This window comes from Abramis brama, assembly GCF_963993115.1.
Source record: "Abramis brama genome assembly, chromosome: 6".
NCBI classification, from domain to species: domain Eukaryota; kingdom Metazoa; phylum Chordata; class Actinopteri; order Cypriniformes; family Leuciscidae; genus Abramis; species Abramis brama.
Genome location: NC_139968.1, coordinates 22093061 through 22165149, shown reverse-complemented (window position 1 = coordinate 22165149; position 72089 = coordinate 22093061). Strand labels below are relative to the sequence as shown.

Here is a 72089-nt window from a genome sequence, read left to right as displayed (position 1 = left end):
ATTTGTGTGTGCAACATTATCATTATTTTTCTTACACTATTATATTAGCGATTTAAAAGCACCCACTCGTGTCACACGTCGATTAACCGGTGGGAAAATATCCTCAGACACATACCTAATACATGTATATTTAAATACAATATTGGCCTACCTGGTAAAAAGTTTTATATACTATTTTGATGTCCTTTTGGACACAAGAGGGCAGTATAGCCCTATGTTTGCTTTTTTGTTGAACCAAATAGCACTAAATAGCCTGTTTTAACTTTTTCATTCTTCTTGAATTGCAAAAACAGAATAAAATGGGTTTAGTTGTGATATTTGTATACTTTTATATAGAAATAAATGGTATATAATTACATTTTTAGAAGATTTTTAGTGTTTCCTTTTTGGACATTATTTAATCCCTCGCCATAGCAAAACCGTTTGAGATATTTATTATCCATTCACAATTTAGCATATTTAATGTAGTTTCATCATGTTGAAAAAGTTTGGTACGAATAAAATAAATAGTTTAAGAGGAGTGGCTAAAAATTCAGAGGCTGATTTTGCAAAAAAATCCACATTCAGACCAAAATATCTGACTTCCTGATGGCCAGAGCTATTGAATGTAAATTAGAAAGTTGTCCGGCTTGATGAGAACAATATACAAACTATTTTTTCTTTACTGTAGTTAAAACTAACCCCCCCACTTTTGTCAAAAGCATGTTGAAAGTGACACACTTCCTGCTGCCAGTTGGTGGCGCTATAACTTTGACTCACAATAGCTACATCCATCTGATCGGCCTCTTACCACGAACACACTGCTGAAGTTTCATCAAGATCAGTTAATGTATGCAGAAGTTATTCCACTTCCGTGTTTCTCTTTTCTCGCCATAAATTCGATTCCTCGCCACAGCCAAACCGTTCGAGATATCAAAAATCCGTCCGCAATTTAGCATCCTCAATGTCTTGACTACATCCACACCGAGTTTGAAGGGGGCACGGTGAATTTTCTAGGAGGAGTATTTCACATTCCACAGCAAGCGTTTTCCAAACAACCCATAATAGCCGACTTCCTGTTGGGCTGGCGTAAAACTTGACCGGGGTAAAGTTGTTCGGCCCGATGAGATCTATATGTGTACCGAGTTTCATATTAATTCATGCGAGCGTGTTTGATATATGGATCAAGTTTTAGAACCCCGTTCAAGGGGGCGCTGTTGAGCCCCCCAGCCACGCCCGGGTCCCAGCTTCAGCCCGGCCCTGATGGCCGTGGGTTCTGACCTGTGTGCAAAGTTTCAAGAGTTTTTGAGCACGTTAAGGACCCCAAAAGCCCCTGAAACCTTGATTAACAATATAAAAGCAATAGTCAAATCCCCCCCTCCCCTCACACACACACAGACACAGAGAGAAAATTCTTCAGAAAATCCACATTCAAACCAAAATATCTCTCTTCCTGTTGGTCAGAGATGGTTCATGTAAATTAGAAAGTTGTCCGTCTTGATGAGAACAATACACATACCAAGTTTTGTTGCTGTTGATAAAACTAACACCCCCACTTATGACTAAAGGTGGCGCTACTGAGCCCCTCACCACGCCCGTTTCTGAAACTTTGCACATGTCTACTGGATAATAAATGTGATGTGTCTGTCGAGTTTCATGCAATTTCAAGTATGTTAAGAGTCTCAAAAGCATAAAAAAAGAATATTAAAGTTTGATGCGTTGCCACGGCAACAGTATCTAAGATATCAATAATCCTTTCACAGGTTTACATCTGCCGTGTGTCTACATTGTACACATAAAGTTTGAAGCAAATCTGGTAAAAATAAGACAGTGATTTCAAAGCATTTTAATAGTGATGTACTTCCTGCTGCCTGTTGGTGGCGCTATAACTTTGACTCACAATAGTCACATCTGTGCGATCGGCCTCTTACAACGAACACACTGCTGAAGTTTCATCAAGATCAGTTAATGTATGCAGATGTTATAACACACTTCCTGTTTCATTTTTTCGCCATAAATTCGTTTCCTCGCCACGGCCAAACCGTTCGAGATATCAAAAATCCGTCCGCAATTTAGCATCCTCAATGTCTTGACTTCATGCACACCGAGTTTGGAGGCGAATCGATGAATTCCCTAGGAGGAGTACATTAAATTCCACAGCATGCGTTTCCAAACAACCCTAAATAGCCGACTTCCTGTTGGGCTGGCGTAAAACTTAGAGCACGAAAGTTGTTCGGCCCGATGAGTTCTATATGTGTACCGAGTTTCATATTATTACATGCAAGCGTGTCTGATTTATGGACAAGTGTTCGGATCCCGTTCCAGGGGGCGCTGTCGAGCCCCCCTGCCACGCCCGGGTACCAGCTTCAGTCCGGCCCTGATGGCCGCGGGTTCTGACCTGTGTGCAAAATTTCAAGAGTTTTCGAGCATGTTAAGGGCCCCAAAAGTGGCCGAAAGGTTGACAAAATAATAATAATAATAATAATAATAATAATAAATATAGCTGCGAGCAGCGATTACGGGCCCAAGCCGGTGGCACCGCAACCCCGGTGCCTTTAGTTACCTAAAGGCACCGGGGTGGCGGTACCGCCGGCTTTGGCCCTCCATCGCTGCTCGCAGCTATATTTATATATATATATACATACATACATACACACACATACATATATATGTATATATATATATATATATATATATATATTATTGTTCAAAAGTTTGGGGTCAGTAAGATTTTTAATGTTTTTAGGAGAAGTCTCTTCTGCTCACCAAGGCTGCATTTATTGATTAAAAATACAAACAAAAACAGTAATATTGTGAAATATTATTCCAATTTAAAACAGCTGTTTTCAATTTTTAAATATTTTACATAGTAATTCATTTCTGTGATCAAAATTGAGTTTTCAGCATCATTACTCCAGTCTTCAGTGTCACATGATCCTTCAGAAATCATACTAATATGATGATTGATGCTCAATAAATATTCTTTATTATTTTCAATGTTGAAAACAGTTGTGTACAGATTTTTTTTTTTTCAAAATGCTTTGATGAATGTAAAGTTCAAAAGAACAGCATATATTTCAAATATATATATTTTTAACATTATAAATGTCTTTACTGTAACTGTTGATCAGTTTAACTCATCCTTCATAAATAAAAGTACTGATTTATTTTATTTATTTCCCCAAAAAATAAAATTTTAATTATTACTAACCCAAAACTTTTGAGCGGTAGTGTTTAACGTTACAAAAGCTTTAGATTTCAGATAAATGCTGTTCTTTTGAACTTTCTATTCATCAAAGACTGTACACAACTGTTTTCGACATTTAAAATAATAATGAATGTTTCTTGAGTATCAATCATCATATTAGAATAATTTCTGAAGGATCATGTGACAGTGACGACTGGAGTAATGATGCTGAAAACTCAGCTTTGATCACAGGAATAAATAACAGTTTAAAATATATTAAAATAGAAAGCAGCTGTTTTAAATTGGAATAATATTTTACAATATTACTGTTTTTGTTTGTATTTTTAATCAAATAAATGCAGCCTTGGTGAGCAGAAGAAACTTCTCTGTTATGTGCGCGCCACAGACTGCACGCACGTCCGCTTAGAGTTCCGCCTTTTGCCTTCCGTCAATATTACGTTATTAGAAAAATATTTTTTTAGAGAATCGATTTTTTGACATTTGTGAATCGATTCAGAATCGTCCACGTCCGCATCGCGATGCATCTAAGAATAAATTTTTTCTCCCACCCCTAGATTTCATACAACAGGTTAATAAACAGTTACAATTAAGTCACTTACATTTTAGATGCAATGTTGACTGTTTTTGTTCTGTTTCAGCAGCGAAAATAGTTAAACAAAGATCACGGCAGAACCATCACGCATCACGTGTTTTCTCATAACTGAACGATTCAGCATTTTTAACGAATCGGTTGACTCAAAGATTGAATGATCAATCCATAAACATCTGTCTTAATCATGATCGACTCATTCGAACGAATCGTTTGAACGAATGAATCAATGACTCGCTTATTAAGATGGATGCCTGGCGACACCTAATGGCGGTTTAGTGTTGTTTAAAAGCATCATTCTTTCCCACATGTGTGTGATTTGTGTGTGCAACATTATCATTATTTTTCTTACACTATTATATTAGCGATTTAAAAGCACCCACTAGTGTCACACGTCGATTAACCGGTGGGAAAATATCCTCAGACACATACCTAATACATGTATATTTAAATACAATATTGGCCTACCTGGTAAAAAGTTTTATATACTATTTTGATGTCCTTTTGGACACAAGAGGGCAGTATAGCCCTATGTTTGCTTTTTTGTTGAACCAAATAGCACTAAATAGCCTGTTTTAACTTTTTCATTCTTCTTGAATTGCAAAAACAGAATAAAATGGGTTTAGTTGTGATATTTGTATACTTTTATATAGAAATAAATGGTATATAATTACATTTTTAGAAGATTTTTAGTGTTTCCTTTTTGGACATTATTTAATCCCTCGCCATAGCAAAACCGTTTGAGATATTTATTATCCATTCACAATTTAGCATATTTAATGTAGTTTCATCATGTTGAAAAAGTTTGGTACGAATAAAATAAATAGTTTAAGAGGAGTGGCTAAAAATTCAGAGGCTGATTTTGCAAAAAAATCCACATTCAGACCAAAATATCTGACTTCCTGATGGCCAGAGCTATTGAATGTAAATTAGAAAGTTGTCCGGCTTGATGAGAACAATATACAAACTATTTTTTCTTTACTGTAGTTAAAACTAACCCCCCCACTTTTGTCAAAAGCATGTTGAAAGTGACACACTTCCTGCTGCCAGTTGGTGGCGCTATAACTTTGACTCACAATAGCTACATCCATCTGATCAGCCTCTTACCACGAACACACTGCTGAAGTTTCATCAAGATCAGTTAATGTATGCAGAAGTTATTCCACTTCCGTGTTTCTCTTTTCTTGCCATAAATTCGATTTCTCGCCACAGCCAAACCGTTCGAGATATCAAAAATCCGTCCGCAATTTAGCATCCTCAATGTCTTGACTACATCCACACCGAGTTTGAAGGGGGCACGGTGAATTTTCTAGGAGGAGTATTTCACATTCCACAGCAAGCGTTTTCCAAACAACCCATAATAGCCGACTTCCTGTTGGGCTGGCGTAAAACTTGACCGGGGTAAAGTTGTTCGGCCCGATGAGATCTATATGTGTACCGAGTTTCATATTAATTCATGCGAGCGTGTTTGATATATGGATCAAGTTTTAGAACCCCGTTCAAGGGGGCGCTGTTGAGCCCCCCAGCCACGCCCGGGTCCCAGCTTCAGCCCGGCCCTGATGGCCGTGGGTTCTGACCTGTGTGCAAAGTTTCAAGAGTTTTTGAGCACGTTAAGGACCCCAAAAGCCCCTGAAACCTTGATTAACAATATAAAAGCAATAGTCAAATCCCCCCCTCCCCTCACACACACACAGACACAGAGAGGGAGAGAAAATTCTTCAGAAAATCCACATTCAAACCAAAATATCTCTCTTCCTGTTGGTCAGAGATGGTTCATGTAAATTAGAAAGTTGTCCGTCTTGATGAGAACAATACACATACCAAGTTTTGTTGCTGTTGATAAAACTAACACCCCCACTTATGACTAAAGGTGGCGCTACTGAGCCCCTCACCACGCCCGTTTCTGAAACTTTGCACATGTCTACTGGATAATAAATGTGATGTGTCTGTCGAGTTTCATGCAATTTCAAGTATGTTAAGAGTCTCAAAAGCATAATAAAAGAATATTAAAGTTTGATGCGTTGCCACGGCAACAGTATCTAAGATATCAATAATCCTTTCACAGGTTTACATCTGCCGTGTGTCTACATTGTACACATAAAGTTTGAAGCAAATCTGGTAAAAATAAGACAGTGATTTCAAAGCATTTTAATAGTGATGTACTTCCTGCTGCCTGTTGGTGGCGCTATAACTTTGACTCACAATAGTCACATCTGTGCGATCGGCCTCTTACAACGAACACACTGCTGAAGTTTCATCAAGATCAGTTAATGTATGCAGAAGTTATAACACACTTCCTGTTTCATTTTTTCGCCATAAATTCGTTTCCTCGCCACGGCCAAACCGTTCGAGATATCAAAAATCCGTCCGCAATTTAGCATCCTCAATGTCTTGACTTCATGCACACCGAGTTTGGAGGCGAATCGATGAATTCCCTAGGAGGAGTACATTAAATTCCACAGCATGCATTTCCAAACAACCCTAAATAGCCGACTTCCTGTTGGGCTGGCGTAAAACTTAGAGCACGAAAGTTGTTCGGCCCGATGAGTTCTATATGTGTACCGAGTTTCATATTATTACATGCAAGCGTGTCTGATTTATGGACAAGTGTTCGGATCCCGTTCCAGGGGGCGCTGTCGAGCCCCCCTGCCACGCCCGGGTACCAGCTTCAGTCCGGCCCTGATGGCCGCGGGTTCTGACCTGTGTGCAAAATTTCAAGAGTTTTCGAGCATGTTAAGGGCCCCAAAAGTGGCCGAAAGGTTGACAAAATAATAATAATAATAATAATAAATATAGCTGCGAGCAGCGATTACGGGCCCAAGCCGGTGGCACCGCAACCCCGGTGCCTTTAGTTACCTAAAGGCACCGGGGTGGCGGTACCGCCGGCTTGGGCCCTCCATCGCTGCTTGCAGCTATATTTATATATATATATATATATATATATATATATATATATATACATACACACACATACATATATATGTATATATATATATATATATATATATATTATTGTTCAAAAGTTTGGGGTCAGTAAGATTTTTAATGTTTTTAGGAGAAGTCTCTTCTGCTCACCAAGGCTGCATTTATTGATTAAAAATACAAACAAAAACAGTAATATTGTGAAATATTATTCCAATTTAAAACAGCTGTTTTCAATTTTTAAATATTTTACATAGTAATTCATTTCTGTGATCAAAGTTGAGTTTTCAGCATCATTACTCCAGTCTTCAGTGTCACATGATCCTTCAGAAATCATACTAATATGATGATTGATGCTCAATAAATATTCATTATTATTTTCAATGTTGAAAACAGTTGTGTACAGATTTTTTTTTTCAAAATGCTTTGATGAATGTTAAGTTCAAAAGAACAGCATATATTTCAAATATATATATTTTTAACATTATAAATGTCTTTACTGTAACTGTTGATCAGTTTAACTCATCCTTCATAAATAAAAGTACTGATTTATTTTATTTATTTCCCCCAAAAATAAAATTGTAATTATTACTAACCCAAAACTTTTGAGCGGTAGTGTTTAACGTTACAAAAGCTTTAGATTTCAGATAAATGCTGTTCTTTTGAACTTTCTATTCATCAAAGACTGTACACAACTGTTTTCGACATTTAAAATAATAATGAATGTTTCTTGAGTATCAATCATCATATTAGAATAATTTCTGAAGGATCATGTGACAGTGACGACTGGAGTAATGATGCTGAAAACTCAGCTTTGATCACAGGAATAAATAACAGTTTAAAATATATTAAAATAGAAAGCAGCCGTTTTAAATTGGAATAATATTTTACAATATTACTGTTTTTGTTTGTATTTTTAATCAAATAAATGCAGCCTTGGTGAGCAGAAGAAACTTCTCTGTTATGTGCGCGCCACAGACTGCACGCACGTCCGCTTAGAGTTCCGCCTTTTGCCTTCCGTCAATATTACGTTATTAGAAAAATATTTTTTTAGAGAATCGATTTTTTGACATTTGTGAATCGATTCAGAATCGTCCACGTCCGCATCGCGATGCATCTAAGAATACATTTTTTCTCCCACCCCTAGATTTCATACAACAGGTTAATAAACAGTTACAATTAAGTCACTTACATTTTAGATTCAATGTTGACTGTTTTTGTTCTGTTTCAGCAGCGAAAATAGTTAAACAAAGATCACGGCAGAACCATCACGTGTTTTCTCATAACTGAACGATTCAGCATTTTTAACGAATCGGTTGACTCAAAGATTGAATGATCAATCCATAAACATCTGTCTTAATCATGATCGACTCATTCGAACGAATCGTTTGAACGAATGAATCAATGACTCGCTTATTAAGATGGATGCCTGGCGACACCTAATGGCGGTTTAGTGTTGTTTAAAAGCATCATTCTTTCCCACATGTGTGTGATTTGTGTGTGCAACATTATCATTATTTTTCTTTCACTATTATATTAGCGATTTAAAAGCACCCACTCGTGTCACACGTCGATTAACCGGTGGGAAAATATCCTCAGACACATACCTAATAAATGTATATTTAAATACAATATTGGCCTACCTGGTAAAAAGTTTTATATACTATTTTGATGTCCTTTTGGACACAAGAGGGCAGTATAGCCCTATGTTTGCTTTTTTGTTGAACCAAATAGCACTAAATAGCCTGTTTTAACTTTTTCATTCTTCTTGAATTGCAAAAACAGAATAAAATGGGTTTAGTTGTGATATTTGTATTCTTTTATATAGAAATAAATGGTATATAATTACATTTTTAGAAGATTTTTAGTGTTTCCTTTTTGGACATTACTTTAATCCCTCGCCATAGCAAAACCATTTGAGATATTTATTATCCATTCACAATTTAGCATATTTAATGTAGTTTCATCATGTTGAAAAAGTTTGGTACGAATAAAATAAATAGTTTAAGAGGAGTGGCTAAAAATTCAGAGGCTGATTTTGCAAAAAAATTCACATTCAGACCAAAATATCTGACTTCCTGATGGCCAGAGCTATTGAATGTAAATTAGAAAGTTGTCCGGCTTGATGAGAACAATATACAAACTGTTTTTTCTTTACTGTAGTTAAAACTAACCCCCCCACTTTTGTCAAAAGCATGTTGAAAGTGACACACTTCCTGCTGCCAGTTGGTGGCGCTATAACTTTGACTCACAATAGCTACATCCATCTGATCGGCCTCTTACCACGAACACACTGCTGAAGTTTCATCAAGATCAGTTAATGTATGCAGAAGTTATTCCACTTCCGTGTTTCTCTTTTCTCGCCATAAATTCGATTCCTCGCCACAGCCAAACCGTTCGAGATATCAAAAATCCGTCCGCAATTTAGCATCCTCAAAGTCTTGACTACATGCACACCGAGTTTGAAGGGGACACGGTGAATTTTCTAGGAGGAGTATTTCACATTCCACAGCAAGCGTTTTCCAAACAACCCATAATAGCCGACTTCCTGTTGGGCTGGCGTAAAACTTGACCGGGGTAAAGTTGTTCGGCCCGATGAGATCTATATGTGTACCGAGTTTCATATTAATTCATGCGAGCGTGTTTGATATATGGATCAAGTTTTAGAACCCCGTTCAAGGGGGCGCTGTTGAGCCCCCCAGCCACGCCCGGGTACCAGCTTCAGCCCGGCCCTGATGGCCGTGGGTTCTGACCTGTGTGCAAAGTTTCAAGAGTTTTTGAGCACGTTAAGGACCCCAAAAGCCCCTGAAACCTTGATTAACAATATAAAAGCAATAGTCAAATCCCCCCCTCCCCTCACACACACACAGACACAGAGAGAGGGAGAGAAAATTCTTCAGAAAATCCACATTCAAACCAAAATATCTCTCTTCCTGTTGGTCGGAGATGGTTCATGTAAATTAGAAAGTTGTCCGTCTTGATGAGAACAATACACATACCAAGTTTTGTGATTCTAGGAAAAACTAAGCCCCCATTTTTGACTAAAGGTGGCGCTACTGAGCCATTCCACCACGCCCGTTTCTGAAACTTTGCACATGTCTACGGGCTAATAAATGTGATGTGTCTGTTGAGTTTCATGCAATTTCAAGTATGCTAAGAGTCTCAAAAGCATCAAAAAATAATATTAAAGTTTGATGCGTTGCCACGGCAACAGTATCTAAGATATCAATAATCCTTTCACAGGTTTACATCTGCCGTGTGTCTACATTGTACGCATAAAGTTTGAAGCAAATCGGGTAAAAATAAGACACTGATTTCAAAGCATTTTGAAAGTGATGTACTTCCTGCTGCCTGTTGGTGGCGCTATAACTTTGACTCACAATAGTCACATCCATGTGATCGGCCTCTTACAACGAACACACTGCTGAAGTTTCATCAAGATCAGTTAATGTATGCAGAAGTTATAACACACTTCCTGTTTCATTTTTTCGCCATAAATTTGTTTCCTCGCCACGGCCAAACCGTTCGAGATATCAAAAATCCGTCCGCAATTTAGCATCCTCAATGTCTTGACTTCATGCACACCGAGTTTGGAGGCGAATCGATGAATTCCCTAGGAGGAGTACATTAAATTCCACAGCATGCGTTTCCAAACAACGCTAAATAGCCAACTTCCTGTTTGGCTGGCGTAAAACTTAGAGCACGAAAGTTGTTCGGCCCAATGAGATCTATATGTGTACCGAGTTTCATATTATTACATGCAAGCGTGTTTGATTTATGGACACGTGTTTGGATCCCGTTCCAGGGGGCGCTGTCGAGCCCCCCTGCCACGCCCGGGTACCAGCTTCAGTCCGGCCCTGATGGCCGCGGGTTCTGACGTGTGTGCAAAATTTCAAGAGTTTTCGAGCATGTTAAGGGCCCCAAAAGTGCCCGAAAGGTTGACAAAATAATAATAATAAATATAGCTGCGAGCAGCGATTACGGGCCCAAGCCGGTGGCACCGCAACCCTGGTGCCTTTAGTTACCTAAAGGCACCGGGGTGGCGGTACCGCCGGCTTTGGCCCTTCATCGCTGCTCGCAGCTATATTTATATATATATATATATATATGTATATAAAAGACCAAAAATATTACTTGACTTACCTTATTCTGATTTTATGATACACTCAAAATATTCCACAACAAATCCTTTAAATTTAATGTAAAAATAAAAATGAAAGAAAGCAGTGTTGGGCTCACGTAACCCTCTCATTAGAATCAAAATGTTTCAACATTTGCGATGTATTTGGATGCTAAACTATTCTTTATTATAGGCTTTGTTCTTCACTCGTGTTCCAATATCGATGGAAAAAATCATCATCTTCACAAGCGCAAAAATGTGCTTGGAAACATCACAGTGGAGCCATCGCATGTATGAATGTATGAATTGTACTACTGACTATTTAGAGCAGTGTAATTTTTATATGTTAGGTTGACTATTTTATTATTATATTTTATGAAGGCTATAATGAACAGGCTGCGATGTCAAGATTACAATGCTGGAATGTGTGTGTGTGTGTGTGTGTGTGTGTGTGTGTGTGTGTGTGTGTGTTTTCATGTTTTTCTATCCCGGTGGGGACTTCAACCTGAATGCACACAGACTCATGGGGACTCGTGTCACAGTGGGGACCTAAATAGAGGTCCCCATGGGTAAACAAGCTTATAAATCATACAGAATGAGTTTTTTTGGAAATGTAAAAATGCAGAAAGTTTTCTGTGATAGGTAGGTTTAGGGCTAGGGTTAGTGTGAGGAGATAGAATATACAGTTTGTACAGTATAAAACCATTAATTCTATGGAGAGTCCCAACAAAGATAGTAAACCGTGTGTGTGTGTGTGTGTGTGTGTGTGTGTGTGTGTGGCGTGGGTGCGATTGAACAGTGGACACATAAAAACATACTCCGTCATTATACAGGACGACATTCAAACTGCAAAGTGTTAACTTATATTTGTGTACAGTCGCAATAAAACACAATATTGTGCTTTTGTAAAATAATTTCAAGCAATCCTCCGCCCAAAAGGTGCTAATTTTAAAATTAAACTAAAATGCTCATATTAGCGATTTAAAACGGTGCGCATCCACGGTGAGGAACGAGCAGAACAGAGTGAACGTTTTTCAGTTAATTCCTACTTCCATACGAATTCATTTGAAACGCTCGCTCAACCACTATCAATGTCAGTGCGGACGAACATATTTTACTTTCGTTTTTAAGTTGGCAATTCAAAAGCCCCCAGCGGTGTTACACGTCGATTAACTGGTGGGAAAATATCCTCAGACACATACCTAATAAATGTATATTTAAATACAATATTGGCCTACCTGGTAAAAAGTTTTATATACTATTTTGATGTCCTTTTGGACACAAGAGGGCAGTATAGCCCTATGTTTGCTTTTTTGTTTAACCAAATAGCACTAAATAGCCTGTTTTTAACTTTTTCATTCTTCTTGAATTGCAAAAACAGAATAAAATGGGTTTATTTGTGATATTTGTATACTTTTATATAGAAATAAATGGTAGATAATTACATTTTTTAGAAGATTTTTAGTGTTTCCTTTTTGGACATTACTTTAATCCCTCGCCATAGCAAAACCGTTTGAGATATTTATTATCCATTCACAATTTAGCATATTTGATGTATTTTCATCATGTTGAAAAAGTTTGGTGGGAATAAAAGAAATAGTTTAAGAGGAGTGGCTAAAAACTCAGAGTCTGAAATATCCAAAAAATCCACATTCAGACCAAAATATCTGACTTCCAGATGGCCAGAACTAATGAATGTGAATTAGAAAGTTGTCCGGCTTGATGAGAACAATATACAAACAAATTTTTTTTTACTGTAGTTAAAACTAACCCCCCCACTTTTGTCAAAAGCATGTTGAAAGTGACACACTTCCTGCTGCCAGTTGGTGGCGCTATAACTTTGACTCACAATAGTTACATCCATCTGATCGGCCTCTTACCACGAACACACTGCTGAAGTTTCATCAAGATCAGTCAATGTATGCAGAAGTTATACCACTTCGTGTTTCTCTTTTCTCGCCATAATTTCGTTTCCTCGCCACGGCCAAACCGTTTGAGATATCAAAAATCCGTCCGCAATTTAGAATCCTCAATGTCTTGACTTCATGCAAACCGAGTTTGGTGGGGATTGGATGAATTCTCTAGGAGGAGTAATTCGCATTCCACAGCAAGCGTTTTCCAAACAACCCATAATAGCCGACTTCCTGTTGGGCTGGCGTAAAACTTGACCGGGGGAAAGTTGTTCGGCCCGATGAGATCTATATGTGTACCGAGTTTCATATTAATTCATGCAAGCGTGTTTGATCTATGGACCAAGTTTTGGGACCCCTTTCAAGGGGGCGCTGTTGAGCCCCCCTGCCACGCCCGGGTACCAGCTTCAGCCCGTCCCTTATGGCAGGGGGTTCTGACTTGTGTGCAAAGTTTCAAGAGTTTTTGAGCATGTTAAGGACCCCAAAAGCCCCTGAAACCTTGATTAACAATATAAAAGCAATAGTCAAATCCCCCTCCCCTCACACACACAGAGACACAGAGAGAGGGAGAGAAAATTCTTCAGAAAATCCACATTCAAACCAAAATATCTCTCTTCCTGTTGGTCGGAAATAGATCATGTAAATTAGAAAGTTGTCCGTCTTGATGAGAACAATACACATACCAAGTTTTGTTGCTGTTGATAAAACTAACCCCCCCACTTATGACTAAAGGTGGCGCTACTGAGCCCCTCACCACGCCCGTTTCTGAAACTTTGCACATGTCTACGGGCTAATAAATGTGATGTGTCTGTCGAGTTTCATGCAATTTCAAGTATGTTAAGAGTCTCAAAAGCATAAAAAAAGAATATTAAAGTTTGATGCGTTGCCACGGCAACAGTATCTAAGATATCAATAATCCTTTCACAGGTTTACATCTGCCGTGTGTCTACATTGTACACATAAAGTTTGAAGCAAATCTGGTAAAAATAAGACAGTGATTTCAAAGCATTTTAATAGTGATGTACTTCCTGCTGCCTGTTGGTGGCGCTATAACTTTGACTCACAATAGTCACATCTGTGCGATCGGCCTCTTACAACGAACACACTGCTGAAGTTTCATCAAGATCAGTTAATGTATGCAGAAGTTATAACACACTTCCTGTTTCATTTTTTCGCCATAAATTCGTTTCCTCGCCACGGCCAAACCGTTCGAGATATCAAAAATCCGTCCGCAATTTAGCATCCTCAATGTCTTGACTTCATGCACACCGAGTTTGGAGGCGAATCGATGAATTCCCTAGGAGGAGTACATTAAATTCCACAGCATGCGTTTCCAAACAACCCTAAATAGCCGACTTCCTGTTGGGCTGGCGTAAAACTTAGAGCACGAAAGTTGTTCGGCCCGATGAGATCTATATGTGTACCGAGTTTCATATTATTACATGCAAGCGTGTTTGATTTATGGACACGTGTTCGGATCCCGTTCCAGGGGGCGCTGTTGAGCCCCCCTGCCACGCCCGGGTACCAGCCTCAGCCCGGCCCTGATGGCCGCGGGTTCTGACCTGTGTGCAAAGTTTCAAGAGTTTTCGAGCATGTTAAGGGCCCCAAAAGTGGCCGAAAGGTTGACAAAATAATAATAATAATAATAATAATAATAATCCTACCGAAAACAATAGGGCCTTCGCCCTTTCAGGGCTTGGGCCCTAATAATAATAATAATAATCCTACCGAAAACAATAGGGCCTTCGCCCTTTCAGGGCTTGGGCCCTAATAATCCTACCGAAAACAATAGGGCCTTCGCCCTTTCAGGGCTTGGGCCCTAATAAATATATATATAAATATAGCTGCGAGCAGCGATTACGGGCCCAAGCCGGTGGCACCGCAACCCCGGTGCCTTTAGTTACCTAAAGGCACCGGGGTGGCGGTACCGCCGGCTTTGGCCCTCCATCGCTGCTCGCAGCTATATTTATATATATATATATATATATATATATATATATATATATATATATATATACACACACATACATATATATATATATATATATATATATATATATATATATATTATTGTTCAAAAGTTTGGGGTCAGTAAGATTTTTAATGTTTTTAGGAGAAGTCTCTTCTGCTCACCAAGGCTGCATTTATTGATTAAAAATACAAACAAAAACAGTAATATTGTGAAATATTATTCCAATTTAAAACAGCTGTTTTCAATTTTTAAATATTTTACATAGTAATTCATTTCTGTGATCAAAGTTGAGTTTTCAGCATCATTACTCCACTCTTCAGTGTCACATGATCCTTCAGAAATCATACTAATATGATGATTGATGCTCAATAAATATTCATTATTATTTTCAATGTTGAAAACAGTTGTGTACAGATTTTTTTTTTCAAAATGCTTTGATGAATGTAAAGTTCAAAAGAACAGCATATATTTCAAATATATATATTCTTAACATTATAAATGTCTTTACTGTAACTGTTGATCAGTTTAACTCATCCTTCATAAATAAAAGTACTGATTTATTTTATTTATTTCCCCAAAAAATAAAATTTTAATTATTACTAACCCAAAACTGTTGAGAGGTAGTGTTTAACGTTACAAAAGCTTTAGATTTCAGATAAATGCTGTTCTTTTGAACTTTCTATTCATCAAAGACTGTACACAACTGTTTTCGACATTTAAAATAATAATGAATGTTTCTTGAGTATCAATCATCATATTAGAATAATTTCTGAAGGATCATGTGACAGTGACGACTGGAGTAATGATGCTGAAAACTCAGCTTTGATCACAGGAATAAATAACAGTTTAAAATATATTAAAATAGAAAGCAGCTGTTTTAAATTGGAATAATATTTTACAATATTACTGTTTTTGTTTGTATTTTTAATCAAATAAATGCAGCCTTGGTGAGCAGAAGAAACTTCTCTGTTATGTGCGCGCCACAGACTGCACGCACGTCCGCTTAGAGTTCCGCCTTTTGCCTTCCGTCAATATTACGTTATTAGAAAAATATTTTTTTAGAGAATCGATTTTTTGACATTTGTGAATCGATTCAGAATCGTCCACGTCCGCATCGCGATGCATCTAAGAATAAATTTTTTCTCCCACCCCTAGATTTCATACAACAGGTTAATAAACAGTTACAATTAAGTCACTTACATTTTAGATGCAATGTTGACTGTTTTTGTTCTGTTTCAGCAGCGAAAATAGTTAAACAAAGATCACGGCAGAACCATCACGCATCACGTGTTTTCTCATAACTGAACGATTCAGCATTTTTAACGAATCGGTTGACTCAAAGATTGAATGATCAATCCATAAACATCTGTCTTAATCATGATCGACTCATTCGAACGAATCGTTTGAACGAATGAATCAATGACTCGCTTATTAAGATGGATGCCTGGCGACACCTAATGGCGGTTTAGTGTTGTTTAAAAGCATCATTCTTTCCCACATGTGTGTGATTTGTGTGTGCAACATTATCATTATTTTTCTTACACTATTATATTAGCGATTTAAAAGCACCCACTCGTGTCACACGTCGATTAACCGGTGGGAAAATATCCTCAGACACATACCTAATACATGTATATTTAAATACAATATTGGCCTACCTGGTAAAAAGTTTTATATACTATTTTGATGTCCTTTTGGACACAAGAGGGCAGTATAGCCCTATGTTTGCTTTTTTGTTGAACCAAATAGCACTAAATAGCCTGTTTTAACTTTTTCATTCTTCTTGAATTGCAAAAACAGAATAAAATGGGTTTAGTTGTGATATTTGTATACTTTTATATAGAAATAAATGGTATATAATTACATTTTTAGAAGATTTTTAGTGTTTCCTTTTTGGACATTATTTAATCCCTCGCCATAGCAAAACCGTTTGAGATATTTATTATCCATTCACAATTTAGCATATTTAATGTAGTTTCATCATGTTGAAAAAGTTTGGTACGAATAAAATAAATAGTTTAAGAGGAGTGGCTAAAAATTCAGAGGCTGATTTTGCAAAAAAATCCACATTCAGACCAAAATATCTGACTTCCTGATGGCCAGAGCTATTGAATGTAAATTAGAAAGTTGTCCGGCTTGATGAGAACAATATACAAACTATTTTTTCTTTACTGTAGTTAAAACTAACCCCCCCACTTTTGTCAAAAGCATGTTGAAAGTGACACACTTCCTGCTGCCAGTTGGTGGCGCTATAACTTTGACTCACAATAGCTACATCCATCTGATCGGCCTCTTACCACGAACACACTGCTGAAGTTTCATCAAGATCAGTTAATGTATGCAGAAGTTATTCCACTTCCGTGTTTCTCTTTTCTCGCCATAAATTCGATTCCTCGCCACAGCCAAACCGTTCGAGATATCAAAAATCCGTCCGCAATTTAGCATCCTCAATGTCTTGACTACATCCACACCGAGTTTGAAGGGGGCACGGTGAATTTTCTAGGAGGAGTATTTCACATTCCACAGCAAGCGTTTTCCAAACAACCCATAATAGCCGACTTCCTGTTGGGCTGGCGTAAAACTTGACCGGGGTAAAGTTGTTCGGCCCGATGAGATCTATATGTGTACCGAGTTTCATATTAATTCATGCGAGCGTGTTTGATATATGGATCAAGTTTTAGAACCCCGTTCAAGGGGGCGCTGTTGAGCCCCCCAGCCACGCCCGGGCCCCAGCTTCAGCCCGGCCCTGATGGCCGTGGGTTCTGACCTGTGTGCAAAGTTTCAAGAGTTTTTGAGCACGTTCAGGACCCCAAAAGCCCCTGAAACCTTGATTAACAATATAAAAGCAATAGTCAAATCCCCCCCTCCCCTCACACACACACAGACACAGAGAGTGAGAGAAAATTCTTCAGAAAATCCACATTCAAACCAAAATATCTCTCTTCCTGTTGGTCAGAGATGGTTCATGTAAATTAGAAAGTTGTCCGTCTTGATGAGAACAATACACATACCAAGTTTTGTTGCTGTTGATAAAACTAACACCCCCACTTATGACTAAAGGTGGCGCTACTGAGCCCCTCACCACGCCCGTTTCTGAAACTTTGCACATGTCTACTGGATAATAAATGTGATGTGTCTGTCGAGTTTCATGCAATTTCAAGTATGTTAAGAGTCTCAAAAGCATAAAAAAAGAATATTAAAGTTTGATGCGTTGCCACGGCAACAGTATCTAAGATATCAATAATCCTTTCACAGGTTTACATCTGCCGTGTGTCTACATTGTACACATAAAGTTTGAAGCAAATCTGGTAAAAATAAGACAGTGATTTCAAAGCATTTTAATAGTGATGTACTTCCTGCTGCCTGTTGGTGGCGCTATAACTTTGACTCACAATAGTCACATCTGTGCGATCGGCCTCTTACAACGAACACACTGCTGAAGTTTCATCAAGATCAGTTAATGTATGCAGAAGTTATAACACACTTCCTGTTTCATTTTTTCGCCATAAATTCGTTTCCTCGCCACGGCCAAACCGTTCGAGATATCAAAAATCCGTCCGCAATTTAGCATCCTCAATGTCTTGACTTCATGCACACCGAGTTTGGAGGCGAATCGATGAATTCCCTAGGAGGAGTACATTAAATTCCACAGCATGCGTTTCCAAACAACCCTAAATAGCCGACTTCCTGTTGGGCTGGCGTAAAACTTAGAGCACGAAAGTTGTTCGGCCCGATGAGTTCTATATGTGTACCGAGTTTCATATTATTACATGCAAGCGTGTCTGATTTATGGACAAGTGTTCGGATCCCGTTCCAGGGGGCGCTGTCGAGCCCCCCTGCCACGCCCGGGTACCAGCTTCAGTCCGGCCCTGATGGCCGCGGGTTCTGACCTGTGTGCAAAATTTCAAGAGTTTTCGAGCATGTTAAGGGCCCCAAAAGTGGCCGAAAGGTTGACAAAATAATAATAATAATAATAATAATAATAATAAATATAGCTGCGAGCAGCGATTACGGGCCCAAGCCGGTGGCACCGCAACCCCGATGCCTTTAGTTACCTAAAGGCACCGGGGTGGCGGTGCCGCCGGCTTTGGCCCTTCATCGCTGCTCGCAGCTATATTTATATATATATATATATATATATCTTTAATGTATTTTTATCATGTTGAAAAAGTTTGGTGTGAATAAAATAAACCACTTAGGAGGAGTAACTAAAAACTCAGAGTCTGACATATCCAAAAAATCCACATTCAAACCAAAATATCTGACTTCCTGTTGCTCGGAGCTAATGACTGTAAATTAGAAAGTTGTCCGGCTCGATGAGACCAATATGCGTACTGATTTTTGTAACTGTGGGTAAAAGTAACCCCCCCACTTTTGTCAAAAGCATTTTGAAAGTGACACACTTCCTGCTACCAGTTGGTGGCGCTATAACTTTGACTCAAAATAGTTACATCCATCTGACCGGCCTCTTACCATGAACACACTGCTGAAGTTTCATCAAGATCAGTTAATGTATGCAGAAGTTATAACACTTCGTGTTTCTCTTTTCTCGCCATAAATTCGTTTCCTCGCCACGGCCAAACCATTCGAGATATCTAAAATCCGTCCGCAATTTAGAATCCTCAATGTCTTGACTTCATGCTGACCGAGTTTGGTGGGGATCGGATGAATTCTCTAGGATGAGTGTTTCAAATTCCACAGCATGCGTTTTTCAAACAACCCATAATAGCAGACTTCCTGTTGGGCGGAGCTAATAATTTAGAGTGCGGAAGTTGTTCGGCCCGATGAGATCTATATGTGTACCGAGTTTCATATTAATTCATGCAAGTGTGTTTGATATATGGACCAAGTTTTCAGACCGTGTTCAAGGGGGCGCTGTTGAGCCCCCCTGCCACGCCCGTGTACCAGCTTCAGCCCGGTCCTGATGACCGTGGGTTCTGACCTGTGTGAAAAGTTTCAAGTGTTTTTGAGCACGTTAAGTGCGCCAAAAGCCCCTAAAACCTTGAAAAACAAAGATTAAATGGAATAGACAACCCCCCCCCCACACACACACAGACACACACAGACACACAGAGAGAGAGAGAAAATTCTTCAGAAAATCCACATTCAAACCAAAATATCTGACTTCCTGTTGGTTGGAGCTTATAAGTGTAAATTAGAAAGTTGTCCGGCTCGATGAGAACAATATACATACCGATTTTTGCGATTCTAGGAAAAACTAAGCCCCTATTTTTGACTAAAGGTGGCGCTACTGAGCCCCTCACCACGCCCATTTCTGAAACTTTGAACATGTCTACTGGCTAATAAATGTGATGTGTCTGTCGAGTTTTAAAGAACATTAAAGTTGCCACGGCAACAGTATCTAAGATATCAATAATCCTTTCACAGGTCTACATCTGCCATGTGTCTACATTATACACATAAAGTTTGAAGCAAATCGGATAAAAATAAGAGGGTGATTTCAAAGCATTTTGATAGTGACACACTTCCTGCTGCCAGTTGGTGGCGCTATAACTTTGAGTCACAATAGTCACATCCATGTGATCGGCCTCTTACAACGAACACACTGCTGAAGTTTCATCAAGATCAGTTTATGTATGCTGAAGTTATAACACACTTCCTGTTTCCATTATTCGCCCTAAATTAGTTTCCTCGCCACGGCCAAACCGTTCGAGATATCAAAAATCTGTCCGCAATTTAGCATCCTCAATGTCTTGACTTCATACACACCGAGTTTCGAGGGGATTGGATGATTTCTCTAGGAGGAGTACATTAAATTCCACAGCATGCGTTTCCAAACAACCCATAATAGCCGACTTCCTGTTGGGCTGGCGTAAAACTTAGAGCACGAAAGTTGTTCGGCCCGATGAGATCTATATGTGTGCCGAGTTTCATATTATTACATACAAGTGTGTTTGATTTATGGACAAGTGTTCGGATCCCGTTCCAGGGGGCGCTGTCGAGCCCCCCTGCCACGCCCGGGTACCAGCTTCGGTCCGGCCCTGATGGCCGCGGGTTCTGACATGTATGCAAAGTTTCAAGAGTTTTTGAGCATGTTAAGGGCCCCAAAAGTGCCCGAAAGGTTGACAAAATAATAATAATAATAATAAATATAGCTGCGAGCAGCGATTACGGGCCCAAGCCGGTGGCACCGCGACCCTGTTGCCTTTAGTTACCTAAAGGCACCGGGGTGGCGGTGCCACCGGCTTTGGCCCTTCATCGCTGCTCGCAGCTATATTTATATATATATATATATATATATATATATATATATATATATATATATATATATAAAAGACAGAAACCTTATTACCTTATTCTGATTTTATGATACACTCAAAATATTCCACAACAAATCTTTTAAATTTAATGTAAAAATAAAAACGAAAGTAAGCACTGTTGGGCTCACATAACCCTCTCATTAGAATCAAAATGTTTCAGCATTTGCGATGTATTTGGATGCTAAACTATTCTTTATTATAGGCTTTGTTCTTCACTAGTGTTCCAATATCGACGGAAAAAATCATCCTCTTCACACGCGCAAAAATGTGCTTGAAACATCACAGTGGTGCGGTGCTTACTGTGAATGTACGAATTGTACTACTGACTATTTAGAGCAGTGTAATTTTTATATGTTAGGTTAACTATTTTATTATTATATTTTATTAAGGCTATAATGAACAGGCTGCGATGTCAAGATTGCAATGCTGGAATGTGTGTTTGTGTGTGTGTGTGTGTGTGTGTGTGTGTGTATATGTGTGTTCATGTTTTTCTATCCTGGTGGGGACTTCAACCTGAATGCACATAGACTCATGGGGACTCATGTCACAGTGGGGACCTAAATAGAGGTCCCCATGGATAAACAAGCTTATAAATCATACAGAATGAGTTTTTTTGGAAATGTAAAAATGCAGAAAGTTTTCTGGGATAGGTAGGTTTAGGGGTAGGGTTAGTGTGAGGAGATAGAATATACAGTTTGTACAGTATAAAACCATTAAGTCTATGGAGAGTCCCCACAAAGATAGTAAACCGTGTGTGTGTGGCGTGGGCGCGATTGAACAGTGGACACATAAAAACATACTCCGTCATTATACAGGACGACATTCAAACTGCAAAGTGTTAACTTATATTTGTGTACAGTCGCAATAAAACACAACATTGTGCTTTTGTAAAATAATTTCAAGCAATCCACCCCCCGAAAGGCGCTCATTTTAAAATTAAATTAAAATGCTCATGGCTGCACGGGCATTCATAACGGTGCGCATCCACGGCGAGGAACGAGCAGAACAGAGTGAACGTTTTTCAGTTAATTCCTACTTCCATAGGAATTAATTTGAAAAGCTCGCTCAACCACTATCAATGTCAGTGCGGACGAGCATATTTTACTTTCGTTTTTAAGTTGGCGATTCAAAAGCCCCCAGCGGTGTCACACGTCGATTAACCGGTGGTAAAATATTCTCAACGTCACAAACCTAGTATATTTTTATGTAGATACAATAGGCCTACCTGATTTTGAACACAAGAGGACAGTATAGCCCTATGTATGACTTGACTTTTATGGGACTAAATAGTACAATTACTATTTTTAAACTTATAAATAATTATTAAATTGAAAAAAAAAAAGAATAAAATGGGTTTAGTTGTGATATTTGTATACTTTTATATAGAAATAAATGTTTTTAATTACATTTTTAGAAGATGAGGCTTTTAGTTTCCTTTTTGTACATTACTTTAGTCCCTCACTATAGCAAAACGTTTGAGATGTTTAATATCCGTTCACAATTTAGCATCTTTAATGTATTTTCATCATTTTGAAAAAGTTTGGTGTGAATAAAATAAACCTAATAAAAAGGAGGAAGAGTAGCTAAAAACTCAGAGTCTGAAATATCCAAAAAATCCACATTCAAACCAAAATATCTGACTTCCTTTTGCTCTGAGCTAATAACTGTAAATTAGAAAGTTGTCCGGCTCGGTGAGACCAATATATATTCTGATTTCTGTAACTGTTGGTAAAACTAACCCCCCCACTTTTTTCAAAAGCATGTTGAAAGTGACACACTTCCTGCTGCCAGTTGGTGGCGCTATAACTTTGGCTCACAATAGTTACATCCATCTGATCGGCCTCTTACCACAAACACACTGGTGAAGTTTCATGAAGATCAGTTAATGTATGCAGAAGTTATACCACTTCGTGTTTCTCTTTTCTCGCCATCATTTCGTTTCCTCGCCACGGCCAAACCGTTCGAGATATCAAAAATCCGTCCGCAATTTAGAATCCTCAATGTCTTGACTTCATGCACACCGAGTTTGGTGGGGATTGGATGAATTCTCTAGGAGGAGTACTTCGCATTCCACAGCAAGCGTTTTCCAAACAACCCATAATAGCCGACTTCCTGTTGGGCTGGCGTAAAACTTGACCGGGGGAAAGTTGTTCGGCCCGATGAGATCTATATGTGTACCGAGTTTCATATTAATTCATGCAAGCGTGTTTGATCTATGGACCAAGTTTTGGGACCCCTTTCAAGGGGGCGCTGTTGAGCCCCCCTGCCACGCCCGGGTACCAGCTTCAGCCCGTCCCTGATGGCAGGGGGTTCTGACTTGTGTGCAAAGTTTCAAGAGTTTTTGAGCATGTTAAGGACCCCAAAAGCCCCTGAAACCTTGATTAACAATATAAAAGCAATAGTCAAATCCCCCCTCCCCTCACACACACAGAGACACAGAGAGAGGGAGAGAAAATTCTTCAGAAAATCCACATTCAAACCAAAATATCTCTCTCCCTGTTGGTCGGAGATAGATCATGTAAATTAGAAAGTTGTCCGTCTTGATGAGAACAATACACATACCAAGTTTTGTTGCTGTTGATAAAACTAACCCCCCCCACTTATGACTAAAGGTGGCGCTACTGAGCCCCTCACCACGCCCGTTTCTGAAACTTTGCACATGTCTACGGGCTAATAAATGTGATGTGTCTGTCGAGTTTCATGCAATTTCAAGTATGTTAAGAGTCTCAAAAGCATAAAAAAAGAATATTAAAGTTTGATGCGTTGCCACGGCAACAGTATCTAAGATATCAATAATCCTTTCACAGGATTACATCTGCCGTGTGTCTACATTGTACACATAAAGTTTGAAGCAAATCTGGTAAAAATAAGACAGTGATTTCAAAGCATTTTAATAGTGATGTACTTCCTGCTGCCTGTTGGTGGCGCTATAACTTTGACTCACAATAGTCACATCTGTGCGATCGGCCTCTTACAACGAACACACTGCTGAAGTTTCATCAAGATCAGTTAATGTATGCAGAAGTTATAACACACTTCCTGTTTCATTTTTTCGCCATAAATTCGTTTCCTCGCCACGGCCAAACCGTTCGAGATATCAAAAATCCGTCCGCAATTTAGCATCCTCAATGTCTTGACTTCATGCTGACCGAGTTTGGAGGAGATTGGATGAATTCTCTAGGAGGAGTACATTAAATTCCACAGCATGCGTTTCCAAACAACCCTAAATAGCCGACTTCCTGTTGGGCGGAGCTAATAACTTAGAGCGCGGAAGTTGTTCGGCCCGATGAGATCTATATGTGTACCGAGTTTCATATTATTACATGCAAGCGTGTTTGATTTATGGACACGTGTTCGGATCCCGTTCCAGAGGGCGCTGTCGAGCCCCCCTGCCACGCCCGGGTACCAGCCTCAGCCCGGCCCTGATGGCCGCGGGTTCTGACCTGTGTGCAAAGTTTCAAGAGTTTTCGAGCATGTTAAGGGCCCCAAAAGTGCCCGAAAGGTTGACAAAATAATAATAATAATAATAATAATAATCCTACCGAAAACAATAGGGCCTTCGCCCTTTCAGGGCTTGGGCCCTAAATATAGCTGCGAGCAGCGATTGCGGGCCCAAGCCGGTGGCACCGCCACCCTGGTGCCTTTAGTTACACTAAAGCCACCGGGGTGGCGGTGTCACCGGCTTGGGCCCTCCATCGCTGCTCGCAGCTATATTTATATATATATATATATATATATATATATATATATATATATATATATATATATATATGCCAGTTGGTGGCGCTATAACTTTGACTCCCAATAGTTACATCCATCTGATCGGCCTCTTACCACGAACACACTGCTGAAGTTTCATCAAGATCAGTTAACGTATGCAGAAGTTATACTACTTCGTGTTTCTCTTTTCTCGCCATTGTTTCCTCGCCACGGCCAAACCGTTCGAGATATCAAAAATCCATCCGGAATTTATCATCCTCAATGTCTTGACTTCATGCTGACCGAGTTTGGAGGCGATTGGATGAATTCTCTAGGATGAGTACATTAAATTCCACAGCATGCGTTTTTCAAACAACCCATAATAGCCGACTTCCTGTTGGGCGGAGCTAATAACTTAGAGTGCGGAAGTTGTTCGGCCCGATGAGATCTATATGTGTACCGAGTTTCATATTAATTCATGCAAGCGTGTTTGATATATGGACCAAGTTTTCAGACCGTGTCCAAGGGGGCGCTGTTGAGCCCCCCTGCCACGCCCGGGTACCAGCTTCAGCCCGGCTCTGATGACCGTGGGTTCTGACCTGTGTGGAAAGTTTCAAGAGTTTTTGAGCACGTTAAGGGCCCCAAAAGCCCCTGAAACCTTTAAAAACAAAGATTAAATGGAATAGACAGACCCCCCCCCCCCCCCACCCCACACACAGACACACAGAGAGAGAGAGAAAATTCTCCAGAAAATCCACATTCAAACCAAAATATCTGACTTCCTGTGGGTCTGAGGTTATGACTGTAAATTAGAAAGGTGTCCTGCTTGATGAGAACAATACACCTACCAAGTTTTGTGATTCTAGGAAAAACTAAGCCCCCATTTTTGACTAAAGGTGGCGCTACTGAGCCATTCCACCACGCCCGTTTCTGAAACTTTGCACATGTCTACTGTATAATAAATGTGATGTGTCTGTTGAGTTTCATGCATTTTCAAGCATGTGAAGAGTCTCAAAAGCATCCGAAAAGAATATTAAAGTTTGATGCGTTGCCACGGCAACAGTATCTAAGATATCAATAATCCTTTCACAGGTCTACATCTGCCGTGTGTCTACATTATACACATAAAGTTTTAAGCAAATCGGGTAAAAATAAGAAAGTGATTTCAAAGCATTTTGAAAGTGACACACTTCCTGTTGCCAGTTGGTGGCGCTATAACTTTGACTCACAAAGGTCACATCCATGTGATCGGCCTCTTACAACGAATACACTGCTGAAGTTTCAGCAAGATCAGATAATGTATGCAGAAGTTATAACACACTTCCTGTGTCCCATTATTCGCCATAAATTCGTTTCCTCGCCACGGCCAAACCGTTCGAGATATCAAAAATCTGTTCGCAAGAATTCATCCTCAATGTCTTGACTTCATTCACACCGAGTTTGGCGGCGATCAGATGAATTCCCTAGGAGGAGTATTTCACATTCCATTGTATGCGTTTTCCAAACAACGTATAATAACCCACTTCCTGTTGGGCTTTTGTAAAACTTAGAGCACGAAAGTTGTGCGGCCCGATGAGATCTATATGTGTACTTAGTTTCATATTATTACATGCAAGCGTGTTTGATATATGGACCAAGATTTCGGACCCCATTCCAGGGGGCGCTGTCGAGCCCCCCTGCCACGCCCGGGTACCAGCTTCAGTCCGGCCCTGATGGCCGCGGGTTCTGACCTGTGTGCAAAGTTTCAAGAGTTTTTGAGCATGTTAAGGGCCCCAAAAGTGGCAAAAAGGCAAAAAAAAAAATAATGAAGAAAAAGAAAAAAAAAAAAAAAAAAAAAAAAAAAAATCCTTACGAAAACAATAGGGCCTCCGCCCTTTCAGGGCTTGGGCCCTAAAAAAATAATAATCCTTACGAAAACAATAGGGCCTCCGCCCTTTCAGGGCTTGGGCCCTAATAATAATATATAAAAACCTCCATCTGGAACCCAAGACGCATATACACCTAGTGAGACATAGCAGTACTACAGAGATAAATATTTACTACATTTGTCAATGTATTTTTTTTCCCAGCTTATTCCGTTCTGTGATTGGGTTTCTGTAAAGTGTAAAAATAAAAAGTCTGATTTAGCGTGTAGGTAAATTAGCAACGTCATGACCTATTAATACATTCGGTTGTGTTCCAAAGCATGTATTTTGTTGAAAAAACAAACAAACAAAACTTAATTAGAAATTTTTAAATGTTTCACTAATATATCTTTTTTATACATAGACATGATAAAGTCTTTGAAATGTGTATTATTCATTTTTATTTTGCACAGGTGTAAAATACATTTTCAAGCTTAAATCACAAAATAAAGAAAGATCCATTTATCAAAAGAAGCATGTTTTTTTTTATATATTCTTTATATTATTCAGTTTTAGCATATTGAATTCTCCATTTTTTTTCTGGCAATTTGTAGTCAAGTAGGCCTACCTTATTTGCATTTTCTTTAATGCATTTTCTATGACTAAAAACAAGAACTAGAACAGAATAACAATCTTCTAACTTAAGATCAAGAAGTATCTATCCTGATCTATGACACACAGCACTTTATTTGGGTTTGTCCTCCACGGGATCAACATCATCCAGATAGTCGTCTGCAAAGTTGAGCATCTGCTGTAGCGCCGTGAGAAGCAGGACGTCACAGTTGAGCTCCAGCTCCAGCTCCTGACTGTAGTTCTTCACCGGTAACACACAAGACACCGGCACACCTAACCGAGAGCTCACCTCCTGCACCTGCAGAGACAAAACAACATGTCAGTCACTCTGAGTCCTGTGGGAACAGCTCATGTGATCATGCGACCATGTCTCACCTTCGTCTTGATGTAGGAACTGACATAAAGGCTCTGAAGATCTTCCTCCACTAGAGGACATGCTTCATCTACTTTTGTCATCAAGACGATCTGAGCGATGCCTGAAAATGTTGAGATGTGTCACATGCAACTATCAGGTTGCTCAATGTACAACCTACTTTGGATTAGTCACATGATTGGCATAAATATGTTCACTTACCCAGTGAGTTCACTTTTCTGCGTATGGCAGCGAGTTTTTCCTCTAGTTTGCTGGACATGAGGGAGATTTTGGTGGCGTCGATCACATACACCACACAGTGGATCTTCTCCTGTAGAGATGCAGGTCTGGAGGCCTTTTTCTCATCCGGTTGAAATGGTGCCATGGGGTTGAACTGAGGATTTAGCATGAAAAAATGTTTTATCATTCATACTTCAACCTTCATTCATTCTGGAGAACAGTGCACTTACTTTATAGCGGTCTGGTACATGACCTTGAAGAATGCTGCTGATGTCATCAATATCCAGTCCTGCACCTGATTGCTCCTCGAGTCCCATGGTGTCACACAACACAAATGGCAATGGTTTTCCTTCACGACCGTCTTTCACTGGGTATGTGCGAAACTACCAACCAAGAAGAGAAACACATCAAGATCTGAAGTCATCAAGAGCTGTTCCTCGACCTGAAGAGAGACTTCTGTAGGAAACACTATGAATCCTGTTGAATCTGTACCTGTGTGGTGAGACTAGTGCCTGCAGATCCTGACATGGCTTTGCTGGTCATGCGGCCCATGAAGACGGAGTTGATGGAGTTGAAGAAACTGGATTTTCCAGCACCAACAGGACCGATCATTAGGATTCTGATCCGACTCATAGACGGCATCATGGGTTTATAATTCCTGATCGATTCCATGAGCTCGTCTCTTCGTCTACAACATAAACACATTTTTATAGCTGTATATCAAATTACAATAGAAAAATATAGCTGCACGCAGTGATGATGGGTCCAAACCCTAACGCCACGTCATGCATGACAGGCAATATACATTTAAAGCGGGTAAATGTAAAAGAACTGTCAAAATCGTTTGAATATGCCACATTTACTGCAGCCAGCTGGTGCCACTATGACATGAACCACAACAGCCACTTCCATGAGATCAATCAAATTTAGATATCATGTCATAGAATGTTATAGGTCACTTTCAAATGAGTGTGAATTTATAATTTGCATAAGAATTTATCTTAAGGATTTTTAATATTCGCATTTAATCTTACTATTAAACTAGCTATATAAATCTATGTTGTCAGTGTGTTGTCAAACACAGAGGCAGAGTAAGATCCCGGCAATGTTACTAGGTCCCCATCCCGGCATCGATCCCGGTACGTGTTTGCGTTCATACAGAAGGCACTCTAGCAATTTTACAGCAATTTCCCAGGATCAACGCGCTGTGTGAAAGGGGCTTTAGAGTGTGAAAGTTGTTTGGCCTGATGAGATCTATAAGTGTTTGAAGTTTGGTTACTGTAGGTGAAAAGGGGTGCACTACAGAGCCCCTCAAATACAACCATATACAAGGGTCTGCTGCAGAGCCTCCCACAACCCCCCATGTCCACTTGTGCGACCCTGATGGTCGACGATTCCAACGTGTGTGTGTGTGTGTGCAAAGTTTCAAGAGTTTTTGAGCATGTTAAGGGTCCCAAAAGTGCCGAAAATGTGAAATAAAAATGTACCTAAAGAAAACAACAGGGCCCTTGGCCCCTTAGGGCTTGAGTGAACAAAAGATCTCAAAAACTGAGCGGAAACATACTTAGCTGTCCACAGAACGTTCCTCCATGGTTTCTCCTCAGCACTGATTTGAGAGCCTGGCACAATAAGTAAAATGTTAACAATTAAAAAACAACGTAATTTAAAAGGACTGAAACTTATTGTACATGTGCATATAAAACTCTTTTTTTCTGATGATTGACTTACTCTGCTCCACTTTGTACACCTCACATTCAGTCAATTGAGCATCGTTCCCATACATTGTTGCCGGAACAACACTAAATGCACCCCCTCCTTGATTTAACAAAACTGGTTGGTTGTTGTAGCAAAAGTACAACTGTTGGCCGAAGTTGGGTCCTCCAGCGTCATCAAGACGTGCATTATATCCAATGTTAACTTTGATGCACACAGGGATCTTGCCCTGAAAGCTAAATAGGAATACGTCTGGATCAGTAATTTGCTGTCCGCTTTGAGTATAATCTACACTAGTGTATCCACCAAAGATGTAGCCTGATCTGTTATAAGCTACAAGTAAAGTTGGACCCTGACGGTCACATCGCTGATGGAAGGCAGAAGCATTATATCCATGAACAGAAGCTTTGTAGAGAAGAGTCAGTTCAACATTCCCCAGCAAGTCACAGAGCTGCTTTCTCTTCTCTTCTGATAAACTAGAAGTGAGGGAGTCCGTGGTGACATTTCTGACTTGTCTTTTATGCATCCTTGAAGACAAAAACATGCAAATAATACAATATAAATCGAGCTTAATGAATTCATATTTTCAATCAGCACATTCCACTAACAGGGTACACTTTATAAATAAAATATAATAGGGTCCTATTTTATTAATTTATTTCTTTTTACATCATGATTAGATGTAGGCTACTCACTGCATTCATAAAGCTTATTACCATTCAATCCTGTTACCAAATTTATTGCAAATAAAAAAATTCTTTCATTTATTGGAAATATAAGGTATAATATACAAGACATTCAGTCCCAAACTAAACTGTATTTACAGGGGCCATTTACATGACAGCATTTTCAACTAAAAACTAAAAACATAGGCCTATATGAGTTTTGGCCGTTCGTTTACACAACAGAAGCGTTTTGGGGGCGTGAAAATGCAAACTTTTTGAAACGGGTTCCAAAGTGCACGTTTTTGAAAACGATACCATTATTAACGTCTCTGTATAAACTACAAAAACACACATTTGTGAAGGTGACGTCACGCGCATGTGTATAATGTGTTCAGTCTATAGGCGCGAAGTGTTCTTTACAAAGCGAGGTGTGAACAAGGATGTTGTCCTTTGTGTGCGAAATAAAAAAAATCGCAAAGGAAAACCTTTTACGTTTTTAGTACACTGTTGTCGTGTAAACATACCCCAAATTTTGGTAGCAGGGTTGAAAAGCTGTAAAAATCTCAAGTAAAATGAATAGAATGTCAAATGAATGTTCTATTGGTATAAAACACACCTATATAGGCTACAAATTTGTCTATTTTGTTTATATAACAGCTAAAAACAGCTCATATTTAGTTTGGCCATTTGTTGAAAAAGCTCATTAAAAGTCACTCTTCCCGTTTGTGGCTTGTGTATTAATTTGTTTGTTTGATGTAGCCTACTAATGCACAACTGAATTTTATTTTTCGTACTTACTTTCCTTTAAACTTGCTGTTCATTGCTTCTGTGAATTGCCACTGTACAAAGAGTTATATTGGCAGATCAGAATTTAGAATATATGTATGTTGTTTTGGTGATTGGAAAGGACTGTATAATTTGACTGGTCTTTAAAAGGTTGTGACCACCAGGGGGCATCGATTAGAATCAAGATGTTCCGTTTAGGTGTTTTATTGAGATAAAGGTTTAAGTGTGTGGTTCTGAAACAGAGATACAGGCATAAATCAGTAAATGTAGACTCTCTATATAAATGTCAAATAGTTATTACATGCCTAGCAGGTATATAATAAAACAAACAATCAAGAGATTAAATTATAGTTTTGCTATGTATGACTTAAATGCAGTGTTATAATAAATGCTTATTACTAAGCAAATACAAACTTAGAAATGCAGTAGTACACTATATCCCTGTTCAAAGATTAATTTGCTGCACATTACCTGCAACAATTTACAACATGCTAAATTCAGCTGAACATATAATAATTATGAGCTGCCAGAGTTACTCCTTAAAATAAACAACGTTACACATTGTGCAAGAACAACAGACATTATTTCAATTGAGACACGTAAGGCTTGCAGAGCAACACCTCCATTAATTAACAGCGTTCTCAACAATTAAACACACGAGCAGTGCGAAACCCAATAGAGTCTGTCTGCATCCTGCAAGACTTCAAGTTACGCCCCTTCAAGTTACGTCCATTCAAGTTACGCCCCTTCAAGTTACGTCCACTTCAAGTTGCTCACTGTTTAAAGCAGCGCTGCACAGAGCGGTCGGTGTATGATATCAAAGTACCGCGAGCAGCGAGAGCGATTAGAGAAGCCCCGTTCACACCGCCAGCGATACGCAGCGACAAAGCGACATGATCCCATTCCCAGAACAGACAGTTCCGTATGCTTTTGAATCGCTCTCGCACGAGTTTAACATAAACAGAACATACTAGTGTTGATTAAAGTGACTCTTAGCTGTTCAAGAACCGAAATACTTGTTTTGGTATGCAGTAAAGCAAGCTGCAATCTTCATTAGTGCCAGGGTATTGAAAATGTATTGCAAGAAACCATATTGCAATGTATTGTTTAATTTGTTTTATCAATTATTCTTCCCACCTCAACTAAAGTGTGGAGCAAGCACTAATATTTCCTTGTGAAATTGGGCTTTATTTTTTTATTTTTTTAAATAAATATTTTTAAACATCTTTTGATGTCTTATTGTATGACTGATTTGCTGATGATTAAAAATGTTGAGTGATATCAACAGCACCAAAGAACAGCTAAATGCACCGCTGACAAACAAATCTTATGATACTTTTAGGACAAATGAACAACAAGCACACACATAAAAAAATCTTTTAATTGAAAGGCAACATGATGGGTTTAAGGACAAAGAGGAATTGTCACTCAAAAGCACCACAGCTGCACAAAAAATAAAGAGGAAACAGTCGTAAACTGGTATAGAAAACAATAAATTAGGCGACATCTATGCATTTACATCTATTAGATGACATCTTACCATGCATTTACATTTAATAATGGAAAGTGACCACTCCAGGGCAATCTACTAATGTCCATTTTTCTGTCCTATAGCCTTTACAGAAATATTACACTTAAAAGACACTTTAGGGTTACAATTTCTTTATTTTTAAAATAAAACAATATGTTATTTGAACAATTACACCTTCTTGAGCCATCAATGTGGCAATATTTGATTTTTAATTAATTATATAGAATTTCAAGCACCACAGAAGTGCTCGTCCCCGGAAAATGCTTTATTTTTATGTCAATAACAGGGTTGTATACATAACTATCATAACTATCAAACATATTATGTAAATGACATAAAACAAAAACAAAATGCTGAATAAATATTATAAAATTTATAATGAAAGTAGTGGTCCCCTGGAGTTGTGTCACTGGTGTTACCGTTAAACAAAAATCTCTTATTTTAAAATAAAAATCACACTTATGACATCACTTGACTTTCTTCTTCCAATTTCCTGAATATCTATGAAGAAAAGCCCATGGTAGATCCACTGTCTCTTTTCAGTTATCAGACATTTTCTCATTTATCTCATGATTTCATATGAAGCTTTTAGTTGAACTCATTGGTATGACCTACTTAATTGTTAGGGAATTGTAAAATACAAATGGATTAAACTACTTAATTTAGTATACCATGATTGACAACATGTGGTTTGATACCTTGCAGCAGCCATTTTGTAAACTGAATTTTTCATGAAAATTGTCACTGGTGTCACCTTTCTTATGGGTAACACCAGTGTCTCCCATTTATAGATAAACTTTATTCAAAGCTATTCATTTAGATTGTATGCCAGATGTAACAATTTAGTCTCATCTACTTAATTATAGTTGAAGAATAATGATCTTTGGTCTTAAAAAGAAAAGAAAAGACAGCAATACCAACACAATGAATCACCAATGACATACAGTACATGTCACATTAAATAAAATATCACGTGACATCATGATAATTTTACATCCATTTAATTCTGCTTACACTCAAATGTTAAGATTTAAAGGATTGCATCATTACTTGATTTTAACTGGTTTTCAAATATTTTCATCGTTATAGCAAATTAACTTTCAAGCACACTTTTAACAAACCTGATTAAAATAAATAAAACATAATCTCCTTATTTGCTGCATTATTATTATTATGTTTCTGTAACTCTGACATGTGCTGAAAAAAAAATGGAAATAATATTTAATAAAAACCTTTAATATTGCACAATATTAATATTAAATAAATGCACAAAAAATAATGTATGTGTACTCATAAAGTCAAAGGGTAATCTAACATCTTTCCATACAAAAGTGGACGTTTCTGTAGAATGACCTGGCATCTGTGACACTCAGCGAGACAGATTGACGAGCTCAAAGTTCCAAACGCTTTACTCTGCCCTTGCTGCAATGTAAAAAGCGGCAATATGACTTATACACTTCGATTTACACGGTTATCTCGGGAAAATATTCTTACCGAGCTGGTATCTTGCCGACAACATCTCGTTTTGAGATATCGCGTGGTTCTGTGTGATTTGGACAACTTCAAGTTACGCCCACTTCCTGTTACGCCCCTCTCTTGCAGTCCGCAGACAGACCCAACCAACATGGTGACGTTTTTTGTGGGCGGAGCTTAGGTGGAGGCAGAACGATTCCCCTGGCCGCTTCACTAACGCTAGTTTGCAAGATTTGTTAGCTTGTTTTTTAACAATGACTGGAGAAAGTCCGATTTTATCTTAATGTGTAAGGTCACTCACTGTCCAGGACCGCGATTGTTATTTGCAAAAGTTCACTTTAACGGACATAACCAGATTGGCCGACCCGTACACGCTCACTCAATGGATGGACGATCTGACAGGATTAACGTCAACACTACATCAGTTGAGTGGCCTGACATCTACACCTACCTGATAGAGAAACCAAGCATAAAGACAAACTGAGGGCATATAAATCTTTAGATGCCTATAACTATGTGCTGAATGGTCACGTACAAGACTTGTGTTGTGTGGTACGATCCGAAGCTCTGCCTAGTCATCGCCAAGGCCAGAAGACGACCATGTAAAGAGTGACATTACAGTGCAATTTTAACGATGTGAATATTTTCTAGAAATAAAAATTACAGAGACAGCAAATTCATTTTTTAACGATGTATTTGATTATTCTTTCTTACCAGGTTCTTCAAAAAGTCGTCACAATCAAACACAACAATGTAGGCTATACAATCATAGATGATTCACAAATAATCACAATAGTTTCTAAAACATTATGCGATAAAATTTCAAATTGGAGCCTGTACTCCGTCGATTCTTGCACCCAACAACACAACAAGATGACATTTAATTATAATACTAATATTTTAAACTCCTTATTATGTAGCCGAATCAGTGCTGGTTTGTATTGGCTGTCTCCAGTTTTCCCTTTGTTTTGCCTCCAGCTAACACCGTGACGACAGGTGTCTATACGACAAAGAGCAGCAACATGCCACGACATTATTGTGAGGTAAAAACAACAACAAACTTCAGTATACTTACTGGTAGTTGCACGCACACAATACTAGGAACTTGTAAACTATATATAAACTGCAGTCTTTCAACGCCAGCGCTCTCTTCCAAGCTTGTCCGAAACTGAAACTTAAGCTGTCTGCTTCCGCGAGCCGCAGAGCGCACTGACGCTCCTGATTGGCTGATTCTCAAGCAGCCAGTTTCATCTGCCTGAAAAAGGTCGTCCTTCGTCACATATGTAATATTTTATACTCTTATAATATGTATGTGTAACTTACCTTTTGTAGGGTACTTGCTGTGTGAAAAGAAACACTGAAATGCTTCAACTTGTTCTTAGGATGTTACAGTAACACCCAAGTCAAACCTGTTCTAAGTTCCTTAATTCCTGTGGTACGGCAACGTTTTTTTTTTTTTTTTGCATTAAAATGTATCAACAAACAATTAATGAATTCTCAGGTCTCTCTAAAACAATGTGTGTTGAGGGAGATGAAAAACTGCACTAATAGTTTGAGCAAACCTGTGGTGTGGGAACCACCAATTCCTCACCTGGCTTTGTGTCTGAGCAAACAGGTTCTCGTTGCTCAAACATTAGTAACATAGTGAACACCAGAGGTTTCCATGTCTGTCACAATTACTTTCCAGTTGGGTATTGTTTCCAGTTTCAACTAAAGAGTTCTTTATACATATACATGACACCTGTTGGACAGTAAAATATATTAAAACATTTTGATATGCTAAAAAAAGTTGTTGTATCTTGGTAATTAAATCTGGGCATAACCTTGGCCAAATTACCACTGATGGTGTCAGAGTAGAGAAAAATAAGCACTTGATACTGCAAAAAGAAGCATCATACAGGCCTCCAGGGTGATACCGCACATTAACCAAGTGTCATAATATTTAATAGTAATCAGGAAGCCATACATACAGTTTTTGCTTTTAAACATAAGGAATAGCTCATTCCAAAATGGACTTTACTCATGGAAAGTTGCATTTCTTTAGAACAGTGTGAAAGTCCTAATTTGTAATATTATACTGTAAACTTGATAAGATACTGATCTTACACCATTCTTGCATTAAATAAGCCACAATAAAGACATGTAATACAAGTGATACACCAATTGTCTGGCTTAAAAATACATTATGGCAACTAAGCCACCTATATGCTATGGCTGCATTTTAGCCGGAACTGAGGAAAAACTCAACGAAAAGCATGTTAAAAAAGGTTGCTCTACACAGGACCAACATCATCTAGATAGTCGTCTGCAAAGTTGAGCATCTGCTGTAGCGCCGTGAGAAGCAGGACGTCACAGTTGAGCTCCAGCTCCTGATTGTAGCCTCCGAGTCCAATGCCTACTGAAAAGGTTCTGTTACTAAGACTATTTAAACCAGATAAGGGCACTTCCTGGGATGCCCACACTGTACAAGGCGTGACAATAGAATGCCATCAGCAGTGTCGAACGCTGCACTCAAATCTAAGTCCCCAGAGATAATATTCTATGTTGTAGTTGTTTGAAAATTATCATTGACCTTTTCATGTTATAGACTTGAAACTAAGAGTTGAAAATGAACAGCAACATAACGTGCTGTTATCGTACAGCTCAAATAACTGGAAGCGGATGACACCAGACGCCTCGCACATTTAATTGACTAATCGCATCCGTTTTTCTGTTAAAATTAAGGTGGGTAGCAGATTTTCACCCATCTTGGAGGCTTTTTGACTCTTTTGTTTAGCAAATATTAATTATATTTTTTAACTGAGTCAACTAGTCTATGAAAACAATCTGTGCTACATTTTTGTCTCAAATAAAAATGTCAAAATATCTATTAGATTAATGCCAAATACATAGTAGGCCTACAAAATAGCCAAACTTTATTAGTCCTCATACAGAGTGTAAAGTCACAATAGCCCACAAATCAAAACAAAAGTGAAGAATTATAGAACATCAGTCTTGAAGATCAAGCGTAAAAAGTACAGAGAAATTACAGTAAAAAAAAAAATGTACTCACTGTAACTTATTATTAAAAAAATAAACTTTTTCATAGCTCAATGAAATACTAGTATAAAAGTACTGAATGTTTCTGCATAAAAGCAAATGAGTGTCCAGATCACAGACCTGCAAACTCACAAAAGGTAAAAAGGGTGGCATGTTTATGAATGAAATACTTCATTCATACTTTTATACTTTTTTTTACATTTAAAAAAATAATAATACTGTGACCGCGAGAACCTGTGCTGGACTCCCCTCACCTCTGCTTTTGCCTCAACCTTTAGCCAGGACCAGCTCCATCTGCACCTCAGCCCTGATTCAATCTTACATAATATGCCAAAGCCTGTGTTTCTGTTTAAAGCAAAGACTCCAGTGCGCGTGCTGATTGGAAAATACTAGAGACATCCTCTGCCCCACATGACACCTAAGCGGCAGCTTATTACATGATATATGACCAAGGTGAAGGACAAATGCAAATACTCAATTATTGCGAAAAGTTTTAATCTACGGAAAAGTAGACAATGATTCTGATTGGCTAAAAGACACATTTCCGATTCTTGTGAGGTTTATTGTGCCTGCAATTTCACCTTGAACCCCCCACCCCCCCCCCCCTGAAATTTTTTTTATCTACACGATTCACATAAATGCATATTTTGAATAAAAACGCCAAATTTCGCCAAAAAGCAACTAGTTTGGAGGTATAGTGATCAGCTTTCCTTAAGCTATGTAAATGATTCGCAGAGCTTTCGATTTGGCCATTTTCAAATCTGGTATCAGCCACAAGAACTGAGAAAAAAACCTTATATAGGGTTGCCCTCCACAGGACGTATATCATCAAAATAGTCGTCTGCAAAGTTGAGCATCTGCTGTAGCGCCGTGAGAAGCAGGACGTCACAGTTGAGCTCCAGCTCCAGCTCCTGACTGTAGTTCTTCACCGGTAACACACAAGACACCGGCACACCTAACCGAGAGCTCACCTCCTGCACCTGCAGAGACAAAACAACATGTCAGTCACTCTGAGTCCTGTGGGAACAGTTCATGTGATCATGTGATCATGTCTCACCTTCGTCTTGATGTAGGAACTGACATAAAGGCTCTGAAGATCTTCCTCCACTAGAGGACATGCTTCATCTACTTTTGTCATCAAGACGATCTGAGCGATGCCTGAAAATGATGTGATGTGTCAATGCAACTATCAGGTTGCTCAATGTACAACCTACTTTGGATTAGTCACATGACTGGCATAAATATCAGTGTTTCCCCTAGGCATTTTTTTCAGGGAGGGTGGTAGATTCCCCGAAAATAGTGTCTAAAATAGTAACGGATACGTAACGGAACGGATTAATTAAAAATTAATCTAATTAATTGAAATCTTCAAACTTTTATTGTAAACTTTTATGTTCACACAGAACATGTAGGATTCATATTTAAATAGTCTTTTTGCGGTTTAATATTCACACACTAGTCTAAAACGCGATTAGGTTTCAAGTGTACTGAACTGGTATATAGCGAAAATCATAGCCGCTAAAGTTACTACATGTAGCTCGCATGTCCATTATTTATTTTTATTTATTTATTTATTGTAATTCTTTCATGGGGGTCGTTTTGAGCACAATGGTAGGGGAAACACTGAATTTGTTCACTTACCCAGTGAGTTCACTTTTTTGCGTATGGCAGCAAGTTTTTCCTCTAGTTTGCTGGACATGAGGGATATTTTGGTGGCGTCGATCACATACACCACACAGTGGATCTTCTCCTGTAGAGATGCAGGTCTGGAGGCCTTTTGCTCATCCGGTTGAAATGGTGCCATGGGGTTGAACTGAATTGAATTGAATGGAAATGAAATATCAATTTCACTCATAAATATACATTTCCAAGCCCAGAAACATGAAACTATTCACTTACTTTATAGCGGTCTGGTACGTGACCTTGAAGAATGCTGCTGATGTCATCAATATCCAGTCCTGCACCTGATTGCTCCTCGAGTCCCATGGTGTCACACAACACAAATGGCAATGGCTTTCCTTCACGACCGTCATTCACTGGGTATGTGCGAAACTACCAACAAACAGAAATCATTATTCGTTGTGGAACAATTGTTGTTTTATGTCACAAGCCAAGGCAGGTCCTGAAGTCCTGTTGAATCTGTACCTGTACGGTCAGACTAGTGCCTGCAGATCCTGACATGGCTTTATTGGTCACATGACCAGTGAAGATTGAGTTGATGGAGTTGAAGAAACTGGATTTTCCAGCACCTACAGGACCGATCATTAGGATTCGAACGCGGCTGATAGACGTCATCAGGGGTTTATGATTCCTGATCAATCCCATGAGCTCGTCTCTTCGTCTACAACAGATCGGTTTTATTATTTCATTTTTCCATAGGAAATTAGCAAAATAGAGATTAAGAAGAAACATACTCAGTTGTCCACATAATATGCCTCCATGGTTTCTCCTCAATGCTGACTTGAGGCTCTGGGAATTGTTGAATAAAGATATAATTTTTTATTGTAGTAATGTTAAAAGACAACAAATAAGTTAATTATATTAAAGAGACAACATTTGTATTTGTACTTGATTTTGTGTGTAGAATAGGCCTATAGGTTGGTAATAAAGCTGATGATTGACTTACCCTGTTCCACTTTATACACTTCACATTCACTTAGTTGAGAGTCATTCCCATACATTGATGAGGTATTAATGTTGAATGCACTCCCTCCTTGATGATGCACAGCTGGTTGGTTGTTGTAGCAAAAGTACAACTGTTGGCCAAAATTGGGCGATTTAGCATCATCGTAACGTGCATTATATCCACTGTTAACTTTGATGTAGCTACAGGTTCCACCTTGAAAGCTGAATAGGAAAGCTTCCTCATCTGTAATTTCCCGTCCACTTTGAGTATAATCTACACTAGTGTATCCACCAAAGATGTAGCCTGATCTGTTATAGGCTACAAGTAAAGTTGGACCCTGATGGTCACATCGCTGATGGAAGGCAGAAGCATTATATCCATTAACAGAAGCTTTGTAGAGAAGAGTCAGTTCAACATTCCCTAGTGAAGCACAGAGCTGTTCTTTTCGCTCTTCGGGTAAATTAGAAGTGAGGGGATCTGTGCAGACTTTTCTAACTTTGGCTTTTTGCATCTGTGACAAAAGAACATATCAATTACAAAAAACAAAAAAAAAATCTCCACACAATCTTTATAACGCAGTCTTTGGCCTTCAAAGAGAAAGTTCCATTTGTGTATCAATACTGATAACAGGAATGAACGTACAGGCTAATCTTACATACTGGAACTTACGTTTCGTAGAGAACACTCGCTCTTTGCTAGAAACTTCGAAATGCTGCTTCTTTTGTGGACTTTGACCGCTCTAACTGCACTGATATTTGCACTGGCGTGTTTCTGAGGGTGATATTAATGTTATATAAAACGTCTCTATGAAAGCATTCATCTCATGGAGATTTTTTTTTTTTTTACAATAGTGACGTTGACACTGAACCTCAAAGGATTTAAAGGTGCAGTACACATAAAGAAAGGAATAGTAGAGGAGAACAGGTATGGTTGTAACACTTTGCGCTTTACCGTGATCAATTTAATAATCAACGTATTTCTGTAATCTGATAATTATATTTAAGAAAAATGTCCTAATTAAATTTCAATGAATCTTGTTAGCATAGCAAAGGAAAATACTAACAGAGCATCATACATGCCTTTGGTAAAAAGACAGTAACACAATCATTCATTAACACTCAGGAAATGTAAAACCATTACAGCCCCAAAAGAAAAATCTCCAATAGCAGCGATTTATTAGGAAGGTGTTCTCCACGTGACAAACATCATCCAGATCAGTCATCTGCAAAGTTGAGCGATGAGAAGCAGGACATCACTGTTAAAAGTGAAAGTGACATGTGAATGCAAAGTATGGTAACCCATACTCAGAATTTGTCCTCTGCATTTAACCCATCCAAGTTACGAGTAGTTAACACACACACACTGCAAACCATGACAGGACACACACAGAGGCACCCGGCGAGCGTTTGGGGGTTAGGTGCCTTGCTCATGGGCACCTCAGTCATTTGAACCCATAACCTTTGGGTTACCATCTGACTCTCCGGCTCCAGCTCCTGACTGTAGTTCTTCACCGGTAACACACAAGACACCGGCACACCTAGCCGAGAGCTCACCTTCTGCACCTGCAGAGACAAAACAACATCTCAATCATCTCAGTCTCATCATGCAAACGCAGCCGTCCTTTTTCGCTGGAGGAAAACAACTGTGGTGTGATGAGGAGTGAACGCAGCAAAAACTTTTTGCAGTGGATGAGAAAAAAGAAAAAGAAAAAAAACCTCCATCTGTAACCCAAGACGCATATACACCTAGTGATACATAGCAAGTACTGCAGAGATAAATATTTACTACATTTGTCAATGTAATTTTTTTCCAGCTTATTGCGTTCTGTGATTGGGTTTCTGTAAAGTGTAAAAATTAAAAGTCTGATTTAGCATGTAGGTAAATTAGCAACGTCATGACCTATTTATACATTCGGTTGTGTTCCAAAGCATGTATTTTGTTGAAAAAATATATAGCCTATATATATATTGAAATTTTAAAATGTTTCACTAATATATATTTTTCATACATGGACATGATAAAGTCTTTGAAATGTGTATTATTCATTTTTATTTTGCACAGGTGTAAAATACATTTTCAAGCTTAAATCACAAAATAAAGAAAGATCCATTTATATGTTTTTTACATATATTATTTATATTATTCAGTTTTAGCATATTGAATTCTCCATTTTTTTTTTTTTTTCTGGCAATTTGTAGTCAAGTAGGCCTACCTTATTTGCATTTTCTTTAATGCATTTTCTATGACAAAAAAAAAAAAAAAAAAAACTAAAACAGGCAAACAGAACAGAATAACAATCTTCTAACTTAAGATCAAGAAGTATCTATCCCGATCTATGACACACAGCACTTTATTTGGGTTTGTCCTCCACGGGACCAACATCATCCAGATAGTCGTCTGCAAAGTTGAGCATCTGCTGTAGCGCCGTGAGAAGCAGGACGTCACAGTTGAGCTCCAGCTCCAGCTCCTGACTGTAGTTCTTCACCGGTAACACACAAGACACCGGCACACCTAACCAAGAGCTCACCTCCTGCACCTGCAGAGACAAAACAACATGTCAGTCACTCTGAGTCCTGTGGGAACAGCTCATGTGATCATGTGATCATGTCTCACCTTCGTCTTGATGTAGGAACTGGCATAAAGGCTTTGAAGATCTAGAGGACATGCTTCATCTACTTTTGTCATCAAGATGATCTGGGGAATTAATATACGTCACATGCAGGTAGTTCAATGTACAACTTACTTTGGATTAGTCACGTGATTGGCATTAATACGTTCACTTACCCAGCGAGTTTACTTTTCTGCGTATGGCAGCAAGTTTTTCCTCTAGTTTGCTGGACATGAGGGATATTTTGGTGGCGTCGATCACATACACCACACAGTGGATCTTCTCCTGTAGAGATGCAGGTCTGGAGGCCTTTTGCTCATCCAGTTGAAATGGTGCCATGGGGTTGAACTGAATTGAAAGTAATGGAAATGAAAGATCAATTTTACTAATAAATATACATTTCCAAGCCCAGAAACATGAAACTATTCACTTACTTTATAGCGGTCTGGTACGTGACCTTGAAGAATGCTGCTGATGTCATCAATATCCAGTCCTGCACCTGATTGCTCCTCGAGTCCCATGGTGTCACACAACACAAATGGCAATGGCTTTCCTTCACGACCGTCTTTCACTGGGTATGTGCGAAACTACCAACCAAGAAGGGAAACACATCAAGATCTGAAGTCATCAAGAGCTGTTCCTCGACCTGAAGAGAGACTTCTGTAGGAAACACGATGAATCCTGTTGAATCTGTACCTGTGTGGTGAGACTAGTGCCTGCAGATCCTGACATGGCTTTGCTGGTCATGCGGCCCATGAAGACGGAGTTGATGGAGTTGAAGAAACTGGATTTTCCAGCACCGACAGGACCGATCATTAGGATTCTGACCCGACTCATAGACGGCATCATGGGTTTATAATTCCTGATCGATTCCATGAGTTTGTCTCTTTGTCTACAAAACAAATCACACATTTTATTTAATCAAAATGACATTTTATTTTATTAATGAATGATTTCAGCAACAGAAAAACATACTCAGCTGTCCACAGAACATTCCTCCATGGTTTCTCCTTGACACTGACCTGAGGCTCTGACAGAGTTCTTCCTGTTGGAGTAAAGTAAACAATTTATATTAAATTAGTAATTATTGAAAGACACTGGATTTTATAACATTATTTTACTGTACATAACTATATTTATTCTGATAGTTGACTTACTCTGATCCACTTTGTACACTTCACATTCAATTAGTTGAGTGTCATTCCCATACAGTGTGGCAGGACTACTGTACAATCAAACGCATTAACCCTCACTGGATAAAATACACCCCCTCCTTGATGATACACAACTGGTTGGTCTTTGTAGCAGAAGTACAACTGTTGGCCAAAGCTGGGCCCTTTAGCATCATCAAGACGTGCATACTGTCCACTGTTAACTTTGATGCAGAGAGGGGCTCCACCTCGAAAACTGAACAGGAAAGCTTTCTCATCTGTAATTTGCCGTCCACTTTGAGTATAATCTACACTAGTGTATCCACCAAAGATGTAGCCTGGACTGTTATAGGCTACAAGTAAAGTTGGACCCTGACGGTCACATCGCTGATGGAAGGCAGAAGCATTATATCCATGAACAGAAGCTTTGTAGAGAAGAATCAGTTCAACATTCCCCAGCAAACCACAGAACTGCTTTCTTTGCTCTTCTGGTAAACTAGACGTGAGTGGAGCGTTGCGAGTAAAGGGCACCCCGAAACTGAACGGCAACGTATCCATCTAAAAAGAAAAAGGATATATGATTTGAGTTCTTTGTAATAGGAACACATAGACACAAGCAGTCAGATGATTTGTGTTGTGAAAGCCCTATATGAACTAACCAAAACTGATTAGCTAGAATCAAAACTGAAACCTAAGCAAAATATGATCATATAAAATACAGTCTTTTATAAATATTGAGTATTTGTTCACTTTATTTATTGCTTTTATAACATTCATAGCAACTAGGCTATGTATCTTACCTTTTTCAGACCCCTTTCTCTCTGAAGAAATATTGATATATACCTTTTTGTAGTAGGCCATCTTATATCCACAGGCGAACGGGGAACGTCAAGCTCCCCTCTTCCCTCTTATCAAACGACACAGCCCTCTAATAGGCCTAGTTTATGATGAGTTAAATGCCTGGGTAAAAAGATAAGACTTTAACTTAGGTTTAAACTCGAGTACGGAGGATAGGGATCTCAGCAACTGAAACACATGGTCACCTCTCGACTTCAAACTTGATCTTGGATAGGACAGAGTATTATTGTTTTTGGACAGCAAGCATCTGACTGAAGTATTCAAGTTGAAAGGTTTGGACAAAAAAGAAGGTGCCAGACTATTTAGAGATAAAAAAAACAGCAATATTTTAAATTCAACTCTATAATGCACTGACAACCAATTAAGAGTCATTAAAATTGGAGTGATACATTCTGATTTATGAAGCCCAGTTAAAAATCTGGCTGCAGCATTTTGAACTATTTGAAGCTGTGACATTGGGACATTCCAACATATAAGGAGGAATCACAATAATCCAAACGTGCAGAATTATTAGGCACGTTGATTTTCTGATCGTATTTTTTTTTTCAGGCACATTTTACCAATTCCAAACCACATTAATCTTAATAATTACTATTCATTTTGATCATTTATAAGTGATATATACTTGTTCATGAAGGCTAGAAATGAAAAATGCCGTGCAGAATTATTAGGCACGTTTTCTTTTACAGATAAAATAAGCCAAAAAAGAGGATTTAACTAAAACTGAAAAGTCAAAAATTAGCAAGAGAAGGATGGGCACATGAGAAGGATGGGCATTTAATTTATTATTTCTAGTATTATTAAGTATTATTTCTAGTAATACTAATGCAATACTAGAAATTGCAGTTAAGGCATGACCATTGGACAGTTAAATGCTCATTGGGTCAGCAGGGTCAGACAGATACAGGTGGAGAAGAAAAGACACATGTTAACTGCAAAAGAATTGGGAATTCGCCTTTGGCTAAGCCCCGCCCCCCTTAGTTACTGTTGCTACGTCCGACAAACAAATGGTCAAACAGCTGGGCTCTGTTTTGGTATCAACATGGCTTATGCTGTGACAGCTCTTCCTGCTGAAATTTCATCAAACTTTTATAAAGCAGCAAATAAAGTGTCCGATAGAAGTAGGCAAAAGGGGCTGCAATATGCGTTCGAAGGCTATATTCAAGACGTACAGGTGAAACGCAAGGAACAACAAGGCATCCAAATAGAGGCAAAAGCATACCGGTCACAGTCAAAAAATGAACCACCGCATATCCTACTAATCGAGACGGAGGCTGGGACTAACAATATCAAGGAGCAACACTGTTCATGCAAAGCTGGGTAGGTCTCTATTCACTTCTATAATCGTTATTACAAAGCAAACGGACTATGCGAGTATAACGTTGTATTTATTAGCAGCGATGTGCTCTCGTATCAACAACCGGTATTGCTAGGTAACGTTAAAGGGATACTCCACTTTAAAATGAAAATTCTGTCATCATTTAATCACCCTCATGTTCTTTCAAAACTGTATGAATTTCTTTCTTCTGCTGAACAGAAAGGAAGATATTTAGAAGAATATCAGTAACCAGAGAGTTTCTGGTCTCATTGACTTCCATAGTATATATTTTTTCCTACTATTGAAGTTAATGAGACCAGAAACTCTCTGGTTACTGATATTCTTCTAAATATCTTCCTTTCTGTTCAGCAGAAGAAAGAAATTCATGATGACAGAATTTTAATTTTAAAGTGGAGTATCCCATTAATGTTAGCTGACAAGGTGATGTTTTGGTTAGCTCCACAGGGTTTTGCGCGCACATCATCGGGCTTATCCACACCCTGGATCTCTGCAAAGCACAAAATATAAACACGGTGCATGTCCAGTCCTCCACAAGCTTACCCCAACAATGGCATAAGCCAAGAGGTGCCAAAGTAGCACCACAGCCTGTGACAGCAGTCGTTGTGGCCAGGGCCAAGACGGAACGAAAACGGAGACCCATCTTCTGCCAATACAGCAATGACAGGTGAGTCACAACTATGTTGATTTTTAACACCATGTAGGCTGGCTATCCCATTGTGTCCTTCCACCATAATAACCAACTTATTTTTATGTAGCCTTTGTGTTTGAGAGCACATGACATAAGCAGAAATGTATTTTGTATTTCAGATCACTTGACATTTAGAAATGTATGACTTTTCCATGTCACAGGGCCACCTCTGAGGTAACAGATCAGGATTTGTTGTTATTGAGAGAGCTGACAGGGACACCTATGAGCTACATAGCAAGCAAACCCCCGATAGATGTTGTAATAGGTCAGGAGAAGTACCCTCTTGGAAGTGGCTTGAGCTACCAGGTAAAGCAAATGTAAAACTGATAAAGATAATGACTCATTTCTTACCATTTGCAGGGAGACATTTTATTACAGTCACATAGCCAACATAAATTTGATTTCATTCACAATAACAACACAGTAACTGATTTATCAACCATGTCAGTTAAAACATAAAAACATTCAAATTCAGGAGCTTATCTTAGCTGTGTGTACAGACAGATCATTGAGCTGGATCCTATGCTTTTATAATGTTCGGCTGGAAATTGGACAGCATACAGACCACAAACCATACCTGATTTATGTTTCCAAGCCTGACATTAGGGATCCTTCCAGAAACCATTTTAAATTTCTTCACTTTGGCTATGGCTCTTTCTACATGTACTCTGTGTTTGGCTATTTTCTTTGTCATCTCAACGTCTGTAGCTGGCATCTGACTATTTGATTTGGCAAAGGGGGGAATGTTCAAATTAAGCCCAAGCTCCTTTACATCCTTCTCAATAAGAAAACCCTTATCCACCATGAGCCCATCACCTGCCTTAAGGTAGCCACACTGAAGCAGACCTTTCAGTAAATCTTTGATTCCACATTGTCTAAATATCTCTTGGTCTGAGATTGATCCTGTGTAAAGTGTGGATACAAAGATAATGGCGCCACGAGGATCACAGGCAATAAGGCATTTAAGTGTGTTGGCAGATTTGTAGTTTGAGTAAGTCTGACTTTGAAGTAACAGTGATGTTGGTTTTTCTATCTTAATCTCTGTACCATCAAGAATTGCAAAGGTTGTTGGGAACTCTGCTCTGTAGTTGTCAGGCATGTTTTCTGTTATGCTGTCCCTGTGTGGCCAAATAGACATGTTGCCTAGTCTACCATACATGAAATCAATCCATGAATTGAATAAAGTACTAACAGTTCGTTCTGGAACTTGAAATTTGAAGGCCAGCTCTTTCAGATCAAAGTTTTGCCTCAGCTTCATAAGCACGAGTAGAAACTGTTGTCGTAAAGGCATGAGGTTGATCTGCTGATCTACTCTGTGGTATGTCACAGGGCTAAGTGTTTGTGTATCTGTTGCAGTGCTGGGTATCCTGAAAAATGCACACAGCTTGTTGAACTCATCATAACTAAAACCTGTGCAGTACTTAAAGTACTCAGGCACACTGCAGTTAGATATAGTCTCTGGTGTGAGTTGGTAATGAGCTTGAGTGGGTGTGGTGTGGGTGAGTGGGTGAGATGCTTGATAAGTTTTAATCTCTTCCCTCAGCAAGGCATTTTCTTTTTCTTTATCGGCAAGTTGCCTCTTTAATCGATTTACTTCCTCTTCCTCTTGGTCCTCTGTGTGATCCTGGTGTGGATCCTCTGTGTGAATCTGGTCTGCTGTGTGAATCTGGTTTTCTGTGTAAAAAACATAACAATGAAATTATTTAAATGAGGCCTAGTTAAAAATAAATAAATAAATAAATAAATAAAAACAGGAAACAATGTAAATAATAAATGTATTTCTCTCTCTCCCCTCCCCCCTTCATTGCATACAGCTCCCACTATTGGACAACACTTCACAAGCATCCTCCCAATCAAACTCCACTGACTTCCCAGCATTCCCTTTGCCACCACAGCCAGGCTCTTTCTGTACTGTCCTTAATGAAGTGCAGATGGAAAGGTTCAGTACCATGGTAGTCTCAAAACCTGAGGCAGAGGCACTTGAGAAAAAAACCAGACAGCAGAGTAGCAACAATATCTGGCATCATGTCCGCTCTATTCGCCTAACCTCATCCTCCTTCAAGAGAATATTTTCTAGAAGAGCCGACTTTGAACAACTTGCCACCATCATGCAGAGGAAGAAGAAGAACATTATGACAAAAGCCATGAAGAGGGGCCTGGAGCTTGAGCCAGCCGCTGCAGCACAGTATGCTGCCATCACTGGTAATGAAGTTCAAGTGTGTGGGTTTGTCATCAACCCTAACACCCCCTATTTGGGTACATCCCCTGACAGAAGGGTTAAGAGTGGTGAGAATGAGACCTATGGACTTCTAGAAATTAAATGTCCAATGAAAATCAGTTACACCGATTGCCAGTACCTTAAACAGGTTAGTGATGACACCTACAGGCTCAATCGTACACACGAATATTACTTCCAAATCATGGGACAATTGGGGATAACTGGGATGCCATGGTGTGACCTTTTTGTGTTATGTGAAAGTGACTATCACCTGGAGCGAATTTGGTTTGATCCTGAGATGTGGAGGAAAATAAAAGATAAACTTGACTGGTACTTTTTTGAATACTTTCTCCCTACAATGTGCAGTGAGAGTCCACAACAGTCACATGAACTGTAGCCTACCTGTTTCAATGACCATGGACAACTCCTCTGATGTGGTATCCTGCACTGATGAGCCTGATACTGTGGAAATGCCTCTGTAAATACATATGTGAAATCGATTAAAGTGTTTGAAATTATTCTGATACTGTGTTGTGGCTGTAATATTCTTTCTGCAATTTAATTATTATATTATAACTCTTACCTTTTAGTCGGCAGTCTTCGACCTTTGACTGCACTTCCTTCAACATGAATAGCAGGGACTGGATTTGGGAATTCGGGATTTGGTTCCCCATTGACAAAATGCTGAAATAGTAGGGGTGTAACAATATATCGTGTCACAATATAGGGCAATACAAAAATGCAACAATATGTATCCTGAATAGTTCACTCAAAATAAAAATTACTATGTGAGGAAAAAGTTAAGGTTTTCAGAGTTTTAGTGTCAGTACTACATTCAAATATTATAGATAATGTTGAATATAATGTGTAATAATGCAATAGGGGAATATCTGTGTAAAAAAGTGGCCTACACCATTTTTAATGTATCTAGTCAGTGACAGAGAAAAAGCTTCAGAATCGTGAATAGCCTGTTTATTCTGGTGTCTCTATTGTCCTGTGCTTTGGGTTTCAGCTCCAAGTCCAAGAATATTTTATTTATACACACAATGTAATATCAAATTTATCAGTTTAATAAACTTATTAATTAAATTTAATAAACAATACATTTTTTGTTAACCTTTTACCATATGCCTTGGAGTATCGCAATAATATCGTATCGTGAGTTCAGTATTGTGATATGTATCGAATCGTGACATGAGGGTATCGTTACACCCCTATGAAATAGTAGTATAAAATATTGTTGGACTGTGCCAACACGGTGGCGCTAACGTTAGTCACCTTCAAAACTACCACAACAGCGTCTGTAACATTAACGTTAGGTGTTTGTATCTTGAATAACAAAGTTAGATAACATCCAGCCGCTATTCAAAACACACAATCCTGATTTACGTGATAACTAAACTATAGCTAAGCTTGCTTGCTAGCACCTTGATTCTTCATTAATTAGGGTAGAGAACCAAAATCATAACCTAAAAACAGCATAAAACTGTCTAACTATACTTCACAGTAAGGTTAAAAGCAAAATTTACCTTAGAGCACACAAAAGTGTGCTTGTTGATCCTTGAGGGGTTTAGCTGACTGTGAGGACGTCCACACAGTTTAATCCAAAGACGGCACTTGTCAGGATTTGACTTCGGTTTTGGGAAGGGGAAAAAACGGACACCCCCCTCCAACCTCTCTGGAAAACGCGTATCAGTGTTACAGATGCCCCAGGCACAACGTTTAACCATATTTTTGATACAACTATGACTGTAATAGCCTGCCGAAACCAAAAATATGAGACGCCTGCGTTAAAGTCAATGGAGCGCTGTGAAAAAGTGTCGGACCTCTGTCGGAGCTCGTTCTTGGCTGCGCTGTGATTGGTCAATCTACATTCTAGGGCGGGGCTTAGCCAAAGGCGAATTAAGTGTGACTGTGAAACCATCAGGAACCCTTTAGTCTCCGCGCCACCATTTTCCAGAACTGCAACCTACCTGGAGTCTCCAGAGGAGCAAGTTGTCAGGATCTCAGAGACTTAGGTTAGGTAAAGAATCCTAAAAATGTACCCCCTCTTAATAAGAATCACAAGCTGAAGTGTAGTAAAATAAATTTTTTATAGGCTTTAGACAGACAGATTGAGAGTGACTCTTGAAGGACCAGCACCACATCCTCTTGTTTGAAGAGTCCATCTTCTAGAATCTGACAGTCAGTAAGTTTTGGGAGTTCATTTTTAGTCCATCTCTGCAAAACGGACTTCAGGGTAGGAGATGGACTAAAAATAAACTAAAAATGAACTCCAAAAACTCATTTTCGGTTTGATGTAGGAATTCAAATTTCCAGAGTTAAAATATATTCTGGGGGCACCCTCCCCCATAAGAACTTTTTTTGTGATTTTAACATGATGTAAACAAAGCATTCAGATGCACTCTGACAGTGTTCGGCGAAATAGGTCATTTGCGGGGGAATTTTTACTTTAAAAATTACAGACATGGCCGATTCGCACGGGATTAAGATGACAGACAACCTCCGCAATTATTACAAATGACTAGAGGTCACCAATACTTATCCCGTGCGAGACTCCAGCGCGCGTGCAGATTGGAAAATACTAGAGACATCTGCCCCATTACACCCACATTCGGTTGTGGTTATATGAAGTCAGTTTTATGGCTGAAAATCCCTAAATGAAATGGCAGTGTTGTTTTGGCAGCTTAAGTTACATATGACCAAGGTGTCGGTCATATCCAAATACCCAATTGTTGTTGTGACTTTGAAATATACAACTAAAGAAAAAATGCTTAACTACTTTTACATATCTAAATTGAATACATAGCAAACAACTCGGATCATGTTAAAGGGTAACTGTCACCAAAACTGAACCTAGGCTCTTTTTGTTAATCCGAGTCAAACTTTCGTGTAAAAGCATAATTAGAATGGAAACACCACTTTTAAGATTGACTGTATTTTCGTTTTCAGTCAAATTGCCTTTTGAACTTGGGGAACTTCTATGATAGCATCAAAATCTCAATTTTTAAAACTCTAAGAAGGCTCGATACAACATACAACTGTGCTCGAAGTATCACCAGGGGCTACACATAAACTTGAGCATTTACTACATTTGTGTAGGCTTCACAACGTTTACTAAAAATAAAGGTTTTGTACGACTCATTTTATCAGTTGTTTCCGGTGGCTGGAATTTTGTCAGTCAAAAGTAGGCTACTCGATCTCCGAATGCAACGTAATGAACCAAACAAAAAACTGATCAATCTGCTTGTTATCATAGCCTACCTGTCAACACTCCCGTTTTCCCCGGGAGTCTCCCGTATTTCACACCCATCTCCCGTCCCCCTCTCGTTTTGTAATTTCTCCCGTGAAACTCCCGTAATTTGTATGCCCAAACGTCGTTATATGAATAATCACATCAATATATTATTTATTCCAAGGTTACCCAGTTGCCAGATATTGTATGAAACCCATCCTACTCGCGCAATTAACACATCATACAGATTTCAACCCATTTGTGAGCTCAACCTGGCAACCTACAACTAAGTAGCGCTGTTGACGTGCGCAGATCGACGCGGGAAGTTGGAATAAAGCGTCACTGGTAGAAATGGGAAGAGAAGTAGCCTATATAAGTATAAATATTTAACGCAATTAACGCAGCATCCGTTTCTTCTGTCATCCTTTGGCTGGTGTTGATGCGCTCTTATTCTTGCAAATGCTTTTAAACCATTCAAGCAAAGACTGAGCGCCAGCATTGAGTTCTCTTTCGGCTTGAAGTTGACCGAACACTAACACACGCAATTATGCCAAAATATCCGTTTTGTCGAGTATCCTCCTCATAAGAGCAGACTGAGCTCAGATCTGTGCTCTAATTATTATAAAATATATTAAAAACATTAGTTTTTTTTAATGGCGATTCATCTTGAGTAATCACAGAAAAAAATGTGTGATAATCTAGTTATTTTTTTTGCAATCAAGTCTTAAGTCTCCAAGTCTTGCAATTAAGTCTTATTCATGTTTATTTTTATTGAATATTATGCATTTATTTATGTTAATATCTGCGCAATTAATTTCTATTTAGACTGCCTCTGCCATCCAGCACCCCCCATAATCCCCAAACTGAGTCAAAAAAAGTGCTGTTGATAGCCTTGTGGTCAGCACACTGACATTTACTGCTTTTGGTTTTTCGGCGAACCGAGATCAAATCCAGGCTAGTGGACTTTTCTGGATCCCATACTGTCCTATCATATTAAAAAGCAAAGACAGCATAAAAACTACCTCAACATCGCTCATATTGGGACTGGGGGAACGGATTTCGACAGCTGGTTTGTTTGCCGTCGGATTCTGTTCCCCCGATGGTTCTAACAAAACGAGGTTCTAATATTTAACAACCTGCAAAAGAATAAGTGTTGTTGATAGCCTAGTGGTCAGTAGGCTACACTGACATTTAGTGATTTAGTTTTTTTGGCAAATCGAGTTCAAGTCCAGGCTTGTGGTCTTTTCTGGATCTCATACTGTCCTATCATATTAAAAAGCAAAGACAGCAAAAAATTATTCTTTAAATTGGTGCCGGTTAAGCTCTATCCACACAAAGAATAGAATAAGCATCTTTTAAGCCACTACCTCAACATCTCTCATATTGGGGGTGGGGGAACGGATTTCGACAGCTGGTTTGTTTGCCGTCGGATTCTGTTCCCCCCATGGTTCTTACAAAACGAGGTTCTAATATTTAACAAACTGACAGACTTTAAGTGCTGTTGATAGCCTGGTGGTCAATACACTGACATTTAGTGCTTTTAGTTTTTTGGAGAACCGAGTTCAAGTCCAGGCTCATGGACTTTTCTGGATCCCATACTGTCCTATCATATTAATAAGCAAAGACAGCAAAAAAAGGTTTTTCAATTTGCTGCCGGTTTAGCTCCATACACACACAGAATAGAATCTTTTAAGTCACTATTTCAACATCTCTCATATTGGGGGTGGGGGAACGGATTTCGACAGCTGGTTTGTTTGCCGTCGGATTCTGTTCTCCCCATGGTTCTTACAAAACGAGGTTCAAATATTTAACAATTTGAACCAGATTAAGTGTTATTGATAGCCTAGTGGTCTGTAGACACTGACATTTAGTGCTTTTGGACATTTTAGACATTTTGGAGAACCGATTGCAAGTCCAGGCTCGTGGAATTTTCTGGATCCCATACTGTCCTATCATAAAAAGCAAAGACAGCAAAAAATTATTCTTTAAACTGATGCAAGTTAAGCTCCATCCACACACAAAAATAAAATCAGCATTTTTTAAGCCATTACATCAACACCTCACATAAGGGGAGTGGGGGAAGGGATTCCGACAGCTGTTTTTTTTGCCGTCGGATTCTGTTCCCCCCATATTTTCGACACACTGAGGTTGTAATATTTATCAAATTGATGCTGTTTAAGCTCCATCCACACAGAGAATAGAATAAGCATATTTTAAGCCGATACATCAACATCTCTCATCATTGGGGTGGGGGAAAGGATTTCGACAGCTGAACTATTTGCAGTCGGATTCTGTTCCCCCTATGTTTTTTTACACAATGAGGTTATAATGTTTATCACATTGCAGCTATTTGCTAAACCCAATATCGTAGTGGTCAGTACACTCTGCACTGACATTCATTATTTTTCAGCTTATTTCGACCCGAGTTCATGTCCCGGTTCGTAAAACTTTCTTGATACTATACTGTCCTATCATAATAAAAGGCAAAAAAATATATTCTTTAAACTGATGCAAGTTAAGCTCCATCCACACACAAAAATAAAATCAGCATTTTTTAAGCCATTACATCAACACCTCTCATAATGGGAGTGGGGGAACAGATTCCGACAGCTGTTTTTTTTTGCCGTCGGATTCTGTTCCCCCCATTTTTCTGACACACTGAGGTTGTAATATTTATCAAATTGATGCTGTTTAAGCTCCATCCACACATAGAATGGAATAAGCATATTTTAAGTCGATACATCAACATCTCTCATCATTGAGAGGTTGAGGTTGAGGTTGAGAAGTCAGGTTAAGACATACCTTTTTAAAGTTGCTTATGAGTACAATAATATTATGTGAAGTTGTGTATAAGTCTTTTATTTTAAAATGTTATTTATATGTTTTCTTTTTATATTGATATTCTGTGAATGTGTTTTTATGTTTGTGAAGCACTTTGCGTTGCATTCTATGTATGAAAGGTGCTATATAAATAAATGTTTATTATTATTATTATTATTATTATTGGGGTGGAGGAACGGATTTCGACAGCTGAACTATTTGCCGTCGGATTCTGTTCCCCCCATGTTTCTTACACAATGAGGTTATAATATTTATCACATTGCTGTTAACTGCTAAACCCAATAGCCTAGTGATCAGTACACTCTGCACTGACATTCGTTGTTTTTCAGTTCAAGTCCCGGATCGTCAAACTTTCTTGATATTATACTGTCCTATCATAATAAAAGGCAAAAAAATATATTCTTTAAACTGATGCAAGTTAAGCTCCATCCACACACAAAAATTAAATCAGCATTTTTTAAGCCATTACATCAACACCTCTAATAATGGGAGTGGGGGAACAGATTCCGACAGCTGTTTTTTTTGCCGTCGGATTCTGTTCCCCCCATTTTTCTGACACACTGAGGTTGTAATATTTATCTGATTGATGCTGTTTAAGCTCCATCCACACATAGAATAGAATAAGCATATTTTAAGCCGATACATCAACATCTCTCATCATTGGGTTGGGGGAACGGATTTCGACAGCTGAACTATTTGCCGTTGGATTCTGTTCCCCCTATGTTTCTTACACAATGAGGTTATAATATGTATCACATTGCTGTTAGTTGTGAAACCCAATAGCCTAGTTGTCAGTACACTCTGCACAGACATATGTTGTTTTTCAGCTTATTTCGACCCGAGTTCAAGTCCCGGTTCGTCAAACTTTCTTGATACTATACTGTCCTATCATAATAAAAGGCAAAAAAATATATTCTTTAAACTGATGCAAGTTAAGCTCCATCCACACACAAAAATAAAATCAGCATTTTTTAAGCCATTACATCAACACCTCTCATAATGGGAGTTGGGGAACGGATTCCGACAGCTGTTTTTTTTGCCGTCGGATTCTGTTCCCCCCATATTTTCGACACACTGAGGTTGTAATATTTATCAAATTGATGCTGTTTAAGCTCCATCCACACAGAGAATAGAATAAGCATATTTTAAGCCGATACATCAACATCTCTCATCATTGGGGTGGGGGAACGGATTTCGACAGCTGAACTATTTGCCGTCGGATTCTGTTCCCCCTATGTTTCTTACACAATGAGGTTATAATATTTATCACATAGCAGCTAACTGCTAAACCCAATAGCCTAGTAGTCAGTACACTCTGCACTAACATTCATTGGTTTTCAGTTCAAGTCCCGGTTCGTCAAACTTTCTTGATACTATACTGTCCTATCATAATAAAAGGCAAAAAAATATATTCTTTAAACTGATGCAAGTTAAGCTCCATCCACACACAAAAATAAAATCAGCATTTTTTAAGCCATTACATCAACACCTCTCATAATGGGAGTGGGGGAACGGATTCCGACAGCTGTTTTTTTTGCCGTCGGATTCTGTTCCCACCATATTTTCGACACACTGAGGTTGTAATATTTATCAAATTGATGCTGTTTAAGCTCCATCCACACAGAGAATAGAATAAGCATATTTTAAGCCGATACATCAACATCTCTCATCATTAGGGTGGGGGAACGGATTTCGACAGCTGAACTATTTGCCGTCGGATTCTGTTCCCCCTATGTTTCTTACACAATGAGGTTATAATATTTATCACATTGCAGCTAATTACTAAACCCAATAGCCTAGTGGTCAGTACACTCTGGACTGATATTTGTTGCTTTTCAGTTCAAGTCCCGGTTCGTCAAACTTTCTTGATACTATACTGTCCTATCATAATAAAAGGCAAAAAAATATATTCTTTAAACTGATGCAAGTTAAGCTCCATCCACACACAAAAATAAAATCAGCATTTTTTAAGCCATTACATCAACACCTCTCATAATGGGAGTGGGGGAACGGATTCCGACAGCTGTTTTTTTTGCCGTCGGATTCTGTTCCCCCCATATTTTCGACACACTGAGGTTGTAATATTTATCAAATTGATGCTGTTTAAGCTCCATCCACACAGAGAATAGAATAAGCATATTTTAAGCCGATACATCAACATCTCTCATCATTGGGATGGGGGAACGGATTTCGACAGCTGAACTATTTGCCGTCGGATTCTGTTCCCCCTATGTTTCTTACACAATGAGGTTATAATATTTATCACATAGCAGCTAACTGTTAAACCCAATAGCCTAGTGGTCAGTACACTCTGCACTAACATTCATTGGTTTTCAGTTCAAGTCCCGGTTCGTCAAACTTTCTTGATACTATACTGTCCTATCATAATAAAAGGCAAAAAAATATATTCTTTAAACTGATGCAAGTTAAGCTCCATCCACACACAAAAATAAAATCAGCATTTTTTAAGCCATTACATCAACACCTCTCATAATGGGAGTGGGGGAATGGATTCCGACAGCTGTTTTTTTTTGCCGTCGGATTCTGTTCCCCCCATATTTTCGACACACTGAGGTTGTAATATTTATCAAATTGATGCTGTTTAAGCTCCATCCACACAGAGAATAGAATAAGCATATTTTAAGCCGATACATCAACATCTCTCATCATTGGGGTGGGGGAACGGATTTCGACAGCTGAACTATTTGCCGTCGGATTCTGTTCCCCCTATGTTTCTTACACAATGAGGTTATAATATTTATCACATAGCAGCTAACTGCTAAACCCAATAGCCTAGTAGTCAGTACACTCTGCACTAACATTCATTGGTTTTCAGTTCAAGTCCCGGTTCGTCAAACTTTCTTGATACTATACTGTCCTATCATAATAAAAGGCAAAAAAATATATTCTTTAAACTGATGCAAGTTAAGCTCCATCCACACACAAAAATAAAATCAGCATTTTTTAAGCCATTACATCAACACCTCTCATAATGGGAGTGGGGGAACGGATTCCGACAGCTGTTTTTTTTGCCGTCGGATTCTGTTCCCACCATATTTTCGACACACTGAGGTTGTAATATTTATCAAATTGATGCTGTTTAAGCTCCATCCACACAGAGAATAGAATAAGCATATTTTAAGCCGATACATCAACATCTCTCATCATTAGGGTGGGGGAACGGATTTCGACAGCTGAACTATTTGCCGTCGGATTCTGTTCCCCCTATGTTTCTTACACAATGAGGTTATAATATTTATCACATTGCAGCTAATTACTAAACCCAATAGCCTAGTGGTCAGTACACTCTGGACTGATATTTGTTGCTTTTCAGTTCAAGTCCCGGTTCGTCAAACTTTCTTGATACTATACTGTCCTATCATAATAAAAGGCAAAAAAATATATTCTTTAAACTGATGCAAGTTAAGCTCCATCCACACACAAAAATAAAATCAGCATTTTTTAAGCCATTACATCAACACCTCTCATAATGGGAGTGGGGGAACGGATTCCGACAGCTGTTTTTTTTGCCGTCGGATTCTGTTCCCCCCATATTTTCGACACACTGAGGTTGTAATATTTATCAAATTGATGCTGTTTAAGCTCCATCCACACAGAGAATAGAATAAGCATATTTTAAGCCGATACATCAACATCTCTCATCATTGGGATGGGGGAACGGATTTCGACAGCTGAACTATTTGCCGTCGGATTCTGTTCCCCCTATGTTTCTTACACAATGAGGTTATAATATTTATCACATAGCAGCTAACTGTTAAACCCAATAGCCTAGTGGTCAGTACACTCTGCACTAACATTCATTGGTTTTCAGTTCAAGTCCCGGTTCGTCAAACTTTCTTGATACTATACTGTCCTATCATAATAAAAGGCAAAAAAATATATTCTTTAAACTGATGCAAGTTAAGCTCCATCCACACACAAAAATAAAATCAGCATTTTTTAAGCCATTACATCAACACCTCTCATAATGGGAGTGGGGGAATGGATTCCGACAGCTGTTTTTTTTTGCCGTCGGATTCTGTTCCCCCCATATTTTCGACACACTGAGGTTGTAATATTTATCAAATTGATGCTGTTTAAGCTCCATCCACACAGAGAATAGAATAAGCATATTTTAAGCCGATACATCAACATCTCTCATCATTGGGGTGGGGGAACGGATTTCGACAGCTGAACTATTTGCCGTCGGATTCTGTTCCCCCTATGTTTCTTACACAATGAGGTTATAATATTTATCACATTGCAGCTAATTACTAAACCCAATAGCCTAGTGGTCAGTACACTCTGCACTGATATTTGTTGTTTTTCAGTTCATGTCCCGGTTCGTCAAACTTTCTTGATACTATACTGTCCTATCATAATAAAAGGCAAAAAAATATATTCTTTAAACTGATGCAAGTTAAGCTCCATCCACACACAAAAATAAAATCAGCATTTTTTAAGCCATTACATCAACACCTCTCATAATGGGAGTGGGGGAACGGATTCCAACAGCTGTTTTTTTTGCCGTCGGATTCTGTTCCCCCCATATTTTCGACACACTGAGGTTGTAATATTTATCAAATTGATGCTGTTTAAGATCCATCCACACACAGAATAGAATAAGCATATTTTAAGCCGATACATCAACATCTCTCATCATTGGGGTGGGGGAACGGATTTCGACAGCTGGACTATTTGCCGTCGGATTCTGTTCCCCCTATGTTTCTTACACAATGAGGTTATAATATTTATCGCATTGCAGTTGTATACTAAACCCAATAGCCTAGTGGTCAGTACACTCTACACTGACATTCATTGTTTTTCAGCTTATTGCGACCCGAGTTCAAGTCCCGGGTCGTCAAACTTTCTTGATACTATACTGTCCTATCATAATAAAAGGCAAAAAAAAAAAATTCTTTAAACTGATGCAAGTTAAGCTCCATCCACACACAAAAATTAAATCAGCATTTTTTAAGCCATTACATCAACACCTCACATAATGGGAGTGGGGGAACAGATTCCGACAGCTGTTTTTTTTGCCGTCGGATTCTGTTCCCCCCATTTTTCTGACACACTGAGGTTGTAATATTTATCAGATTGATGCTGTTTAAGATCCATCCACACACAGAATAGAATAAGCATATTTTAAGCCGATACATCAACATCTCTCATCATTGGGGTGGGGGAACGGATTTCGACAGCTGGACTATTTGCCGTCGGATTCTGTTCCCCCTATGTTTCTTACACAATGAGGTTATAATATTTATCGCATTGCAGTTGTATACTAAACCCAATAGCCTAGTGGTCAGTACACTCTACACTGACATTCATTGTTTTTCAGCTTATTGCGACCCGAGTTCAAGTCCCGGGTCGTCAAACTTTCTTGATACTATACTGTCCTATCATAATAAAAGGCAAAAAAAAAAAATTCTTTAAACTGATGCAAGTTAAGCTCCATCCACACACAAAAATTAAATCAGCATTTTTTAAGCCATTACATCAACACCTCACATAATGGGAGTGGGGGAACAGATTCCGACAGCTGTTTTTTTTGCCGTCGGATTCTGTTCCCCCCATTTTTCTGACACACTGAGGTTGTAATATTTATCAGATTGATGCTGTTTAAGCTCCATCCACACATAGAATAGAATAAGCATATTTTAAGCTGATACATCAACATCTCTCATCATTGGGGTGGGGGAATGGATTTCGACAGCTGAACTATTTGCCGTCGGATTCTGTTTCCCCTATGTTTCTTACACAATGAGGTTATAATATTTATCACATTGGATATACTGAACCTAATAGCCTAGTGGTCAGTACACTTTGCACTGACATTCATTGTTTTTCAGTTCAAGTCCCGGTTCGTCAAACTTTCTTGATATTATACTGTCCTATCATAATAAAAGGCAAAAAAATAAATTCTTTTAACTGATGCAAGTTAAGCTCCATCCACACACAAAAATGAAATCAGCATTTTTTAAGCCATTACATCAACACCTCTCATAATGGGAGTGGGGGAACAGATTCCGACAGCTGTTTTTTTTGCCGTCGGATTCTGTTCCCCCCATTTTTCTGACACACTGAGGTTGTAATATTTATCAGATTGATGCTGTTTAAGCTCCATCCACACATAGAATAGAATAAGCATATTTTAAGCCGATACATCAACATCTCTCATCATTGGGGTGGGGGAACGGATTTCGACAGCTGAACTATTTGCCGTCGGATTCTGTTCCCCCTATGTTTCTTACACAATGAGGTTATAATATTTATCACATAGCAGCTAACTGCTAAACCCAATAGCCTAGTAGTCAGTACACTCTGCACTAACATTCATTGGTTTTCAGTTCAAGTCCCGGTTCGTCAAACTTTCTTGATACTATACTGTCCTATCATAATAAAAGGCAAAAAAATATATTCTTTAAACTGATGCAAGTTAAGCTCCATCCACACACAAAAATAAAATCAGCATTTTTTAAGCCATTACATCAACACCTCTCATAATGGGAGTGGGGGAACGGATTCCGACAGCTGTTTTTTTTGCCGTCGGATTCTGTTCCCACCATATTTTCGACACACTGAGGTTGTAATATTTATCAAATTGATGCTGTTTAAGCTCCATCCACACAGAGAATAGAATAAGCATATTTTAAGCCGATACATCAACATCTCTCATCATTAGGGTGGGGGAACGGATTTCGACAGCTGAACTATTTGCCGTCGGATTCTGTTCCCCCTATGTTTCTTACACAATGAGGTTATAATATTTATCACATTGCAGTTAAGTACGAAACCCAACAGCCTAGTGGTCAGTACACTCTGCACTAACATTCATTGGTTTTCAGTTCAAGTCCCGGTTCGTCAAACTTTCTTGATACTATACTGTCCTATCATAATAAAAGGCAAAAAAATATATTCTTTAAACTGATGCAAGTTAAGCTCCATCCACACACAAAAATAAAATCAGCATTTTTTAAGCCATTACATCAACACCTCTCATAATGGGAGTGGGGGAACGGATTCCGACAGCTGTTTTTTTTGCCGTCGGATTCTGTTCCCCCCATATTTTCGACACACTGAGGTTGTAATATTTATCAAATTGATGCTGTTTAAGCTCCATCCACACAGAGAATAGAATAAGCATATTTTAAGCCGATACATCAACATCTCTCATCATTGGGATGGGGGAACGGATTTCGACAGCTGAACTATTTGCCGTCGGATTCTGTTCCCCCTATGTTTCTTACACAATGAGGTTATAATATTTATCACATAGCAGCTAACTGTTAAACCCAATAGCCTAGTGGTCAGTACACTCTGCACTAACATTCATTGGTTTTCAGTTCAAGTCCCGGTTCGTCAAACTTTCTTGATACTATACTGTCCTATCATAATAAAAGGCAAAAAAATATATTCTTTAAACTGATGCAAGTTAAGCTCCATCCACACACAAAAATAAAATCAGCATTTTTTAAGCCATTACATCAACACCTCTCATAATGGGAGTGGGGGAATGGATTCCGACAGCTGTTTTTTTTTGCCGTCGGATTCTGTTCCCCCCATATTTTCGACACACTGAGGTTGTAATATTTATCAAATTGATGCTGTTTAAGCTCCATCCACACAGAGAATAGAATAAGCATATTTTAAGCCGATACATCAACATCTCTCATCATTGGGGTGGGGGAACGGATTTCGACAGCTGAACTATTTGCCGTCGGATTCTGTTCCCCCTATGTTTCTTACACAATGAGGTTATAATATTTATCACATTGCAGCTAATTACTAAACCCAATAGCCTAGTGGTCAGTACACTCTGCACTGATATTTGTTGTTTTTCAGTTCATGTCCCGGTTCGTCAAACTTTCTTGATACTATACTGTCCTATCATAATAAAAGGCAAAAAAATATATTCTTTAAACTGATGCAAGTTAAGCTCCATCCACACACAAAAATAAAATCAGCATTTTTTAAGCCATTACATCAACACCTCTCATAATGGGAGTGGGGGAACGGATTCCAACAGCTGTTTTTTTTGCCGTCGGATTCTGTTCCCCCCATATTTTCGACACACTGAGGTTGTAATATTTATCAAATTGATGCTGTTTAAGATCCATCCACACACAGAATAGAATAAGCATATTTTAAGCCGATACATCAACATCTCTCATCATTGGGGTGGGGGAACGGATTTCGACAGCTGGACTATTTGCCGTCGGATTCTGTTCCCCCTATGTTTCTTACACAATGAGGTTATAATATTTATCACATTGCAGTTGTATACTAAACCCAATAGCCTAGTGGTCAGTACACTCTACACTGACATTCATTGTTTTTCAGCTTATTGCGACCCGAGTTCAAGTCCCGGGTCGTCAAACTTTCTTGATACTATACTGTCCTATCATAATAAAAGGCAAAAAAAAAAAATTCTTTAAACTGATGCAAGTTAAGCTCCATCCACACACAAAAATTAAATCAGCATTTTTTAAGCCATTACATCAACACCTCACATAATGGGAGTGGGGGAACAGATTCCGACAGCTGTTTTTTTTGCCGTCGGATTCTGTTCCCCCCATTTTTCTGACACACTGAGGTTGTAATATTTATCAGATTGATGCTGTTTAAGCTCCATCCACACATAGATTAGAATAAGCATATTTTAAGCTGATACATCAACATCTCTCATCATTGGGGTGGGGGAATGGATTTCGACAGCTGAACTATTTGCCGTCGGATTCTGTTTCCCCTATGTTTCTTACACAATGAGGTTATAATATTTATCACATTGGATATACTGAACCTAATAGCCTAGTGGTCAGTACACTTTGCACTGACATTCATTGTTTTTCAGTTCAAGTCCCGGTTCGTCAAACTTTCTTGATATTATACTGTCCTATCATAATAAAAGGCAAAAAAATAAATTCTTTTAACTGATGCAAGTTAAGCTCCATCCACACACAAAAATTAAATCAGCATTTTTTAAGCCATTACATCAACACCTCTCATAATGGGAGTGGGGGAACAGATTCCGACAGCTGTTTTTTTTGCCGTCGGATTCTGTTCCCCCCATTTTTCTGACACACTGAGGTTGTAATATTTATCAGATTGATGCTGTTTAAGCTCCATCCACACATAGAATAGAATAAGCATATTTTAAGCCGATACATCAACATCTCTCATCATTGGGGTGGGGGAACGGATTTCGACAGCTGAACTATTTGCCGTCGGATTCTGTTTCCCCTATGTTTCTTACACAATGAGGTTATAATATTTATCACAGTGGATATACTGAACCTAATAGCCTAGTGGTCAGTACACTCTGCACTGACATTCATTGTTTTTCAGTTCAAGTCCCGGTTCGTCAAACTTTCTTGATATTATACTGTCCTATCATAATAAAAGGCAAAAAAATAAATTCTTTAAACTGATGCAAGTTAAGCTCCATCCACACACAAAAATTAAATCAGCATTTTTTAAGCCATTACATCAACACCTCTCATAATGGGAGTGGGGGAACAGATTCCGACAGCTGTTTTTTTTGCCGTCGGATTCTGTTCCCCCCATTTTTCTGACACACTGAGGTTGTAATATTTATCAGATTGATGCTGTTTAAGCTTCATCCACACATAGAATAGAATAAGCATATTTTAAGCCGATACATCAACATCTCTCATCATTGGGGTGGGGGAATGGATTTCGACAGCTGAACTATTTGCCGTCGGATTCTGTTCCCCCTATGTTACTTACACAATGAGGTTATAATATGTATCACATTGCTGCTAGTTATGGAACCCAATAGCCTAGTGGTCAGTACACTCTGCTCAGACATTTGTTGTTTTTCAGCTTATTTCGACCCGAGTTCAAGTCCCGGTTCGTCAAACTTTTAGTAGGGTAGGAAGGGGGGGTTCACCTGCACCCGAAAGGTATATTTTTTTAACCTAGTTTTTTGTAATCCTTAAGGTGTCTAATAAAGGAATTTTGATGTTCCCCACGCAAATTATTGTCCCATATATGATTTTTTGTGTCATCTTTTGTGTCCGTGCTTGATTTTCGGCTGTGAAAAATGAAAACTTTAAATCTACATAGAATCTGAACAATACATCCTACAGACACAATCCACCCCAATTTCTCTTCGTCTTTGCATGAGGAATTGATAGATATGAGGATTGTCATGATTAGATGATGTTTGGTGCATTAAAACTCAAATAAACGCAAAAAAATGTAAAAAATCGGTGACATTGGATCACTGGAACTCCTCCCCTATGGACCCTATTGATATATGTTTTCTAACTTTTGTATTTTTATAGTCTTTATGATGTCTAATAAGAAAATGTTGATGATCCCTACTTGAAAAATTGTCACATGTTGGTCCAAATGAACATCTCCCATAATAAGGAGTTACTATTCAAACCGTTATATTGGTATCATATTTATTGAAACAAAACAGAAAACCACTCATATTGTCAAATGTGTGTATATATAGGGTATAACAAATCCCCATTAGAATAAACTGAAATAGAAAAAAGTGATTCTAATCAAAGGTCAAAAGGTCAAGGGCAATGATGTCTATTCATCATACAGCAGGTCTTCATAATCGACCTCTTGCTCCTCGTCTTCTTCACCATCTCCATCCATCTCCTCGACTGTTTCCTCCAGCAAGTAAGTGAGTAAAGTGGGGAGGATAGGTCCACAAGACCACACTGGTTCCAGGGTACCCTCTTCAGTCTTTTCCCAGCCTTGGCCAGGATCATGGGGCTTGGGACACCAGAATATCGGTGTGGCTGCTCTCTTGTAGTTGGCCAGACGGTGGTCGACACGGTTGATGTGTGGGACCAGGTTATCTCTCCAGGGCGGGAGCCGGGACAAATCCACCTTGAATCTGGTGGTAAGCGTCTCTGTTATGTCCGCTCAGGACGAATTAATCTGTGTTCGTTTGGTAATGCCTCGCTGCATGTTTAGGTTGCAGCTGTTTTGGTCTGAAATGTTTGGTTACGGTTTGTCTGAAAAGTAAAGAGAGTTGCATGCATAAATCTCTCGTCCAGCGTCCTTTTTTATACATAACAATTGGCGACGAGGATGGCTGAATTTTCTCTTCCTCCTCCACCTCCTTTCCTCGCACTTACCGGTGAGCCTACAATACTGTGGAATCGCTGGCATCAGTCTTTTGAAACATACCTACAAGCTACGGGACTAGCTGACGTGAGTGCAGTTCGGAAAACAGCATTGCTGAGGCACTGTTTAGGAGTCGAGGGACAACGGGTACTGGAGACGTTAACTGGCAACGGGACAAATACAGACTATGCAGGGACAGTGAAACTTTTAAAAGACCAGTTTGCTGCCCCACAGAGTGCTTTATTGAGACGGTTTATGTTTAGACAACGACACCAACTACCAGGGGAGTCCGTCCATCAGTACGTCTCCAACCTAAAAGGTTTAGCCAGCCATTGTAAATTTGGCGCATTGACAGATGAGATGATACGTGATCAACTGATTGAGCACACTACACAGGCTAAAATCAGGGAGACGTTGCCACTCGAATCAGACGACTTAACACTAGCTAAGGCTGTTGCCATTGCATTCCAAATTGAAAGTGCAGCGGAATGTGCAGTTAAATTAACACAGACAGAATCATCATTAAGCCAAGCAGTATGCATAAGAGCACAGTCACATGACCAGCAACAGCAGTAGCCATCTAGCTCTGGTTTGGATGTACCAGACACAGCCCCAGACCCAGTCATGCATCTCACAAGACAACAAGGGCCGCGTCAGCGTCAAAGGCAGTTTTCCTGCGGTAGCTGTGGATCAAACACACATGCCACCAGAGCCCGGCACTGTCCAGCTAATGACCAAACATGCCGTAACTGTGGCAGGAAAAATCACTTTGCAAAAATGTGCCGCTCTGCCCCCTCCAGGTCAGATGCACACACTCCCTGTGGTTCACCCACCATAATTCGCCATCGGGGCCCATGCAATTCAAGTCATGTACAGTGAATATAAACACAGTGTGTATTCCCCTGCTGCTAGACACAGGTGCAAGTGTCTCCCTTCTGAATGCCAGTACATACCATAAGTTCTTTCATTCCTGTCCACTGTCCACGCCCCCTGCTGTCCTACATGGGTATGGTAACTCAAAAATTGACTTGTTGAGGTCCATCACAGTGACTGTTAGCTATGGAACTAGGGTCTTGCCCTCCTTTGTCTTCAATGTGGCCCGACGAGGGGTGAATTTAATGGGGCTGGATCTGTTCATGGCATTGGGATTTTCACTCATTGACACAGGGGGGGCTGCCATTATGACTGTCGCTGCCGGACCACATCAGAAGTGGTCATCACTGTTTGAAGGGCTGGGCTGTCTGTCTGCTTTTGCCCATCAACCCCTCATTGACTCCTCGGTGATGCCAGTCGTCCAGCCACTGCGCCGTATTCCACTGGCCCTGAAGGGATGGAGTGTCTGTTGAGCTGCAGCGGCTGCTGGATGCCGGTATCATTGAGCCGGTTGATGCTTCACCATGGATTTCAAATTTGAAAACAGGGGCTCTGCGAGTCTGTGTGGACCTCCACGCAGTAAATAAAGCAGTCATCCCAGACAGATACCCATTGCCCACGTCGAAGGAGCTCACGGCACAATTTCACGGCTCCACTGTCTTTTCGAAACTGGATCTCAGAGAGGGCTAACTCCAGGTGCCCCTCAACCCTGAAAGCAGAAACCTGACGGGCCTTCGTTACACACCTCGGTGTTTTCCACTACACGAGGATGCCGTTTGGCCTTAGCTCCACCCCCTCCTGCTTTCAAAAGGTCATGACCTCAGTACTGGCAGGTATACCAGGTGTTGTTATTTACCTTGATGATGTGGTGGTACATGGTGCTACTACGGCTATCCATGACAGTCGCCTGCAGAGTGTGTTCGAAGCCCTCGCCAAGCACAGTTTAACCCTCAATGGCAGCAAATGTGTTTTTGCTGTGCCGGCCATTGAATATGTAGGCATCTGACTTTCCACTGAGGGCATCTCTCCTCTTCAATCTAATGTGGAGGCCATCCTCTCCATTCCCGAACCGACCTCGGCTGCCCAGCTCGCTTCATTCCTGGGCATGACGGGCTACTACATGAAGTTCATGCCTTAGTATTCAACCATAACAGCCCCACTGCGCCAGCTGCTTCGGAGAGATGAGCCATGGGTCTGGTCGTTAGAATGCACCAAGGCAGTGCAAACTCTTAAAGCTTAACTTACCTCACCTCCAGTGTTGGCACATTTTGACATATCCAGTCACACCCTGGTCACCTGTGACGCCTCGGCCATGGCGATAGGGGCTGTACTGTCACAAGTACAGAATGGCGTGGAGAGGCCTGTTGCATTCGCCTCCCGAGCTCTGAACCAAACCGAACAAAGATACTCAGTTGGGGAGCGGGAGGCACTCGCTTGTATGTGGGCTTGTGAGAGATGGCACCTCTACCTTTATGGCCGCCAGTTTACGCTGAGAACAGACCACCAGGCCTTGACAGCTCTGCTTTCCTCTACTGGCACCGGGCACAGGCCGCTGAGACTGCATCATTGGTATGACTGCCTCCGCCAATACAACTATACTCTACAGTTTACCCCGGGCCGGAATAATGTCGTTGGAGACCTTCTCTCTCGGTCAGTTCCTGCCCAGGCCCTGCCTACCAGCGTCAACCACATCGAAAGTGAGATTATTCTCACGCTACACACTCTGCTCGAGTCCACGGTCACTCTACAGGAACTGAAGGCAGCCTCAAAACAGGATCCAGTTATCTTCCAGCTCTGCATCTACAGTCGTCAGGGATGGCCACGGGAATTACCAGAGGAGCTGTTAGCATTTTCTCTGGTCAAGCAGGAGCTCTCTTGTTGGAATGAGACATGTGTGGCGCGTGGGTTTTGCACTGTGATTCCAGGAGCCCTTCGCGCCCGTGTGCTGGCCATGGCACGTGAGGGCCACCTGGGAATAGTGAAACTTAAACAGAGATGCCGTGACCTGGTGTGGTGGCCAGGCATAGACAAAGACATTGAGGCCCTTGTTAAAGAATGCCCAGCATGTCTTGTAAGTGGAAAGACTGGTCGTCGACCCCCGCCACCCCTGCAACCCCTGGCCTGGCCCTCAAAACCATGGGAGCATCTGCAATTAGACATATGTGGCGAGATCCACTATCAGCGGTTCTTGGTCGTAGTGTATGGTTTACACTCCAAATGGCCTGAGCTGACCACTACCGGCTCCATCACCTCCCAGGTCATTGTGGACTTTCTGGAGTCTCTCTTCTCCCGCTGGGGCCTTCCACAGACCATTACCACCGACAATGGTCCACAGTTTGTATCTGTGCAGTTTACTTCATAACTGGAGAACAGGGGGATTCGACACATCCCTGTATCACCCACAGGCAAACGGCAGGAGGGAACGCTTCCATCAATCCCTAGAAAATGGCATCAGAGCACATCAGGCCCAGGGCTGTTCCTTTAAACAAGCCATACGTCTAACACTGCTACACTACCATGCTACCCAGCATTCAACCACAGAGGTTTCCCCAGCCTCGCTCATGCTGGGTAGGGAGTAACACCTACCACTGGACAGGCTCCACCCCACCGCAGTCCAGAACACACTCACACCAGTCAAAGCCTCAGTCACCCGCTGTCAGAAGCGGATGAAACAGTGGTTTGACAAGAAAAAGAAGTTCAGGATCCCAGATATCGCTGTGGCAGACTGGGTGAGAGCTCGCCAACCGCACAGGGAAAACAAGATGGCATCATTTTGGTCCACTCCACAGCAAGTGGTCCGCCGACTGGGACCAGCCACATACCTCCTTGATGGCACCCGCTGGCACGCCAGCTGCCTTCAGAAGGTGCCAGCACCTCCTGCAATGATAACTCAGAACAGCGGGGACATAATGCCACCCAGAGCGGAGCAGGAGGACTCCATACCACAAGCAGCCGCACAGCCTGAAGATACTCCCTCGTTGTCACACCCAGTGCCCCCACCATCATTGTCGCTGCCCCTTTCCCCAGCCTCCCTACCACTGTTCGCCTCACCTTCAGCTGTGTGTTCTCCACGGCCAGTGCGCGCCAGGGCACAGCCCGATTACCTGAAGGACTTTGTGTCAACTTTTCATAGTTGAAACCCCCAGAGAGGGGAAAATGTTATGTCCGCTCAGGACGAATTAATCTGTGTTCGTTTGGTAACACCTCGCTGCATGTTTAGGTTGCAGCTGTTTTGGCTGTTTTGGTCTGAAATGTTTGGTTCCGGTTTGTCCGAAAAGTAAAGAGAGTTGCATGCATAAATCTCTCGTCCAGCGTCCTTTTTTATACACAACAGTCTCATCCTCTCCAATCATTTTTTTCAGCATGATGCTGCGCACGTTGTTCACAGATTTTTTGTGGGCCTGGCCATACATTACACATGTAAATGCCTCAATGTCCTCCACCACATCTGGCTCCACAGACCACTGATCACCAAGTTTTCTGAGGACATAAATAATTATAGTATTGCAAAGTCACAATGTATCAATACCTATGTTAAGCATTAATTGCCATTACATGCTACAGGATATCTGATTAAAAATACTCACTTGAAGGCTGCATGGTACTTTGGATTACTCTGCAGCTTTTTCAGAGGCCCAACCTTCCCTTTGCCTCTAAAGGTACTTGTAACGTCTTCTCCTGTGAAGACATATAGGCAGAGTATTGTTGTGCAGTAGTCTGCCCCCTTACATTCTGCCAGTTCGCTGACATTTAGGATCCGTCTGTGCTTTCCGGTCCCAATATCGATGTACTAATTATTTATGTCCTCAGAAAACTTGGTGATCAGTGGTCTGTGGAGCCAGATGTGGTGGAGGACATCGAGGTATTTACATGTGTAATGTATGGCCAGGCCTGTGAAAAATCTGTGAACAACGTGTGCAGCATCATGCTGAAAAAAATGATTGGAGAGGATGAGACGCTTACCACCAGATTCAAGGTGGATTTGTCCCGGCTCCTGCCCTGGAGAGACAACCTGGTCCCACACATCAACCATGTCGACCACCGTCTGGCCAACTACAAGAGAGCAGCCACACTGATATTCTGGTGTCCCAAGCCCCATGATCCTGGCCAAGGCTGGGAAAAGACTGAAGAGGGTACCCTGGAACCAGTGTGGTCTTGTGGACCTATCCTCCCCACTTTACTCACTGACTTGCTGGAGGAAACAGTCAAGGAGATGGATGGAGATGGTGAAGAAGACGAGGAGCAAGAGGTCGATTATGAAGACCTGCTGTATGATGAATAGACATCATTGCCCTTGACCTTTTGACCTTTGATTAGAATCACTTTTTTCTATTTCAGTTTATTCTAATGGGGATTTGTTATACCCTATATATACACACATTTGACAATATGAGTGGTTTTCTGTTTTGTTTCAATAAATATGATACCAATATAACGGTTTGAATAGTAACTCCTTATTATGGGAGATGTTCATTTGGACCAACATGTGACAATTTTTCAAGTAGGGATCATCAACATTTGCTTATTAGACATCATAAAGACTATAAAAATACAAAAGTTAGAAAACATATATCAATAGGGTCCATAGGGGAGGAGTTCCAGTGATCCAATGTCACCGATTTTTTAAATTTTTTTGCGTTTATTTGAGTTTTAATGCACCAAACATCATCTAATCATGACAATCCTCATATCTATCAATTCCTCATGCAAAGACGAAGAGAAAATGGGGTGGATTGTGTCTGTAGGATGTATTGTTCAGATTCTATGCAGATTTAAAGTTTTCATTTTTCACAGCCGAAAATCAAGCACGGACACAAAAGATGATACAAAAAATCACATATGGGACAATAATTTGCGTGGGGAACATCAAAATTCCTTTACTAGACACCTTAAGGATTACAAAAAACTAGGTTAAAAAAATATACCTTTCGGGTGCAGGTGGACCTCCCCTTCCTACCAGACTATTTCTTGATACTATACTGTCCTATCATAATAAAAGGCAAAAAAATATATTCTTTAAACTGATGCAAGTTAAGCTCCATCCACACACAAAAATAAAATCAGCATTTTTTAAGCCATTACATCAATACCTCTCATAATGGGAGTGGGGGAACGGATTCCGACAGCTGTTTTTTTTGCCATCGGATTCTGTTCCCCCCATATTTTCGACACACTGAGGTTGTAATATTTATCAAATTGATGCTGTTTAAGCTCCATCCACACAGAGAATAGAATAAGCATATTTTAAGCCGATACATCAACATCTCTCATCATTGGGGTGGGGGAACGGATTTCGACAGCTGAACTATTTGCCGTCGGATTCTGTTCCCCCTATGTTTCTTACACAATGAGGTTATAATATTTATCACATTGCAGCTATTTACTAAACCCAATATCGTAGTGGTCAGTACACTCTGCACTGACATTCATTGTTTTTCAGCTTATTTCGACCCGAGTTCATGTCCCGGTTCGTCAAACTTTCTTGATACTATACTGTCCTATCATAATAAAAGGCAAAAAAATATATTCTTTAAACTGATGCAAGTTAAGCTCCATCCACACACAAAAATAAAATCAG

At 39.6% G+C, this 72089-nt stretch overlaps 4 protein-coding genes and 1 pseudogene across 6 annotated transcripts; 1 reads left to right on the top strand and 4 right to left on the bottom strand.

Moving 5' to 3' along the window:
- Nucleotides 1–26902: 26902 nt before the first annotated feature.
- Nucleotides 26903–35119, bottom strand: LOC311084933 (interferon-induced protein 44-like). 2 transcript variants are annotated; one of them, XM_084117255.1, is made up of 9 exons: nt 34993–35118; nt 30926–31146; nt 29478–29989; nt 29314–29368; nt 28242–28437; nt 27980–28132; nt 27732–27903; nt 27533–27633; nt 26903–27455 (listed from the first exon to the last, which is right to left on the bottom strand). In XM_084117255.1, exons 2-9 carry the CDS (start codon nt 30946–30948, stop codon nt 27270–27272), a joined length of 1398 nt encoding a protein of 465 aa, XP_083973381.1. In that variant the 5' UTR covers nt 30949–31146; nt 34993–35118; the 3' UTR covers nt 26903–27269. The 2 variants fall into 2 exon arrangements, with proteins under 2 accessions (XP_083973381.1, XP_083973382.1); XM_084117256.1 differs by lacking the exon at nt 30926–31146 and having other exon boundaries at nt 34993–35119.
- Nucleotides 35120–36806: 1687 nt separating this feature from the next.
- LOC311084548 (interferon-induced protein 44-like) lies at nt 36807–40434 on the bottom strand. Its single transcript, XM_084116665.1, has 8 exons — nt 40252–40434; nt 39583–40093; nt 39371–39425; nt 39102–39297; nt 38856–39008; nt 38598–38769; nt 38014–38114; nt 36807–37936 (listed from the first exon to the last, which is right to left on the bottom strand). Exons 2-8 carry the CDS (start codon nt 40091–40093, stop codon nt 37751–37753), a joined length of 1374 nt encoding a protein of 457 aa, XP_083972791.1. The 5' UTR covers nt 40252–40434; the 3' UTR covers nt 36807–37750.
- Nucleotides 40435–41920: 1486 nt separating this feature from the next.
- Nucleotides 41921–44202, bottom strand: LOC311085871 (interferon-induced protein 44-like; annotated as a pseudogene). Its single transcript, XR_014609598.1, has 8 exons — nt 44185–44202; nt 43348–43899; nt 43166–43235; nt 42887–43082; nt 42625–42777; nt 42363–42538; nt 42196–42283; nt 41921–42118 (listed from the first exon to the last, which is right to left on the bottom strand). The product of XR_014609598.1 is annotated as an interferon-induced protein 44-like (transcript).
- A 979-nt stretch (nt 44203–45181) lies between these two features.
- Nucleotides 45182–48959, top strand: LOC311084546 (uncharacterized protein). Its single transcript, XM_084116663.1, has 4 exons — nt 45182–45519; nt 45975–46202; nt 46388–46532; nt 48041–48959. The coding sequence occupies exons 1-4, from the start codon at nt 45242–45244 to the stop codon at nt 48839–48841; spliced, it is 1452 nt and encodes a 483-aa protein (XP_083972789.1). The 5' UTR covers nt 45182–45241; the 3' UTR covers nt 48842–48959.
- LOC311084545 (uncharacterized protein) lies at nt 46570–50317 on the bottom strand. Its single transcript, XM_084116662.1, has 4 exons — nt 49974–50317; nt 49028–49128; nt 48847–48920; nt 46570–47900 (listed from the first exon to the last, which is right to left on the bottom strand). Exons 1-4 carry the CDS (start codon nt 50172–50174, stop codon nt 46747–46749), a joined length of 1530 nt encoding a protein of 509 aa, XP_083972788.1. The 5' UTR covers nt 50175–50317; the 3' UTR covers nt 46570–46746.
- Nucleotides 50318–72089: the final 21772 nt, after the last annotated feature.

Bases quoted from the DNA above. Each gene is read 5' to 3' on its own strand.
- LOC311084933 (XM_084117255.1), bottom strand. From the start codon at position 30,948: ATGAACAGCAAGTTTAAAGGAAA. The intron at 27,904-27,979 runs GTAAGTGCACTG...CTAAATCCTCAG, and splicing joins ATGTACCAGACCGCTATAAA to TTCAACCCCATGGCACCATT. The intron at 27,456-27,532 runs GTGAGACATGGT...TTGTCTCTGCAG, and splicing joins GTTCCTACATCAAGACGAAG to GTGCAGGAGGTGAGCTCTCG.
- LOC311084545 (XM_084116662.1), bottom strand. From the start codon at position 50,174: ATGGTTAAACGTTGTGCCTGGGGCATCTGTAACACTGATACGCGTTTT. The intron at 49,129-49,973 runs GTAAATTTTGCT...CTACTATTTCAG, and splicing joins ACACTTTTGTGTGCTCTAAG to CATTTTGTCAATGGGGAACC. The intron at 48,921-49,027 runs GTAAGAGTTATA...ATGTATTTACAG, and splicing joins CGAAGACTGCCGACTAAAAG to AGGCATTTCCACAGTATCAG.
- LOC311084548 (XM_084116665.1), bottom strand. From the start codon at position 40,093: ATGCAAAAAGCCAAAGTTAGAAAAGTCTGCACAGATCCCCTCACTTCT. The intron at 39,298-39,370 runs GTATGTTTCTTC...GATCTGTTGTAG, and splicing joins CATATTATGTGGACAACTGA to ACGAAGAGACGAGCTCATGG. The intron at 38,115-38,597 runs GTAAGTGAACAA...CATCATTTTCAG, and splicing joins CAAAAAAGTGAACTCACTGG to GCATCGCTCAGATCGTCTTG.
- LOC311084546 (XM_084116663.1), top strand. From the start codon at position 45,242: ATGGCTTATGCTGTGACAGCTCTTCCTGCTGAAATTTCATCAAACTTT. The intron at 45,520-45,974 runs GTAGGTCTCTAT...TGTTTTGGTTAG, and splicing joins CACTGTTCATGCAAAGCTGG to CTCCACAGGGTTTTGCGCGC. The intron at 46,203-46,387 runs GTGAGTCACAAC...TCCATGTCACAG, and splicing joins TGCCAATACAGCAATGACAG to GGCCACCTCTGAGGTAACAG.